Source organism: Protopterus annectens, chromosome 1.part1, assembly GCF_019279795.1.
Source record: "Protopterus annectens isolate FY-2018-M chromosome 1.part1, PAN1.0, whole genome shotgun sequence".
Classification (NCBI taxonomy): domain Eukaryota; kingdom Metazoa; phylum Chordata; order Ceratodontiformes; family Protopteridae; genus Protopterus; species Protopterus annectens.
The window spans coordinates 974,864,254-974,936,342 of record NC_056726.1 but is presented as its reverse complement, the minus strand read 5'-3'; positions in this window follow the sequence as shown (position 1 = coordinate 974,936,342).

The window sequence follows — 72,089 nt, the reverse complement described above, 5'->3', positions numbered from 1 at the left end:
TTTTTCTCTCCATTCATCACTTGGATCCCGAGCATTCTCCTTTTTAGCCTTTACTTCCAGTGATCTTTTATTCATTGTTTTATTCTCCTATCTAGATTTACTGTGCAAGGCCCATTCCAACCTTGGCCCTGGGGTGGGTTCTCCTTCCTTCTTGTATAGGAGCCAGCACTCTTCTTGCCATCTTTCTTATTGGTGCAGATCATTCCATTTCTCCTTTTACCCATTCTAAGCAGAATCCAGAATGCACTTAGCTATTTTAGACCTCTTTGCACTCAGTTTTTTGATGTTGATTTTATAGGTTTTTCACTGCTTAACTATTGTGATCATTTCATAGTCATGAACATTGTGATCATAGTCAAGTCCCCAAATGATGTGGACATCCTACAGAAGGGCCTCAGTGAATCAGATGCCTGGTGTCAGAGCCATGGCCTCAAGCTCAATGCCAAAAAGTGCAGTGTCACCCCCTTTGGTAAAAGCTCTGTACCTATGAACTACCACATAGGCAGCAATCTACTTAACACCGAATGTGTGATAAGAGACCTTGGGACCCAGGTGGACAGTAGTCTCTCCTTTGATAGTCACATCGCCACAGTAGTCAGGAAGTCCTTCTACATGGCACACCTCATCATAAAAGGGTTCTCATCCAGGAAAAAAGAGGTAATTGTTCCCCTCTACTCCACACTCAGACATATTATAGCGTACAATGCCCCTTTTGGAATGTACCTCACAAGACATCTGCAGCAGCTGGCAAGGTCACCGAAGTACCTCACAAAAAGGATTACTGGCCTCAAACAAATGCACTACACTGACCGCCTCAAAAAACTCCGGCTTTACTCTGTAGCATCTCGCCTACTCCGGGGTGATCTCTACCCAACATATAAAGCTATGTCAAACCCAGAGCTGTTGGACATGCTACACCTAAAGAAATCCCAATCCCTCCGAGCTACACGCTCTAGGGACCTAAACCTTGTCACCACATTAAACAGGACATGCTGGAGTGATAGATTCCTGTCCCAGAGACTTCCCGTACTATGGAACAGGCTACCCATCTATGTCAAGCAAAGTTCTTCATTAGCACTCTTCAAGAAAAATCTTGATGAGTGGATGGGAAATAGGAAATACACCCTGGGGATCATTTCTGTGTTTCTGATCGACAGTGGCACAGGAAAATAACTTTCTTGGGTGGTGTAAGCCAGGAAACTTTGTTGGCTAGGCTTACATAGGCCCTTGGGCTGATGCCTAGTACCTACCTATGAACCTATTTGAGCACAAGCATCTCTAATTATGTGTTCTGATTGGTATCTAGGCTTCTGGTTGGTCTGTAGCTTCCTAGCATCTGTTTTGACTGATGCACCAACTAGTTAATTAAGTTTTCTTTACTTCTTTTTATGATTCCAGATATTCCATTGCCTTTTACTTTAATATTTTTAGGCTGGCTATAACTACTGGCCAATCAGTTTGGTATTTACATTCCCATAATTCTCCACATGTTTACAATGTTTCATTTTTTGCTAATTGCAGTACTAGCTGGGTTATTTATTTAGCCCAATGTAGCTGTCGGGCATTTTATGTGGGGCAAACGTCCCGACCCTTTACAATAAGGGTCGGGGAACATTTAAGTGACATTAAAAATAAGAAAGGTTCAAGTTCTCTATTTAAACATATGCTCAAACATTCAACGGGGTCTTTCAGCTTCATGGTTATTGACCGCATCAGGTTTAGGAACAATGAGGCTCATGTATTACATGAATTGTTAACAAATAAAGAAAAAATGTGGATAATTAAATTGGGAGCTTTGTTCTCACCTGGATTGAATGACCAATTTTGAATGTATTTTATAAAAAATTGTAAATTTGCAGTGGAATATTGATCTTTTTTTGTATAGCTAGTTATTTTTTTGAGATATGAATATATATTTTTATATTGTACATATCTGTATTAACATAGTATTATTTTTTATGTACACCAGAGGGCGCTATCAGATTGCATCTAAAGGATATGCGAATGATCACCTATATATTTTTTTCACTTTTTTGAAGTGTCGTTGCTGAAGAAGACTTTTTGCTGAAACCGGTATAACCATACTGGTTACTATGGAATTAAGTATTTTGACCTTTCCGGTCATAGAATAAAATTATTTTGTCATACAAGGCCACATGAGGATGTTGGGTGCTGGCTTTTTTCCTTTTTGCTGTTCACATGGTATAGCCGTGCACCAGCCATACGTGCAGGTATTTCGTTGTTGGAACGCCACTTGTAACCAGTTTACAGCCAGACCTAGCTCCTGCAACTTCACCGTGTGGGTTCTGTCCCTGAGCCAATTGGCAACCCATCTTGTGACATAGGGGTTTATGTTCAGGCTGGTGAGCTTGTCTATAATACCAGAATGGGGAATGGTGTTGAAGGCCTTTGCAAGCTGTAGGTAGGCTGTGTGTACCATCGTTCCCTTGTCTATAGCCTTGGTAACTGCCACAAAGAAGTCCACCAGGTTTAGGAGGCATGATCTGCCCTTAACAAAGCCGAACTGGGGAGGGTCTAGTGTTTGGAGGTTCCCAATGTCTCTGTAATAAGTTCCATGATGATGTGCTCCATAGCCTTGCAGACCAAGCTAGTCAGGCTTACAGGGTGATAGTTCCTGGGGTCTGTTGTGGCTCCACCTTTGTGGAGCAGAATAACCGTTGCTCTGCGCCACTCTATGGGTACATAGCCTGTGGAGAGGCTGAGTTTGAACAGTGTGTTTAGGTAAGGGGCTAGTTCGTCTTTGAGCTTATGTAGGACGCAGCCTGGGACACCGTCCGGTCCCATTGATGCTGTGTTTTTGGCTTTGGAGAGGGCAGTTTTAACCTGAGTGTCTGTGATTTCAGGGGCTCTACATTCTTCTGGTATGTTTATGGGCCCTTTTGGGGATGAAAGGGGGGTGAAGTTTGTACTGAAACTGTCTGCCAGGATGTTGGCAATATCGGTTGGTTCAGTGTATTTTATGCCATTCTACACTAACTCTGAGCAGATCTGAGTATTGCCACTTAGGTTATTGACATAGCTAAGGAATGCCTTGTGGTCATCTTTGGAGTCCTTGGTAATTTTTCTTTCTAAGCTCGCCTTGGACGATTTAATGAGGGATCATAGTTTCTTGCTGATACTGATCAGGGATGTCTTCCCTTTTTGGGATTTTACTCTTTTCTGTACTAGTTTCCTCCTTCTGTTGTATAGCTTGTTTATGGCAGGGGCCATCAGACTGGTTTCCTTTTCTTGGAGGAGTGAGTCTTAGTTTTGCTAGGGATAGCACGATCCATGCATTCTTGTAGATACCCATAGAATGCATTAGTAAAGGATTTTGCAGCTTGGACAGCATTATCCTTTAGCATGGGGGCTTTGAAACTTTTCACCTCGGTCTTAAGTAATGTGAAGTTTGCTTTTGAAAATTTTTTCATGGTGGTTTCCTTGGCCGGGGGTGGGGGTGGAATGTGGATATCCAAAGTGATCTTTTATGGTCAATTCTAACCAGTGAGGGGTTGACCTCCGGTGTGGAATACCGGTCACCCATGTTGGTGATGACAAGGTCCAATATGCTGTCACCTCTGGTGGGAGTGTTGACCAGTTGATCCAGAGAGTTTGAGTCTATAAATTCTTGGAAATTTTGGGCAAGGGAGTTAGTACTTGAGTAGTTCTCCCAGTTAATGTTTGGGCAATTGAAATCACCCAATATTAGGGTGTTTGGTAGGACCTTTATGTTTCCCAGTGTTTCCAGAAATGTGGAATGGGGGTCCTGGGACATGGTGGGTGATCTGTAGCAAGCTACAATTTGAATTGCAGTTTTTCCCATTGTTGAGTGCACATAGATGATCTCTGAAGCATTAACATCTGAAGCATCTCTATGCCACTAACCTGGAGGCATGGGTATCCTTGATGAATATGGATACTTCCCCGCCTTTTCTATTTTGGTCTGGGTTTTATGGCCAAAATGTATGGTATGAGTTGTAGCCTGGTAGTGCTAGGGTGCTCTCTGGAGCCTTAAACCAGGTTTCTGTTACTGCACATATATCAGTTTTCTCCATACTGAGGAGTGCCTCAAGTGCATGCATTTTGATGTTTTGACTTCTGGCATTGAGTAGCATTACCCTCAGATTTTTGTTACTTGTGCTATTTACGGTGGTGGGTTTGCCTTTTGAGCCTTGCCTATGAAAGGCACTATGGGGGTGGCAAGAACCTTGGCCAGTATTTGAAAGCCTAAGCTTGACGTGTGCTAGCCGTCTCTAGCAAAGCAACGTGGCTTGCCGAGCATGTCATCCCAGGTGGACAGACACTGGATCCCCATTGAATGACACCAGAAACATAGCCAATTGTTGAAATTTATAATGTTTTCTTTATACTGTAGTATCATTCTTGGTGAGGGCAGGATGCTCCTAAGGGTCAGGGTCATACCGGCCTGGACTATGTGATTAGACAGCTCTTCCATGTCTCTTTTCATGTAGTCCAGGGAGGTACAACTCAGGTCATTCACACCAACATGGACAATGACAGAGTCATATTTGTACTTGTTCTGGAGTGACCTGAGTGCTTGTGTTATGTGGTGGATCCTGACACCTGACAGGCAGCTAACAGTAACTTTCTCCTTATTCAGCCTAGTGAGTGGGACGTCACTGTGCCTGACTATAGAGTCACATATTACTAGTATGTTGGGTATGTTATTTTGCCTTGAGGGCTGTGATTGTGTGGCACACTGGTTTTGTGAAGTATGTGTTTCATGGTTTGTGTTGGGGGTGGAAGTTGCTTGGATGTCTGCTTTGGAGGTCTCTGTTGCTTTTGCAGATTTTTATTTAGAGCCTCCGAGTATGTTTTTGTGTGTTTACGTGTGTTTTTGCCAGTACTGGTTTAATGGGTCTATGTGAGACTGGTGGTGTGAGGCCAGTATTTCCCTTCTCCTCTTGACTGTCTGATCCAGTCTTGGGTTGAGAGAGCTTAGCCTTCAGTTTGGTTGTATAATTGCATATCTCACATGTATTAGTGTTTGGTGGTAAGTGGAGAGCGTTGTCTGTGTACATGAGGCAGTTGTAACATTGCCTCAAAATGCCCAGATTCACCAGTTGGACTGGAGAGTACACCTGAAACTGCCCTTTGTACATGCCTGAATAGGTACAGTGAACTGTTTTACTGAATGGCTGGTAATGTCGAATAGAGAGCCTTGTCCTTCTGTACAGTATAGGGGGGTCTAGTTCTAGGGTTTATAAGTGCTTGCTATGAGTTTTGAGCAAGTGCCGGGCTGAGAAATGAATGCCTTGAGTGCTTAAGTTGAAAGTTTGTCTAGTTCCAAGGGACAAATTGAAGAGGAGACTTTGTGGAGCTGGGAATAGTTATACCCTAGCTAACCGGTGCTGCTCTGCATGCAAAACCGGGCAGATGCAGTTTTTATAGCAGGTAAATGAAAGGGATAGAAATTAGCCCAAAATGGCCAATAAACTATTAATTTCTGGGCTGAAACCACTCCTCCAGGGACAGATAGGCTTCTCAAAGCTCCCCTCTCTCAAAGGTGAACAGAGAAACTTCCTTCTATCCAAGTAAGGTATGGGAAAACAGAGAGATTTGTAACACAGCCCTGAATTCAGCACTAACCTGAAACTGGACTATACTAGATTAGAAAGGTGGGAAACAAGTATATATTTTTTTTTTCAGAAAATAAAGCAGATACAATCAAAAATACACTTTAAATGCACAGAAAAGGATACTTATTGTTATATATTTCAGTTCAGAGTTGTAGTCTAGTAATAAAGTAGGAAGAAACACAAATACATTAAAAGCAGATGAATAAAGTGCAATATATATATATATATATATATATATATATATATATATATATATATATATACACACAATAGAAAATGAACAAACTGATTTAAAGAAGTTACCCAATTAACCAGAAAAAAGCTCAAAACTGAGCCCTGTTCCAGCAGTCTTCAATCAGACAAGTTCTAAATGCAAACTCCCGCTACTAGGGTGCAGGGGAACCTTCTCCAAAAAAAGATGGCCTGGATCAGTGCTCAAATTATACAGACAAAGCTAGATTCAGCAGGCCTGAATCTGGTCCTGTGCTACAGCAACAAGGTGCACCAATTTCAGAAAGAAACAGTTCAAATATGCAGGCACAATAAGCCTGTAACCAGAAATTCCCAGCTCAGAAGGGCAGAATCCAGCCTCTCCTCCTACAAGAGTGCAGATCACCAACCATTTTAATGTAGAATAACTGGCCTGAAGCCCAAGTGCTTAAACCAGAACTAATGCACTTTTAGAATAGCAAGCATTGAACCTTCAATCAGCAATTCCCAGCTTAGAAGGATGTAAGCTACCTGTCCTGCCACAACAGTGCAGACCACAAACCTTCTTAATGTAAAACAACCAGTATGAAGCCCAAGTGCTTAAACCAAAAGACTTAGAATAACAGTTACAACTTAATCAGGCTACTACCAAGCAGTAATAAATGCAACAGAATAAATAAAACTGAGTACTTTTAAGAAGAGGCAAAAGCAAAATAAAGTAGGATGAAACACAAATACAGTAAAAGCAGATGAAAAGTGCAAATATTTTTTTCTTTTTTTTTCTTTTTTTTTGTTAGTAAAGTGCAAGGAGAGAGGAAGGAAGAACCTAAGTGGGTTGGTCTTCTCAAATCTTTTCTCTGAATTAAGTAGAGTGAACACTAGACTCAGAATATGATCTCACTGTACTCGGTTAAGTGAGCAAATGAGATGGACTCAGGAGGAGTGTTCAAATTCAGACTTACAGTAGGGACGGGCAGTTCAAGAGCCACCAACACTAACACCAAAACAAGAACAGGGATGGTGGGTGAGGACAAACTGCAGAGAGACACACAGCACACACTATTCAGTGAAACACACAATTAGGTACAGAAAAATAAAATACAGTACTTTTAAAACTGCAAGTTTGTACTTAACTTCAGCTTCTAATGCAGGTGATTATAGCCAAGCAAGTCTCTCAGAAGTTGAGTGCACACCACCCATGACCTTTCAGCCTACTTGGGCAAAGCTATTGTTCCTTTTTACTGTCAAACCTCTCCCATTCACATTGTTAGCCTGTGGATTACAGGCTTCTTGTCTAGTATTAGTGGATTGGCATTTAATCCCTTATTTAGCTTGCTTTTAAGGTTTTGATTTCCTACCTGGGCTTTCAGATATTGGCAAAGGCTCTTGCTACCCCCATAGTGCCTTTTTTAGGCAAGGCTCAAAAGACAAACCCACCTCCATAGGTATCACAAGGAATAAGAAACTAAGAGTAATGCTACTCAATGCCAGAAGTCTAAACCTCAAGATGCACGCACTCAAAACTCTCCTTAGCATGGAGAACATCAATATCTGTGCAGTAACAGAAACCTGGTTCAGGGCTCCCGAGAGCACCCCAGCACTACCAGGTTATACCTCATACCATGCTTTTCGGCCCCAAAACTTGAACCGAACCACAAAAGGAGGGGGAGTATTGATATTCATCAAAGATACCCACACCTCCAGGTTGGTGGCAAAGCACGAAGCATCAAAGACTATCCATGTGCAGCTAACAGTGGGTAAAACTTCCTTCCAGTTTATAGCCTGCTACGGACCACCCTCCCAAACCCAGGAACTCCACTCGGCCTTCCTGAGAACACTGGAAAATATGAAGGTCTCTTCAAACACCATTATATTGGGCGACTTCAACTACCCAAACATAGACTGGGAGCATTACTCTAGCTCCAACACCCTAGCCCAAAGGTTCCTAGAATTTATAAACTCAAATGCTATGGAACAACTTGTTACCACTCCCACAAGAGGGAAAACATACTGGACCTGATCATCACCAACATGGGGACTCTATGCTCCAGACCAGAAGTGTATCCCTCACTGGTAAGATCAGACCATAAACTAATCTCACTGGATATTCACATCCCGACACCACCCCCTGCCCAGAAAACCAAAGTGAAAAGCTTCTCTAAAGCAAATTTCACACTCCTCAAAACCAAGGTGGAATCCTTCAAAGCCCCCGCGCCTGTGGAAAATACGGCCCAGACTGCAGAATCCTTTATAAACGCATTCTATGAACACCTTCAGGAATGCATGGATCATGCGATCCCAAATAAAACCAAGACCCCAATCCTCCAAAGTCAGGCGTCCTGTCTGGTGGACCCCAGCCATAAACAAACTATACAATAGAAGGAGGAAGCTACTAAATGATAGAGCAAATTCCCAAAAAGGGAAGGCATCACTGATCAGTATTAGCAAAAAACTACGGGCACTCATAAAATTGTCTAAGGCCAGCTTCGAGAGAAAAATTGCACAGGACACTAAGGATAATCACAAGGCTTTCTTTAGTTATGTTAGGAACCTGGGTGGTAATTCCCAGATATGCTCAGAATTAGTCCAAAATGACAAAAAATACACTGAACCCACAGACATTGCCAACATCCTAGCTGACAGGTTCAGCACAAACTCCCCCCCCCACCAAAATTGCAAATATCTATCCCAGCAGAGTGCTGCCCCCCTGACATCTCAGATTCTCAGGTAAGAGCCGCCCTCTCTAAAGCAAAAAACAAAGCATCAATGGGACCAGACGGTGTCCCGGGCTGCGTCCCACATGAACTCCAAGAAGAGCTAAACCCAAACATAAAACTACTGTTCAATCTCAGCCTTACTACAGGATATGTGCCCAAAGAGTGGCGTACAGCAACAGTGATCCCTCTCCATAAAGGTGGTGCCTCAACGGATCCTGGAAACTATCGCCCCATAAGCCTGACTAGCTTGGTCTGCAAAGCTATGGAAAGGATCATCATGGACCTCATAAATAAAGATACTGGGGACCTACAAACACTGGATCCTACCCAGTTCGGCTTTGTTAAGGGCAGATCCTGCCTCTTAAACCTGGTTGATTTCTTTGAAACAGTCACCAAGGCGATTGACGAGGGGAAGGTGGTCCACACAGCCTACCTGGACCTCACAAAAGCCTTCGATACAATACCCCACTCGGGCATTATAGATAAGCTCACCAGCTTAAATATAAACCCCTATGTCACAAGATGGATTGCAAACTGGCTCAAGGACAGAACACACATGGTTAGAATTGCTGGAGCCATGTCAGACTCCAAACCAGTTACAAGTGGTGTCCCACAGGGCTCAGTTCTGGGACCTCTCTCGTTCGGTATATATTTCTCGGAGGTACAGGCCAACACAGAAGGACTGTGGCTGACCAATTCGCAGATGACTGCAAACTGGGTGCCATAATCGACTCTCCAGCTGACACAAGCATCCTACAAAAGGGCCTCATAGAAACAGACAACTGGTGCCAGTGCCATGGCCTCAAGCTAAATGCCAAAAAGTGTACAGTCATCCCCTTTGGCAAAAACAAACTGCCCACAAATTACCACATAGGTGGTAATCCATTAAGTACAGAAGAAGTAATTAGGGACCTGGGGACCCAAGTTGATATCAGTCTCTCATTTGACAACCACATGGCCAAAGTGGTTAGAAAAACATTTTATATAGCCCACCTAATCATGAAAGGATTCACATTTAGATCAGGGGAGGTCATTGTGCCTCTTTACTCATCCCTCATCAGGCCATAATTGAGTACAGTGCCCCTTTTGGGATGTACCTTACCAGACACCTGCAGCAACTGGAAAGACCCCAAAAGTACCTCACCAAGAGGATCAAAGGGCTCAAACAGATGCCATATGCTGCCCGGTTAAAGAAACTCCAGCTCTACTCAGTGGCATACCGCCTGTTCAGAGGCAATCTGTACCTGATGTATAAAGCCATGTCCAACCCGGAATTAATGGACATGCTGCACCTCAGAAAATCCAGATCCCATCGAGCTACGCGCTCGAGAGACTTGAACCTCAGCACTGAAATAAATAGGACATGCTGGAGGGACAGATTCATAACCCAGAGGCTCCCTTCACTCTGGAATAAAATCCCAGTCCAGGTTAGGCAGAGTCCCTCATTGACTCTCTTCAAGAGGAATCTTGATGAGTGGGTGGGAGATCATAGATTTACCCCGGGTATCACTTCTGTGTCACTGTTAGACAGAGGCACAGTATACTAACCTCGAAAAAGGGCATAGCAAAATATATTTAAAATGGGTGGCGAAAGCCAAACACATTCTAGCTAGGCTTATAAGTGCCCTAGGGCAGATAGCCTAGTATGAACCTATGAACCTATGACCCTACCTGGCATAGTGGTATTACTTAGAAAGTGATAAGTGGTCTTTCTATCTTATGCCCACATTTTCTCATAACTTGGATTTTTTTTCTTTTTTTCCAATACCCACATCCCTCAATTTCATCTAACTCTTTTTCCACTCTTGCCAGACAGTTTGAACTCTACTGTCACAGCCATAGCTAGATCATCTGGTAGGTTGGACAGTTTCCCTGATGGATGCTTCCCTCAAAAATAAAAACAAAAAAAACCCATCTTTCTGAAGGCAAGAACCAAATAAAAAAAATAGGAGCTTAACTCCTAAGTACAACTGCAGTTGCAATATTGGCATTCATTTAGATAGACACCATATTACCTGCAGCTTCTTAAATGAATGCTGGTATTGCACTCACACCCTGTCAGCAACTGCCAAATTCCCCAAGAGCTTGTACCCTGGACAGCTTCCCCTTTTACTACATCTACGGTTCTGTATGCTCACAGGCTTCCATGCTTGAGTTAGCAGTGCTGCCTCCTCACATCTGGAATCCTTACACTTGGTTACCAGCAGCAGTACTGAAGCTTTTATCTCATTTGGGGAAAACATTTGAGTGGTCCTTTCTGTTTGCCTCTATATACTTACATATATTCACATACATGTGTGCGTTGTGCATGCACACAAAACAACAACCATAGTGAATCCTTCACTCCTCCACTAAACTGGGTTTGACAGAATAAAACGGAACTATAACAGCACTCGCTAACTTGTGCGCTTGACAGTTCTTTGTACCCATACCATTTATCAATAAGCTGCATGGAAACCAAATATATGTACACACAGACACACACACAAACGAATTATATATATATATATATATATATATATATATATATATATATATATATATATATCAATAGGTAGATCCAGATAAATATAGATAGGTAGAATAAGTAGATAGATAAATATAGGGAGCTAGATTGATGTTTTCCAGTATCATGAGAGCTCCAGAAATCAAAAATAAAATAAACATCAGCATTTTATTGTGCAGAAAGAGTTCATTCCAGACACAAGTTGCTGTCCCAGAGTAGAGTAAACAATATAGCTAAAATGGTAGAATTTAAACTGACAAAATGTGGTTGAACATAGAAGATTCAATGAAGGGCCAATGAATGAGATGTGGACAATGCAAATGCAGGAGAAGTAATGATTTCACAATTTACTAGTTCCACAATATGACCTTAGAGAAGATAAGGTAAGTGAAAATGTTATAGGGTTGAAGGCAGAGTGAGGCAGCAAGAAAATAGGATATTTCAAATGGGGTGCAGATCCCTGAAGCATGGATGAGAAGTTTTACTTGAAAATGTGACTAGACTCATGTGACTGATAAGGTTAGCTGCACATCTGAGTGGGCATGCATCTGAGTATTTTGTCACCAAGTAGGCAAACGTTTTCCTTCTACATCTTCAGCTTTCGCACTGTGTGACCCTGTTGGGCAAGTTAATCAAGTCACTGCTTGCTCATCTCACTGAAAACAGGCAGACAGACATTCTTAATGAACCCTACAGAGCTACACAGGACTGAAGAAAATTACATTCTGAAAAGCCTTTAGTTGTGCATCTATTTTGCATAGCAGCTTGAATATTTCTAGACGTCTTTACTGCTTCATGCTGAGCTACAACAAATGTCCGTTCAGCTAATGTGATTATTTCTGAAAAATAATATAAAATGGTTTTAGAAACTCAATAGAAACAAAAATGAAACAGACAAATCAAGGAGAGAGAGAGAGAGGCAGAATACAAGACAGCTAGTCCTTCCTTATCAATCAGAGCTAGTCTGACAATTATTTTAACTGAAAGGGTCAGAAGTTATGAAAAATCTGTGCTTTCTTCTCCTGCTGTCCTCATAATAAATGCTTTGTTGCTGATCCTATATCTCAAGAGTTATAATCACATGTCCTGAAACAGCGATCCCAATTATTTGTGATCTCATTTGTTTTGTACAGGGTTCACTTTCCCATTAATTACCACCTTCTCAGTCTTTCCAAATGATATGTAGGTGAATGACCTCTGGCAAGGCATTCTCTCCTATTAGCACTGTTGCAGATACAGGCTGAGCTCTTAGTTGGTTGTGACTTTAGAAAAAGTTATGGAGATGCCTGTGGCAAGATAATGTGACAGATCTGGGCTGGATGGTGATACAGAGAAATGCTGCACATAATTGCTTTCAGGACAAACATATTTAAAATGCACCAAAATCAGTTTAAATTGCTATATGATTTTATAGAGTTGAGAATGTTTAATAAAAGATGCAGATATACAATTTGGGATTTTATAATGCTTCTGTGGCATAGTGATTGCACCATACCACAAATGAATACACAACATTTTACTAAGGACTGGAAAGAGAAAACTTGCAGATTAATTGCCATAACATTTTGTTAGGCGATACCCTTCCCCGACACCATCTTTGCCATCCACTCTTTTCTACATTTCCATGTGATAAATAAGATGGATGACAGCTTCCTTAATGCCAAGCGGCCTTTGCAGAGGGATTTGACTGCCCTATGTATATTCATTAGTGCTGAAAGCCAGAAACAGAAAATAAATTCCAAACCATTTCAGACAGAAAATGCAATATTAATTGGCAAACTACCGCCAGGCATAATTGATGGGAGCTGTGTAAGCAGTTAGTAATATAGCAGCAATGCACTCAGATGTGGGGGAAGGGCAAAGTTAGAAAATTCCAGATGACAGGAAGAGGCTTGTAACAGATGTACAGCTACTATCAGCTCCAGATGGTGCACTGGGGAATACACTTCTAAAATACAGTGCTTTACAGCAGCACATTATCAAGACCTACATTTTGGATTAATATTTTTTTTTTTCAAATAAAATGTTATGAAGTATATGTTATTTTAAATTAAGTGAAAGTCTGCAAATATAAAGTTTATCACAGCATGGAGAAACACCATAAGCTGATTTATGCTTCCCTTTACATCCTTAAGCCCAGTTTTATTTAAGATTCTGAATCTGCCAAGTGAAATCCTTCAACTTTCATTATTATGCTGACTTTGTTGACTTGAATAATATATAGATTTGGATATCGATGTATATGAGTATGTATGCAATACACAGACACATAGACACACACACAAGTGTACACACACACACACACACACACACACACACACACACACACACACACACACACACACACGTATTTTAACTTAATTTTTATTAGTTTTCCAACGCATAAACTGTATGGTCAAGTATTTTATATGACATTGTGACATGTAATCGTACACTACTTGACAGACATAAAGACCAGTTTATAATTACTATAAAATATAATATGATAATGTATAGAATGATTAGATTTATAGAGATATCATATAATACATAACATTAGTAGAGAAATCATGTATGAACATAGTGCCTTGCAAAAGAATAATACCTCAACTTCAGGCTAGAGGGAGTACATCACCCCTTTCCTGTTTAAGACATAGCATAAACAGGTTATGAAACACTTAAAGCAGTAGAACTACATGTTGTGTTAGACAGACTAAATGCATCAAGCTAAAAAGGAGATTTCAAGGAGTGAATTGAAAAAAAGATGCACTGATGCCATTGTATAGGTGGAAGCAGGTGACACTCTCCGTTTGTAAAGTAGGATGGAATGGAGGTGTACACAGCACTGGAATGGAGGTGTACACAGCACTGGAACATCTCAAGATGATTAGCATATCTGAACTTGTAGATAGAGATGCAGTTCAGTCTGTTTTTCAGTTTTAACACTCAGATGGTTTATGTATTTCCAGTACCTGAGGATCATTAGAGCTAATAATGCTCTTATGATCTTGCTAGTGGTCATGCAAACATATCAGGCAATCTCTCTACTAAACTTGCTAGAAAAATTACACTAATCAGTTTCTGACTGAATGTTGTTCTAGAATTGAGTGCAGACTGAATTTATTGATTTATTTATCTATTGAAGATCTGTTACCTGGGTGAGTAAGCTGGTCAATGACCTTTCCAGGAATAACTCAGGCCTAAAGGAAACTAAATTGAGCAGTGACATACAATTAAAAGACATATTATTAACAGATAGATTGGGGGAGGTTTGGTAATATTTCATAAAATCTTAAAACAAAATTCATCAAACCAGACTGCATCATTACAATTCCACTTGACATTAAAATCTAGCATATGTATAACAGTTGATTTATCACCACACTCGCTATATATACTACTAGCCCTGTGAATATGGCAAACACATATATGAAGTAGGCAGTGAACCAAAGTTTGTGACAGAAAGTTATGAATGAAACTTACCAGTGGGGTGGAAGTCATTACTGAGGACCACAGATTGATCAGTTTAGGAGAGTCCAGTAGAAGAGAAATGGGTTTTAGCTAGAAAAAAGACAGTGGTCACAGGAAGGCGCAGAAAGGAGATCAGAAATTTCTGCTTTGTACTCAGACCTCAACCTGCTGCTCCCCCCACCACGCTAATCTTTTGAAACTGCACATATTTCTTTCCAAAGGTTGATTCTCCACACATACACCTTAAGGAATGTACAGTTTATTTCCAGCTGTTTTCCCTACAAACATAAGAGGCATTTTATAGTACTAGTCCAAGTACAGATGTACATTACAGATATTCTTTTAGACAGCTATGTTTCTGAGAGATGTTCAGAAAAAAATGTGCTCAGCTTAGTACACTAGTACTGCACATGTCTGTCTACAACCCTCTAGGTTCATAGGAGATTACTAGGCTAATGAGCCTGGGGGCCTTTTTCAGCCTAGCCATGCCTCTGATATGCATATAACAAGTTTTGATAATCAATGGTTATTTTAAGGGGTATGTGTAATCTTGTGCATGGGTGGTCAAGCGTTTACAGGCTGTCTCTATCTAAAAGAGATGTAGGGGCCGGACCAGGGGTAAGTTTATGATTCCTCATCCACTGGTCCAAGTTACACTTGAACTGCATTAGAGAAGTACTCAGCTTCACATGGACTGAAGCCATTTCTAGAGAAGGGGTGGTCTCTGGGACACATACCTGTCCTTCTAACATGTCCAATTTATGTAGCAGATGGGGTTTTGGTCCCTGGATTGGGTAATTCTAATTCAATTTGTTTTGTGGGTGTATAACAGGTCCATTTTTGGGATCATAAGATGCTTTGAAGCTCAGCATAGATCACTTCTCAGCAGTCTGTAAGAGACAGTACCATACCTCTCAACCTTTTATCAGAAGAAATCTGGACAATGCCTAAAATAATGGGAGCACAAAGACCAAAAATATGGACAGATTTTAAATGCTGCTTTGAAAGTTGCTAGAAAAACAGGATTTGGTTTGCATACATTTTCTGAAGTATACAAAGTCTGAAACTCAAATGTATGAAATTATAAAGTGATTTCATTCCTCGGTCATAGAACATTAGAGGGGGATGTTCAACTTGCAAAAATATGGCATGGGACTTTGCCTATGGTAATTTGGATGTAGAGAAGCTCAAGCATATCATACTGTTTGACCAGCCTTGAGGTGCGTTTGATTTTAATGATAACTGAGACACCTTCACCTTTTATCCCTTCCTGCACAGAAGCTTGTCTAAATGTGTGAAAGACATTATAACCCTGCACTGCCGGGGTGCTGCTTTAAACCATGTTTCAGTAACCACACAGACATCTGCATTGTCCAGACTGAGTAAAGCTTGCAGGGAGTGGATTTTTTTTGTTTAGACTTCTGGAACTGAGGAGTAACTCCTTTAGATTTTCATGAGTTTGGCTATGTCAGAAGGTTTATCAGGTTGGCAATGCCTAAAAAAGGCACTCTGGGGATGGACAAGGTTTTAGCCAGTTCATGGATTAGTACTAGGCTAGCTGCTCTTGTGGGCCATTTTAAGCCTAACCAATTACCTCATGTGAGAATCAAACCCTGCACCTTGTGTTCATGAGGTAAACACCTTAGCCATTATGCCAATCCCCCACCCTCAAAAGTCTGGAGGGTAGAGGTGCAGACAATCACTGGCAAAGCTGAGTGGTCTGTCAACCTCCCTACCCTCAACACAAATATTTTTATTCTTTTCTAATGACAACAGAAACTAAGTCAATTACTGAAATAAATTATTTTCTGTTCATGGCATCATCCCTGGAGATGCTATGCTCATACAGGCCTGGGACACATAGTCTGAGAGCAACATCTGGTCTCCCAACATAGTCCAGGGAGGCATTTACCACCACATGGACTATGACTGAATCCTATTGGTTCTTTTGGTTCAGTGACATAAATCTGTGTGTAATCTGGATTATCCTGGCCCATGATAGGCAACTGACTGTGACTCTCTCCCTACTCAGCCCGGTGAGTAGAATATCTTTGTGTATCACAAAGTAGTCTCATATGACCAAAATATTGGGATGTGTGGTGGCTTCCCTCATGGGCTTAGAAGTTGAGACACCATGAGATGTTGTTCCCTGTGTCAAACACTTGCTATACTTCATACCCCACCTGCACAGAGAGCTACAGCACTCACATTTTAAAGAAAAAGAAATAATTTTGTCTTTTTCAACTGTAACAAACTTCTTGCTATAAATGTAGCAAACAGTTGCTAAGGTTTAACTATGTCTGCAAATACCACTACAGTGCTCAAGTTTTAGTTAGAAAAATATATATGTATTCTTGTTTTTTTACTTTTAAACTGTAGCAAACTGCTTGCTGCAACAGTTTAGACCACACACTGAGCACTACAGCCCTGTGGTTTGACCACAAATGTAATACCAGTTTTGAAAAGCAGGTATTGTATTAAAGAATGATCAGGTTAGGCTGATCACACCCCTCAACACTTTGCACCTGGGGCAGTTGCTCCTCTTGCCCTGCCCTACCTACACTATTGCTCCCTTTAAGGAGGTGTGGAACTGACCCTGAACATAAAAGAGGAAATGCAGGGGCATTCTTCAAAAAGGAGAAAATGCTGTCTGTTTCAGCAAGAAGGAAAGTAATATAACATTTCATCTGAAGTTGCAGTTTAAGTGTCTAAAATAAATCTCCTTAAGTATTCAGAATTGGAGAATATAAAAGTACATACAGTTCCTATTTTTCTAAATACATTTCCTAACATAGCAAATGATGTCCATTTTGTTTCCATTCTGGTTAAATATCTATCAGGCTCTTCTGCATAATTCACTAATCTTTCTTGCTCATCATGGAAATCAGAAATATAAGAACAGTGTTTTCCCAGAAGAGAGCATGCCCCCCCCCCCAAAGTTTGTATAATATGTAACAGTAATCTGTTTATTAACACTACAGCCCTCATTTCAGTAATTTCTCTGTTAACCATACACATATGCTGAGGAGTTTTATTAGCCAGTCCAGTCACTACATGTGATAAGGCATTTAGCTCAGCTGCAGTTCTATAGATACCATAGTGAGGGAGAAAGAAAGTCAGTACCTGTTCAGCTGGGAGTATTGGTCTTTTGTTTAGCAGTTGGTCAGCTGGTGGAGACCAAGAATATTGGAGTAATTTAACCAACATAAGAGCTCCCAGACTAGTTAGTGGGGAGCCAGAGATAAACACGACCTCAGCAAATGTTATAATGAGCAGTTAGTATACCCTGTCCCCAGCTATATGATTTCAGTTTGAGTTAATTTAAAACATGTTTATTTCAGGTCTTTTTACATTTGCTATAGCCTACATGAACTATATCAAGTGTTTCCTGGAGTTGATACTGCTATAACTTTTTCAAAAAGTTGAAACATTATTCCAGGTTAGGTTTTTTACCAGACAACCTCTCTTCGAAATCTTTTTGCAATGCTGGAACCAGAATCATAGGAATAAATCATTTGAAGTGTTCAAGCACAAATGCACAGACCCAGCATTTGCTGATGTTAAGGTCTGTTACATATTGATGTAAGACTTGTATGAAGATGTTTTCTTTCATCTCAGCTGGAGGGGCAGCAAGGACCATCAGAAGCGACATCATCAGGAGCAGGCGGGACATCACTCCTCATCTCTGTGCAAGCCAGGCAGATCTTTTCTGCAGTGGAAAGAATGGATCTAAGTTGGTAAGCCAGTAAACCAAATAGTAGTAGTACGAGTTGTAGGAAGAATAAGTTATGGTCCCTTCCAGTTGGGCTCCTGGGAAGATTTTTACAGTAAAGACTTTAACAAAAACCCAGTCTCCAGGCTCCACTTTATAGCAGGATCCAGCACTAGGCGACCTAGTCATTTGGCTAGGGCCCATTGGCTGAGGGAGGCACTGAAGAGCTGCCACATTTAAAGAAACTATAAAATTTTACAAAACAATTAAAAACAAATTTACATTTCTTCTTTAAGGATGCACTCTGTGTCCATGCATGCATCTTTAGTACGATTCACCCATAACAACTTCCTTTCTGAAATTATAGTACTCCTCCATGAGCATTGGAATGAACTTCCGCTCAGGAATTTGTTTTACGACTGCATTGGAAGTTCAGCACAGCAATTTTCTTTAACATTGGGACTGGAACAGCAATATCCTTCTAAGGATTTAAACATTGGAACTGAAACATGTGTACTTCTCCATAGACCAAGAGCTTCTTAGCAAGTATTCATAGACTGTGTAGGAAATACCCTAGTAAGGAGTGGCAGGTTAGTTAATAAACTTGCTCAGGTTTAAACACTGTATCTTGGCTACAGGACACAAAAGCCTTAATCCTCTATACCAACTACCAAACTGCTAACTTAGTTATCGTCAGCTGAGTAAAATGTGCTGAAGCAGATAGTCTTTCACTGGTTCATATATTTTGTTTCCCTGCTAAGTGAAAAAAAATCTTCAAAACTCCAGGGATGCATTTTCAAGTACTGCAAGTTTCAGTGCACTTTCAAGGCATGTGAGTTTCAAGAGAGGAGAAGTTTGCTGTTACTCATGCTGTCTATTTTCAATGTGCAACTGTTTTGTTTAGCAAATAGCCATTACTGTTTATGCTACAGCATTGCAAAGTGGTGTTGGTAGCACAACAAACGGCATGCTTGTCGTTGGTATAGAAGGCTGTCGGTTCTACTCTCACCATATGTAGATGGGTTGCCGATACTACAGTGCATTTTAAGTGAGGGGTGTGTTGTCCTTTGGCTTGAGGCATTAAACTAAAGTCCTATTTGCCTGCATTAATAGTAGGTGCTATGTGATCTTTTACATCCACCTGAACTATTGAAAGGAATCTGGAGAAGTTCCCCAATGCCCTGGCCAAATTTCCCCTAGTAGTATAAATACAACCAAGGGTCTCCCATGAAAAGCTGCTACTAGCTTAGTGAGACTTACCTGGTTAACAAAGGATATTTAAATTAAAAGTTTTAAATTAAATCCATATCTCTGCCTTTATTTCAAAAGTAAACAGGAAAATAGTATAAATGCTGACAGTTCTGAGCAGTGTTTATGGTAATTTGGGAAGAGAGACAAGTAATAGGACACCAGAATGGGGGTGGGTCGGCTAACCCATTCTCCTGCCTAGGGCCCCATTCAACAACAAGCAGGCTCTGGTTGAGCTGAAGGCTGGGGATGAGATTCACAAGTTCTCCAGGGCAAAGGATTTAATATAGAACCAAGTTCTGAACAATGACTCAAGAGTGCATCGTTCGTTACTCATCAGTTAATGTAAGCTTCACATTTTGGGAAGGTGGAGCAGAAGGGATACTTATGGGATGGCCCATAAGAATTTCATGTGGACAGAGTTTTCTCTTTGCATTTACAGTACTTCTGATACTCGTGAGAACCAAAGGCCGGGCATTAGGCCACTGTAGACCAGTCCCTTCACATATCTTTCGCAGTCTAATTTTAATAGGTTATTTCATGCACTAAAGTAAGGCAGAGAATTCAGGATGATGACAACAGCAGAGATGCAAATTTACTTTAAATGTCTTGACACAATTTCTTTATGATTTCAGCAATGCAGTGTATCCCCCTATCAAAATTAATAGCATAAGGTACTGCAAACCTTGGTATGAACTTCTGCAATAGCGTTTTAGCTACTGTATCGACATTATTATTAGCACATGGATAGCCTTCTACCCACACTGAATACAAACATACTATCACTATTTCAGGTTGATAAATTATTTCAGCTGGATGAAATTGGATGAAATTCAGCTGAATTTTTAAAAGGGCCTCCAATGAGGGCTGAATCTTTAGTTTTAACAGAAGGTGACACATTGTATGACAGACAGATTTCACAGCTTTGAACATAATGTTGAATCAGAGAATGAGAAGATGGATTTAACCAGTCATGATTTTCAATTCGTTAAGCTATTTTCCCCAACATGATTAGGTAAATTGTATGATCTTATTGGCTAAGGCAATATAGACTTAGTTGCTACAAAACATCTGTCAGGGTGTCACCATACCAAATCTCTAGACTTCAAGATTCCTGATTTGATCAATTTCTTTCTTTCTCATTTTCTGATGCCTCATCTTGCAGACCAATTACTGTATCAAAATCAAATACAGAGTTATAGTGTGTTTTATTTAACATCACAGAAGTCAGACCACTGTTTAATCTGGCAGCTTATTTTACCACCTTGTCAGCTTGAGTAATTGTTCTTGACAACATATCACTTCCTTGTCTGCTTCCATGGCTCTATGAACAAGCACATTAACAAACAATACCTGCTAGGGCAGCAAAAGTGAATCTAACAATAGCTTGACATAATAACCATTTTTAATTTCTGTACCTGCTGATGTTAAAAGCCCACTCTGTCTCCACAGCTCCTCAAAATAATGCAAAATACATATATACCGTCTATATAAATGCTAACTACTTTGTCCTTAGCAAATTCACATACCTTAGCAAGTGCTATGAGTTTAGCCACCTGAGCTGAAGTAACCCTTTTAAGTCATTCTTGTATCACCACATCACTTTCAGCAGTTCCAACAACCAAATATCCTTTTTCATATCTGCCACAGGATCTATCCACAAAGAGCAATAGGTCAGCATTTTGAATCAGAACATCAGTCAGGTCTTTCCTAGGATAAAGCAAATGGTTAGAAATAAAAATTCAATGGTGTGGTTCTCCTTCCTCCATGGGTGATAGCAAAGGTGAAGGGTTCAAAACTCAGGTCAGAAATCAGCAGAAACTCACATTTTGGTTATCTTGAAGGAGAGAAATGCCATATCTTTGATTTTAGTAAATTGGCAGCCACTACACAGGGACTGCAATTGTAAGTTCATGTCCTAGGACAACTGGAGCAATATGTTCTACCATCAGGACAGATGCAGCAACTGCTGTCAGACAAGGTGGCAATCCACTTGCCACTGGATCCAATTTCATGCTGAAATAAGCCAAAGGGTTGAGATTTTCTCCATGCTTTTGTGCAAGCATTCCTGCTACAAATCTTCCTTTTTCATAACAGAAAAGCATAACTGGCTTCCTGTAATCTGGTTATTTGTTTTAACACTAAGAGTTAATTGTCCTCATTTTCTCCCCATGGCAAGGGTTCTCATGTATTTTGTTTTCAAAAGTGTGTCAGTGGCTTTCTTATTTCTTGGAATTTTAATCCACTGCCTGCAATATCCCACCATGCCTAACAAAGATCTAAGCTGTTGCAGAATGACTGAACATGGGATCTTCAGTTACTGCCTTGACAAATGACGATAGTATTGTCTATTTCCTTCTGATATTATGTGAACTAAATATTTTACCTTTGGTGACCAAAGCTACAATTTCTCTATAAACAACTGTTTAATCAACAGGAAAAAAAGTATCTAGTTTGTAATATTGCAGTGTGTCTGATGCTATAAATAAATTATCTAATATTGTACTAATACTAACTTGTGGGGAAACTGTACATCTTCCATGTCCTTTTGTGAAAATATTTATGGAGATTCAGTATATCCCTGTGGTAGCCTTGTCCAAGTATAATGTACTTTATATACAAAAGCAAAAAAAAAAACTGACTGTCGGGGTGTATAGGTATAGAAAAGAAAGATGACAAATCTATAACAAGAGAAATATGTAGCCCATACTGATATACACCTAAGAATTGTTGCTGGGTTAGGGACAAATGGATAATAAGAAAGTACTGCCTGAATCCTATACAGACCTGTAAGTATTTCGGCCATGTTTTTTTACTCAGAAGTATGGGAGTGTTACAACAGCTTCTAATAGGGACAGTTATTCCCGCTGTAATAGAAACTAAATAACAAGCTTGATCCCCTCTTTAGCTTCTGGCTTCAGGGGATACTGTGATACTCTGAGAAGTGGTTTATTTGAGTCAACTCAAATTCTTAGTGGTTCTGCAGATTTTAACCGCCCTACCTTATGTGATTGTTGTGCCCATATGTTTTTGGGTACCTGCTGCAACAGTAATTTGTAATCTGTAGCAGTAATATCTGTGCTTCCTCTTCAGTATTTAATACTGCTAAAACTTCCCCTTCTACCTCACTAGGGAAATCCAAGTACACATACTAGTTTACATAACAGGTCCCTTCTCATTTAGTATACTGGCTCTGTGGTACTTAACAAAAATGCATGTTTTCTTCCTCTGGTCATAAGGATCAGAGATGCAGCTGGTTCATCTAGTGTCCAGTGAAGTCTCCTAAGTCCAGCTCCATCCTGTTAGTTTTTCAAGTGAAGAGCATATAAATAAAAAAAAAACTTCTGATTGTATGAAGCCAATTGGTTCATTGGCTTCCCTGCAGTCTAAAACATGCTCCCTAAGATTTTCAAGTCCTGGTCCTGGTCTTTTGACTTTTCCCGGTTAGGGGTCACCACAGCATAACTCCGTCTGTTAATGGTTGGCAGTGGATTTTTATGGTGCCAAGTTGCCAGCCCGATGCCCAACCTTCAAAGAAGGCATGCTCCCTAAGCTTTTCAAGTGAAGACCAAAAAATGTTGGAAGCCAATTAATCTAGTGGCTTTACTACATTGAAATCCACACCCTCCTTTAGCTCTTCAAGAGAAAAAAAAAGACTTAAGATGAAAGGAGGAAGCCAACTGGTAGCAACCTAGCCATGCTCCAAATCAGCTCTTCCAATGAAGAGAAAAAAAATGCTTATGTACTAGCATTTCACTACTCATGATTGTGCCCTATAATGGTTTCTGCCCAGGATGATTGCCTCCTTTGTTGAGCCCATACCACACTAATGCTAAGGATACAGGCATAGCTTATGACGTAGGATAAACTAATGGAACATTAGTCGCACCATCTGTTCTCACTTTCTGTCTAGATAAGGGTATTTCTATAGTTGGAGTCAGTTTAAGTATAGACCTAGTGGCACCCATATCAATTAAAAATATGACTTCCTTCTTTTCTACACTTAATTCAACAAAAGGACTTTTTGATCACTTGGCACCAAAGTGTTTAGGCCTACCTTTTCCTTTTCACCCTGGTGTTGTCAGTATGGGGCTTTCAGACTTCTCTGAATCTGTATAAGCAGGGGTAGGAGAGGAGCAATACTGTATTCCATTTTCCAGGCATTCCAGTTTTCCTTTTGCCTTTTGTTTATAAGGGCACTGTCTTCTCTAATACCCAGTCTTGCCATGGTTGAAACAGGGTTCATTGGCAGGGAATGGAGAAAGTTTTCTACTTTGAGCCTGCCTTCTCCCTAGTATTCTCTGTGTGTTTTGTGATGGCATGTTTCACCCATTACCATGAAACCTTCCACTGCACCTTAACCTATTTCCTCTTCTTCTGTAAATTTTAATTTGCAAGGTCATAATATTTTCTTTGGTTTCCCTCTTTTTTCTTTCTACAGTCTCAATACAATGTTCAGCATACCTGAGTGGATTTTCTAGTGTTTCAGATTGCAAATTAAAGGGAAATTGTCTTAGGGTGGTCTGAACCTGGGATTACAAAAACTGCACAAAGACAGAGCCCACCACCTGTGGTGCTGCTTATACAGGATCAGAAATGCCAGAGTGCCTTTAAATAGTATTTTAAGTCTTTCCTAGTAATCCCCTGGGGATTCAACTTTATTTTTGAATGCAGCCAGTTATTCTTGTCTAGTCTGTCGTTTTGGGACATGTAATAACTAAATGCTTTTGATAGTGCTTCACATTTGTTTTTAGAGTCTCATGCTAATTTCTTATTATTATTGCTTTTGGACCTATCCCTGCTTCCTAAACCGCTTTTCTATATATCGCAGAAGTAACTATCTCTTTTACATAATCGATGCAGGACATTACATTTTGCAGGGTCTGCTTTTATTTTTGGTGCAATCTTTAGTTGTGTGATAGAAATCTGTTAAAATCCATGGATGATGAACACTAACTGTTTCTTCTTTCCCTGTTGGAATCTGCCTAAGGGGTGCCTACATTACAGTCTCTGTTTCTTCATCACTAATTTAATTGAAAGTTTTATCAATAGTTTCATCATTCTCCTTTCTAGCTTGAGGGCGTGTTAAATGAGTTTGATCAGAGTGTTGTTGTAGCTTATCCTTTCTTTCTTTGTTGTCTCCTACCTCACTCATTCTCCTGTCCTTTTTTTCCTACTATCTGTTTCATGACATTTGTCTTTCAACAGGAGGGGTGGTAGGTGGTGGGTGAACCTCAACTTCAAAGAAAGCAGTCATAGGGGATATAGGTGGATAATCATCTTCAGATGTATCCTCCTTCTGACTAGAAATGTTACCTCCAGATATTACTGGGTAAGGGGATCCCACATGTCCTTGTCTTGCCATGGTCTTAAGATCTTTTACTTGTTGCAACAGCAGTTTCTTTTAACCCAAGTAATGCATATTCCTTTTCCTTTTTAAAAGCTTCACTATACCATTCATTAAAAGCATCCCGTTAATCTGCCTTCATTTTGGTTCCTTTTTTTTTTAAAGTTTCTTTGTTATTAATTAATTATTTTACTGTGATCAAAAGTTACCATTTGTGGAAACTGTAAATCAGTGTCTCCTTTTTAAAGTCACACCACTTAGCTACAGACCTGCAACTTAATGTCCCATAATGATTAGACATGTAGCATGACCCTTTAGGATGGTCAGGAATCCTACATCCATTGGTTCCCGTTATTCCTCACTCTCACAGACACACAAGTAAGGCAAAGTCCTCACTGCCTACAGATTATAGCCTGGACCACCCTGTTATAAATATACCTTAATGGACCCAATGCTAACTCTTTACTCACATGCTTGAAACCTTAACTGCAAGCAGATTTATATTTCTTCCTTTTTCCTTATTTTACTATGGGCAGTGTATGACAAAATCTTTAAGCAGGGCTTGATTCTGGCCTGAGGTTATTGGGTAGCCTTAAAATGACCCTTTGGGGCAATTAACCTAGTATTTATCCATGTTCTTAAGGTATTTATACAGTCAGATAAAAACAGCAGACTGAGAGTCAAAGTACAAAAGAAACCTAAGGTACACATTAAAACACTTATTATGGGCATCCTTTTCATCAGGTAACTTTCTGCACTTATGACAACCAGCCACTGTTGGTAACTCTGGTTCAGATCTGAGTCATGTCACCACCTGTTAAGGCATAGTATAATGCAAAGACAGACAAAATATCTGGCTATACAAATATAACACTTATTGCAAGTTACAAATATAATATTTATTTCATATTACAACTCATGACACAGTCCAAAAATTTTCTAACATGATTCCACAGAATTCTGGCAAACTACCATTTTATACATTAAACGACATTAGGCATGACATGTCACATACATGACATGATACAATTTCAACAAATTGTACAGCTCCTCATGCTATTCACATGAAATGTACATGTATGTGAGCATATTATTTTTATTCTACTAAATAAAGTAGCTGAATACAGTCACATCCTAAACTATGGTTGCCCTTTTCCTTGCATACTTAGTGAACTCTTGCACTCAAGGAAACTTCATAGAGATACTTTATGGTACAGGTCCTTTGGACCTCTTGATGTTGTCCTCCAAGATGTCCTTGTGTTATCTTTACTGCTCTAAGCAGTTTATCTCCCTTTGCACTCTTTAGTAAAGCAGTTATGGAACTGACCCTGAACATAAAAGGAGAAATACATGGGCTATCTTTGAAACAAGAAACTATACTACTGTCTGTTACAGGGAAGGAATGTAACATTTCACCTCAGGCTGCAGTTGAAGTGCCTGAAATGCATCTCCAAGCATTCAGAAATGCAGAGTATAAAATGAGCCATATATTTACTATTATATATTTTTCTTTTCTCCCTTTACAGTTGTATAAAAAATGTAACCAAAGTTTAACAATTAAGCATGAATGTCAAATAATTAACCTGTACATCAAGATGATGTGTATAGTCTTTTTTAAGATTCCTTTCCACTAGAATTGAAAACTTTTGTGCATTTGACAGGCATGTGGGTTTGGCAAAAATGGTTAAGGTCATCCGCACACAGGTACAAGGTACCTGGCTTGATTCTGGCCTCAAGTTATTGGTTAGACTTAAAATGGTGATTAGTGTAATATGCATTCCCATTATAAGATACCCGATTTCATTATTTTTTTTAATTATGGTGCTATAGTGAACAGTTTAAAATGTCTGTTTTAAGCTGACTCCTGTGGCCAGAATCATTCCTCTCAAGTGTACAGATTTTCACAGACTGTCCAGAGTTTGCCTCATATTTTTGGTCTATTTTTCCTAAAATTCTGGTTTTCTGTCAAATTAGTGGCAACTCATTAAAAATTGAAGTTAGAAAATAATGACAGGCATTTGAATTTGAGAGTTCGTACCCTTCAGAAAATTCCTGCTAATGCAAAACCTGTTATTTTATCAACTTTCTAAGTTTATAAGACCAATATTTAAAAATTGTCCCTATTTTTGGGCCTTTGTCCCACTTTTATTTATGGCTTTGCCCAGATTTCTTGCTCCAAGAGGTTGAGAGGTATGACCAGGGTTAGCAGGGTTTGCTCCATATTATTGAAGTATCACTAGTATGGGAATAAATAGCTGTAGTAGAAGTGCTGTATTTTGGTTTGAAGCCATGCTGTCTGTCTGAAAGGATGTCATACCTTTGAGGTATTGAATGATTTGGTCATTGGGTGGGACTGGGAGAGTGGCCTAATGGTGAAGGTGTTTGCCTTACAATCACAAGGTGCAAGGTTCAATTCTCACAAGGGATAAGGGCAGATAGCTTAGTACAAACCTATGATGGATTACTTTCTCAAAGTTTTTAGCCAATTTGTCAATGCTATCAACATGTTGTAGTCATTAGCGGTTGTTGGATAGGGTAGGAGTAGTATTACTGCATGTTTAAGTTGTGTTCAAAATGTTTTAGAGGAGGTAATTAAACTATATATGTGTGTGTGTGTGTGTGTGTGTGTGTGTGTGTGTATGTATATATATATATATATATATATATATATATATATATATATATATGTAGCAAACAAGAGAAAATCAGGCTGGGAGAGACAAGAAACATAAAAGATATTTTGAGCACTTTCATCCTTTATTTGCAGGACTTCATCAGAAAAATGAATCTAATTTTCTCAATATATTTTGTTTTCTTAGTGTTGTTCACAAGTCTCTATGTGTTTTGTGTTCGGTGCATATATATACATATATATGTGCATATAAAATATTTATCTGTGTGCATGTGTGTGTGTGTGTGTGTGTGTGTGTGTGTGTGTGTGTGTGTGTGTGTGTGTGTGTGTGTGTGTGTGTAAGTGCGTGTGTATATCTATATCTATATATATATATATATATGTATATATATATATATATATATATATATATATATATACATACGTGTGTATATATATATATATATATATATATATATATATATATATATATATATATATATATACTTTACATATATGTATGTTTGTGGGTCTACTTATAAATTTTGAAGTGTCAAAACCTTGAATGTCTTATGGTCGCCATAAGTTCAAAGATTTGAAACTTTGAAATTTAAATAACAAAAATAAAAACAAGAATTTTTTTTTTTTATGTTTTTGGAGGGGGCAAGCCCCCTTGCACAACCCACACATCCTGCTAATTAAATATACCAACTCTGAGATCACTCTACAGCGAGGAAAACAGTAATTGTACAATGACTGGCCATTAGTGTTCAAAAACATGCTCACTGATTGGCCAGCCTAATCAGCATGCCACAATAAAAATTGTAAATCCCACAATACACCAACGGAAAAAGGTCCGGTCACCCGGACATCTTTCCGTTCGTATATTCAATTCCAAAACTTTTATTTTTTTTTTCAACAAAAATTAAAAAAAAAAACTATAGTCCATATTCCGGACATACCAGAGAGGCAGCATGGAGGAAATACAAAGAAAATCAGGTACGTTATTTAAAACTAAAGACACAAACCTGATTTTCTTTGCATTTCCTCCATTCTGTTTCTCTCTCCTACCCCTAAAATAGCCCAAACTTTTTTTTTTAATAATTAAAAAAAAAAAAAAAAAAAAAGAAAACAAAAATGGAACAACGGAGACTTTCTTTCCTCTGTTGCTTCCTTTTCAAAGCATTGATGTACTGGGTATGCATGGGAACGCAAGTCCCATACACGTGTGCAGTACATCAAAACAACATAGCAGTATACCACCAGCCATGGGAGAACAGTAATGCGCCATTATACAATGACATTATTTAAGAAAAGTAAGTATTTTTTTCTTTAATAATGTCATTGTATGATAGCAATAATTGACTCCGTGGTTGTGTTATATTGAAATTTACCCACAGTTGGCTTTATTTAATCATTCGGGCTTCAACCTCTTGATTACATCATGCCAACCGTGGGTAAATCTTCAATATATCACACCGACATTGTCGGTTATTGCTATAATATACCACACCATGTAATCGGTTATTGCTTAAATATACTATTCCGTGCTGTATGGTAATATCCTTTTAAATGGTCAGAAGTTTCAAAACTTCGATCTTACGGTCTTGCACATAAGAAATTCGAGTTTTGAAACCTCAAAATTTAGAGGTTGACCCATGTTTGAATGGGTAAAATGTTTAGAAATGATTTCTCTGCCCATTTTTAAACTAATGAATTAAATACTATCAAAATATCTGTGATGATATCCAGTTTACTTAGTTGGTCCATTATTTTATTCTTGGAGATGGAGCTGATGTAGTATGGTAGGTAATGAAGGATTTCATATAGTGCTTTCCTTCTGGGCTGGTGTTGCAAAAGAGGTACAGGATATGCTTGTTGGCATAGATGGATTGCTAATAATCCCACTGATTTGATTTAGTAATTCAAGGGAAAGTTTGATAGGTTTATTTTTGCTGAAGATACTTTACCTGTCTACAGCTGTGACATATTTTATGTCCATTGCCAAGGAATGCTTTGAGAAAGATAACTAGTATTGATGCTGCAAGAGATGAGCTGTATTTAATAATGATTTACAAAACCTTCTTCTGTAATAGAATAAGCTTCCATATGCTACAGACAGTACATACAGATTATGTGTGTGTCTTTCACACACACACACACACACACACACACACACACATACACACACTCAATTTATTTGCTGTTTGTTTATTTGTTAAATGGTTTAGTGGGTTAGTTCAAGACCCGTTTTCAACCACCCAGACCATAAGGCAGTTGCAAATGCAAGTAGACAACTCATTGAACCCTTAATGCATGCAATGTAGAACAGCAGTATTACTGAGAAAGTATGATAAAAGAACAGCACAGTTTGGTACATTAAGACAACAACAACAATAAACTCTTGGCAAAGCTAATAATAAGCACAAAATAGATGTGGCCAAAGGCTGTAGAATTTCTACATCTTTTTGACAGTAACATAAATGAGAGTATTAATTCATGAAAATAAAAGCAGATGGAGATGTTTAAATATGTATAGATTTGTTATATTAACCAAATGATCTCCCAGTATATTTTATGTGGACCTACAGCATGGCTGGTCACTGCAGATGGAGATTCTCTAAGACATCAGTTAGCTTACCAATAGATGACTTGTTTTCATTCTTTACTGTGTCTTAGATATAAATCACAAATATCAGCAGCATTATGGCTATGTGTAATGGTGATTTGCAGATTAAGCTGCTTCCAACCCAGCAATGATTCTAAGTGGGTGCAAAATTATCCTGTGATATATTCCTTCTTCATCATGAAAGCCACCTAGTGTTTTACAATGTTAGTAGAATAATCACCTCTGGTAATCCCCAGACATCTTGCAAGTCCATCCTTAATGCACAATCAGACTTACTGGCTATATGGGCCAGGAGGGGTGACAAAAACATGTGAAGAATTTGACTGTGTCCTTAGTATTCATGGCAATAGTGCTCATACCTCACAAAGAGGATTACTGGCCTCAAACACATGCCCTACGCAGACTGTCTCAAAAAACTCCAGCTTTACTCTGTCGCATATCGCCTACTCAGAGGTGATCTCTGCCTAACATACAAAGCTATGTCAAACCCGGAGCTGTTGAATCTCAATCCCTCCAAGCTACATGCTCTAGGGACCTAAACCTTGTCACCACAATAAACAGAACATGCTGGAGGGATAGATGCCTGTCTCAGAGACTTCCCATACTCTGGCACAAACTAACTACCTATATCAAACAAACCTCCTCATTAGTACTCTGCAAGAAAAATCTTGATGATTGGATGGGAGATAGGAAATTCACCCCGGTGATCACTTCTATGGCTCTGCCTGACAGGAGCACAGGAAAATAGTTTTCTTGGGTGGCAAAAGCCAGGGTACCATTTGGCTAGGCTTATATAGGCCCTAGGTACACCATCTCCAACATGCCACCTAGGTATACCATGATTCATAAAACTCACCAAAGGTAGGTTCCAGGTACCAACATAAGGTAGGTTCCAAGTACCAACAGGCACATTCCTGCAGAACATACCAGGCACTTCTGTGTTTGTGAATGACAGGAAGTTCTATGTAGCCTGGTAGCACTATACAGCCCTTCAGAAAAAGACAGGTGTCTGCAGTACAGTATGCATTAATAAGCAGCAACATTAGCTACTTGGTAAGTCATGTTATACAGTAGTTAGCTGTTGTGTTGGGTTCATATTTTGGTACTGAGGTTAAGTGGTAAACCATGATACAGATGGAAGAAAGAAACAATACACCAAAAAGTTGGTTTAATCAAAAAATCAGTTACTTAAAAAAATCATCAGCTCAAGCATCTTGCACACCATACCATGGGGCTTTCTTTGCTCAGGATAGTACAGCATTTCTGCTTGGCCAAAGCAGTCTGTAAATCAACAAGTCAGTCAAATCAAATCAGGATCAAGCTGGTAACTTGAATCCTGATGCATCAATTGATAAATTTAGGCACTGGTTACTGAAAGCTTGAGTCCTGAGAACAAGTAAAGAATGGAGGAAAATAAGCAAGTTAAACAATTGCCCTGTCTTACACACATAGAAGTGAGCATGTGGTACTTTCTGGAAATGTACAGATGTTGAACTGAAACTTTTTGGAAATTTTATGTCATTGAGCAAAAACAACATTTAGTTTCCTGAGTTGTCTGAAACATAAAAAAAACTTATGTTAGATTTTTTAAAAGTTTATTTTTTACATACTAGCTTCCCAAGTCTGTTAAGCAGTGTCTAAGATATGCCCCTGCAAAGCATGACTACTTTCCCCTTTTATACAGGGGTTGGGCTGAAAAGGTTGAAAAGGTCACAAGCTGCAGCTTTGCAAGAAATATGTTTGCCTCATATATTTTATAACTCATTCATATAACTCTGATTAATCAATGTGAAATATGTTTGTCACATATATTTTATAACTCATTTGTATAACTCTGATTAATCAATGCTGGATTATTAAGCACATGCTCACTAATGATGATATCATAATAGGCTAACAAGCATAATATCGATTTAATTAATGCATATTTAAGTTCTTCTGCATTTGCTACTCTAACGCCCAACCACGAAGGAACCAAATCAATAAAATGGAGCAAATTGCAAAGGCCTATAACCTGCCTTACTCCTTATCCTTGTACACAAGTCATCAGGTATGTAGGCAGTTCTGGGGTCATCACCATAATGTGCTAATGAGGATATCTGGTGTTGTGTATTCTCATATTGGTAGAAAATGATCACCATTATATTATGGTAATGAGGGGATGTGGTGCTGTGCATGCTTCTACTGGTAGAAGCTCCCCAGCATAACAATCTGGGGCTAGGACAGGGTAACGAATGATAACAAATTTGTAATCTTCATAGCAGATTCAATTGTCAGTAAGGAATGTCCTTCCTGTGCTATATGTTATGCCACAGTATTATTTGCAGGTTACTCACATACACATAATCCATCAAAACCACCAATATACCATCAGTGGCACATCAGTGCAATATTTGCATCCACCACAGCAGATCTAAGGGCACAATGAAGGTGGTGTGCCATTGTATCAGTACACAGCATCTCATGGAGCTCTATAAAAAAAGCAGAAGTCATGTTTCAGTTGGGTGCATGGACTGCAGGAACTGGCCATACCAGAACAGTGTATGGAAACTACTCAGAATGCAGTTCTAGTGGAGGAAGTAACAGAGATGTTGCAATGTGCCAGTGACACTGCAAGGAGGCCAATCTCAGATGTACCTCATAGAGAACTGCAAATGCTGTAGCACAGCTATGCTGTTGCAGCAACATGCTGCACATAAAGCACAGAGATGTTAGATCAATGCCAAGTGCACTACCTGCACAAATGTCAGCATATCCAGCCCATGTGTCATAGCAGAAGAAACATGCATGTGCAGTTCTCACAGAACCTCAATTTCCAAAACTGCACAGATGCCTCTTGTGATGCTGTGGGTGTTGGCATTTATGGATAGTTTTGCACCATTATACACAGTGCATCTACAATAGCATTAATGTTGCTTATGAAACAGTGAGTGCTGGAATCCACAAATCATCCTGCTGCAAGAGTAGTGCTAATATATCCTACGGATAAGTGTGCATTGGTGCTCATTGACATGCTCTGTTGTGCACCGTGTCACCACAGCAACGATAATGTATTCTACTCCTCCTATGCACAGTAGACAGTAATACCCATTGATGGTTGCACACTATCATGGCAATGGAAACTTATGCTAGAGCAATACAAATCCAGCAAGTGCTGTGCCACCTGATATTTGAGGTTTCTCATGTACTCTGCCAACAGAATAGAACTAATGCATCCTATGACATGGTGGATACTGAGATCTATAGATGGTTATGCTTTATCATGCACCCTGTGACCCAACTCAAGTTCTAGGTGCAGGGCCCCACTGGTGGTCATAGTCTATTATGCATTCTGTTGCTGGCACAGCTTTGTCATCAAACACTATGTGCCCCATGTGGTGATCACTGATACTTCTGCCTCACAGCTTTTATGCTCTCCTATACCCTATGAGTGTTTGTACTTCTCTAAGTCAAATATACTGTTTTATTTAATTAGTCACTGTCATCAGATTGGGAAAGAGTAGCATCCAGTTCAAAGCATATTTACCAAGTGGTAGCAGTGATTGCTGGCCTGCAGCCTCCAAGAGTACCTGCAGTTTCTCTCACTCTCAGCATCACAAACTGACATGTATTTTCTAGAACTATAAATCTAATGAATGTGCAAGTCAGTGAACAATTGGAAATGCCATACTTCAAAGAGGAGCAGAATTTGTCACATAGTGGTAGTTGTACACACAGCAGATTACTATATACATAAAAGCTAAAAGCATTTCATAGAAAAATGATGAGACCCTTTACTTCTCCCAAAGCTATGCCCTTTAACTTCTGTGGCCACAATACCCAAAATGTACCATAAGTCTATAAATGTATGCATTTTCTGGTTTAAGATCACATGTTACATTCTTTGATATTAAACTGTAGCTATTTTTTACAACTACCTCTATCTCTAAATGTGGAAACAATGGTAAGTAAAACATTTAAATAACATCAAGAAAATGTAAAAAAAAAACAAAGAAAAGAAAAGAAAATGTTTTCTGCCTTCTCAATCTTGTCATACAAGTTTGTAATAAAGGAAGGCTGCTGTAAGGCAGAGTAGTGAACAACAATTAACTGCAATAAATTCCTTGTAAAAGAGTACTCTTAACTTCTGATTGTTGATTTTGAGCCTTTTGACCAAATCAAGTTATATCGTCATAATTCAAACAAATGTTCGTATCTCTAGAATCACAAGCGGTATTAAAGATGAATTAATGGCAAACTGTTCAGCAAGAATACTTCCACTATGAGTAGATTTAAGTGAATGTACCAGGATCAGAAGCACCAAAAATATCTTGAGAAAAACACCTGTACCTCCCTTGATGTGGAGGGCAAGTCTCTCACACCACCTGAACTTAAATATACCAACTACAAGGTTGCACCAACCCAAGAGTGGGGGGGTTCTCCAAAAGGGAATCACTTCCAGCACAACTAGCCAACAGTCATTTCCCATGCAGGAAATAGGACCATTAGTGAGCTGAAGCTTGAAAGTTCAAGCTTCATCTACCAGTAGATTACTCAGCAGGACCTAATCATTACAGTGATAGCATTCATAAGCACCTAGTCATTACAGTGGTAGCATTCATAAGGACCTAGTCATTACAGTGGTAGCATTCATAATAAACTAGTCATTACAGTGGTAGCATTCATAAGGAACCAATCATTACAGTGGTAACATTCATAAGAAACCAATCATTACAGTGGAAGTATTAATAAGGACCTAGTCATTACAGTGGTAACATTCAAAAGGACCTAATCATTACAGTGGTAGCATTCATAAGGAACCAATCATTACAGTGGTAGCATTCATAAGGACCTAGTCATTACAGTGGTAGCATTCATAAGGACCTAATCATTACAGTGGTAGCATTCATAAGGAACCAATCATTACAGTGGTAGCATTCATAAGGAACCAATCATTACAGTGGTAGCATTCATAAGGACCTAGTCATTACAGTGGAAGTATTCATAAGAACCTAGTCATTACAGTGGTAGCATTCATAAGGAACCAATCATTACAGTGGTAGTATTCATAAGGACCTAGTCATTACGGTGGTAGCATTCATAATGAACTAGTCATTACAGTGGTAGGATTCATAAGGACCTAGTCATTACAGTGGTAGCATTCATAATGAACTAGTCATTACAGTGGTAGCATTCAGAAGGAACCAATCATTACAGTGGCAGCATTCATAAGGAACTAATCATTATAGTGGTAGCATTCATAAGAAACCAATCATTACAGTGGTAGCATTGATAAGGGCCTAGTCATTACATTGGTAGCATTCATAAGGAACCAATCATTTAATTGGTGACATTCATAAGGAAACAATCATGACAGTGGTAGCCTTCATAAGGACCTAGTCATCGCAGTAGTAGCATTCATAAGGACCTAGTCATCAGAGTGGTAGCATTCATAAGGAACCAGTCATTACAGTGGTAGCATTCATATGACTGTAGGTTTTAAACTGGATTTTATAAATCATAAGGAAACAGTCATTACAGTGGTAGCATTCATATGACTGTAGGTTTTAAACTGGATTTTATAAGTCACAATAAACATAGTAAATACTAATTTTTGTAATGCTTTCTAAAAATGTATAATATCTCCTTAACTACCCAAGCTTCACTCATACTTTTATCAGGATTTTATTCAACCAATTATGAGCTTTCATGTGAAGTTAAGCAGTTATGTATGTATTGATATGTTATTGATATATTCTGAGAAATATGACAATATAAATAAATATAACCATAACAATATTTAATATCTCCTTAGCTAAACAGACAACTATGTCGCCAAAAATGTAAGAAGGTTCAAGAATAAGCTTTTCAAATGTTTGTGCGTAAATGTTCACTGCCTGCAGGAAATTTTGCCATCAAGGCCACAAGCAGTAAAAGGGGAAAACTGTCTCTCCTGGCCAGAGGAATGTAACCTGGACACAAAGGAAGTCACTCTCAGTTTGGCAGAGTGGTTCTTGAGTTCATTAAGTGCCAGCAAATGTCTCGAGTTAGTGGTTCACTTTGGCTATTGAATACAATTAAAAAAACAATAATGACTACATCTGGTGGTTCTGTTTCTAGTGGTCTAGTGTAGGTCTGTCAGTGGGCATTGTCTTCATTCAGGCAGGGGTTGATCACTAGCCTTACAGCAGGAAGGTTGTTAGGTGGTTTTCTCATTTCATGCAGTTTATGTTGTTATGGTGTAATGACTGCAGTCGCTCACATTATTATTTAGATGTGGTCCTTGTGTCTGCCTTCCATTGTTTTCAGTGTCTTTGTTGCTATGCTTGGGCTACAGTAATGATATGTACAGAGTAAAAAACAAACAGAGAAGCAGATTTAAAAGCTAAGTTGAAGGCTGGGGTAAAGCATTCATGTGGTAGATCAGTTGTTGGTGTTTCTTTGCCCTCCCTTACTCTGTTTTTCCTCATTATTACAGCTGCTGTAGATATCTTAGGTAGTGTACTTGTCTCAGGTACAAGCTGGGAGACAGGGGGCACTCCATGTAGTCAGCTGTCCTCTGACCATGCTGGTTCTTCAGTTGCAGATTGAAAAAAAATAAAAAAATGAATGTAAAAGGCTGTTTATCCATATTTCCACATGCTGGCCAACTGACTGGGTGTTTCCCTGTTATGTGGCTGCTTGCTAAGCTCATTCATTCACTCGGACATTCTCACTGTTCAGAATTCTGTAGGTTGATTTCTTCAGTGTCTTATTCAGAAAACTATGTCTGTCACCTCCTGATTTTTAAAATGCATACTGTGCAAAGGCAGTTATGCTAGTATTTAGCTAAAGTTGCACTTCCCAATTAATTGGATGCTGGCTTAGTTTCTGCACCCTGTTTTGGCAGTTTTGTTTTGATTTGTTTCAGGATCATGACTTCCAGTTGTGGCAGTTTCAGGGTTGATTTTAATTCTGGATCTAGCAACTGTCCTCAGAAGAGATTCTTTTCTCTGCTTTCAGCTGTAGCTGTAACGCAGCTGTTTCTCCCTTGCTTTTGCCGAGGTAATTCCTGCCTTGTGATGGCAGGTTCATTCCCAGCAGTTTTTGTCGACTCAGGCAAGGAGATGTGGCTACCTCTGGTATTCAACTTATATAAGTTTTGTAAAATTAAAAAAAAAAACATAAGAGAGGTATAAATCTTTTACTGAGGACATTTGCAGTGGTAAAGCAATAGCATTACCCAGGGTAGGGGCTAGATATTCCAATGATCTGGTTTTGTATACAACATACTTACATTACATAAAAAAAACAATAAACAGTAAGTTTTATGTAGTTCTCACCAGTGCTATTCAAGCAAGATCACCAACATTTTTCAGTTTCCTTACCTACATTTTCATTGTTAATTGTCTTGTTTGTCATGATAGTCTTAATGTTGGTTTGGTCCAGTGGTTACTGTGTTGGGTCTCTCATTCATCTGCCTAGGGTTCAAAGCTTGCAAACACTAGAGAATAAGCAGTTATTTTTGCATGGTGGTTTGTTGCAGTGTGCTTGGCTGAAGTATTTTGTCTCTTTCCTGACTTTAAGCACAGCAGAGGGAAAATGTGCATTATTCACATAAATCTGATCACGAGCCATCATATTGTTTTTGTATTTCTAGCCACCTTATTATTTTTATTATATTTATTTTATTTGATATTTGCTTATTGGGAAAGTCCAAATGGGCATAGAACCCCTTTTCTCAGGAGGCCTGAGGAGAAAAGCTCCAATAATAGGATGGTTTACTATCATATAGTCAACACTCACATAAAAGAACCACCTAAAATGTTGACTAAAAGGTTAAAAACATAATCTCAACAAGGTCAAAATGTTGCAAACACACCTCTGTTTGTGAATTCAACCTTATTCGACATTTGTACAATGCAGTCCTACACGGCAGAAAATGTGACATGATGATTTTGCAGGGGGGCAATCCTCCCCTGCACCCCCTCTATAAAATATATATTCCAACTCTGAGATCGCACTACAGTGGCAAAAAGGGTAAATTTCCCTATCCCCACTGTACTGCAATCTCTAGTTAAATGACCGACCTCATCTTTGTGAATGCACTGAGCATTTGCTGAAATGGAACTCACACCAGGGAAGGATCAGCAATGCGTGTTGGCCAACCGTCATTCGACAACCCTGGTCACAGAAACTTCCCTCGGCATTTCAAATGTAAACCGAACAGAACATTTAATGCATGTACAAGTAATACTCAATTTGTGATATAAGGGTGATGACAGTAATGACAACATTCTACCTTCCCCAATATTTACATAATACAAATGAGGTGACACAAGAAGCAACAGTACAATATTAACATGTATAAGTATTTACAATTTCCTGTAACTAGCTGGTTAACATTATTGTGTTTCTACAACTTTTATAACTTGAGAGCTTGCTTGTTTACAGAAGAGAGCAAAGATTAAGTTTTGCAAATGAGCCATTATTAAAAAGAGATGGAGGTGATAGTTATACTAAATTATAGGTTATATTAGATATTTATTTTATGTGGGTTGTTACATCCCAATGGTACAGATTTTCAGAATGGCAAACTTTTGATTTATATTTTTTGGTTAGTTTCCCATAATTTTTTTTTTTTTTTGGTAAATTCTTGAGGATTGGAGTCACTAAATTATTTATGTATTTATTAAGTTACATTTGTTTATCGGGAAATTCCAGCTGGACACAGGTCCTTTATCAGCACAGGTCCAGGGAGAAAAGCTCCACAGAACAATAAATGACCAGCAGAGTACATGAAGAACAATTGAATATACATATAATAGCAAATAATAGATACTGCAGCAAACGTTAGCTATACATACAATATGAAACATAGTAATAACAGATATACAAATATCTAGCTAGAGGGTAGGAATAAAGGTAGGCTGTATATACGGATTGTACTAATCTCAAACAGATACTGTTCTAAACTCACATACCTAAATCCTATATAGAAATATTGCACTAAACTCAAGCAGATATAAAGCATAAGCGTCACACAAAGGTGGAACAAGCTAGAAGGGCTAATGGGATGGAAGGGGAAGACAGAGGAGACTGAGTGAGTAGTATACGTCCCAGTGAGAGGAAGCTAGGTGTAAGTCAGTTGGATATGTATTTGGAGTTGAGATGAAGTGAGGTAGTTAAGCATGTTATAACAGGTCTGAGAGATTGAGTGAGGAGGGAAGGGGAGGGTAAAGGGTGAGCCAGAACCTCCAGAGAAAGGAATGCAATAATGCATAAATAATGACAGACTTTGAGTTTTAGACATCACAGCTTTCAGAAATATGCAAGCCATGCAAAAAGCACTTTTCCAACAACTTTTTAAGTTTATAAGAGCATCATCATCTTCTTTTGGCTGTTCCCATTAGGGGTCGCCACAGCAGATCACCTGTTTCCATTTCTTCCTGTCCTCTGCATCTTGCTCTGTCACACTAACCACCTGCATGTCCTTTCTCACTACATCCATAAACCTTATCTTAGGCCTTCCTCTTTTCCTGTTACCTGGTAGCTTCATCCTTAGCATCTTTTTCCCAATATACTCAGCATCCCTCCTCAGCACATGTCCAAACCAACGTAATCATGCCTCTCTGGCTTTGTCTCCAAACCTTCCAACCTGGGCTGACCCTCTAATATACTTATTCCTAATCCTGTCCACCCTTGTCACACCCAGTGCAAATCTTAACATCTTTAATTCTGCCACATCCACCTCAAATTCCTGCCTTTTTGTCAATGCCACTGTCTCCAACCCATATAACATAGCTGGTCTCACTACTCTCTTGTAGACCTTCCCTTTCACTCTTACAGGTACTCGTCTGTCACAAATCACTCCTGACACACTTCTCCACCTACTCCATCCTGCCTGCACTCTCTTCTTCACCTCTCTTCCACACTCACCGTTACTCTGAACTATTACTTTTAAGTTTATAAGAGCAATATTTAAAAATCATCACTTACTTTGTGCCTTTGTCCTCCTATTAATTTTGGCATGTTCCAGAATTCTCGTTCTAAGATACTGACAGATTTTCTTGTGCTCCTTGTGGAAAAGCACTATGAGGAGCTAACAGCCTGTCCTAGTTTAGCCAACAAAAAAATGTAATCCCTTTTCACATTGCAGACTATGTTAATCTGTGTGCTTTAGAAACTTACTCTCTCCTGTCCCAATTGAAAGGTCCTATCATATTGTATTTTACGGGCATGCATTTCACACTCCAGGCATATAACTGGAGCATTACTTCAAAAGGGGGACATCAGCATAATTTGTACTGGTGATTATTTGCTTCCAGAGCTCATGCTAATAATAACAGCAATTAAACAGAAAAGCAGATTTGCTGTACAATCAAGGGCAGTCTGCCATCCATTAACTGTGTAGGAAGTGCAGACTACAATGGCGTAAAAGCTTTTTTTTTACTTTGTTAGGTGTGCTTGATAGTCTTGAATAGGGTCTGTTAATGGATTCCCTAAGTCAATGACCCAGAACAGAAGTAGCCTTCAGCATGATGCTGCAGGCAATGGAAGCCGAATAGATACTTAACCCTGGACAATAAAATTGTTTACTGGGCTATGGGGAAACCAGTTTGTTCTTGGCAGGTGGTTCTAATCAACCAGTTATTACTATTTAGAGACACTTCTATGGGGCAGTAACTACCCCAGCATATTTTCTTGCATAATTTCTTTAGGTATGAGAATTGGTCTGTGTTATTAAGTTTGTGATGTGTATATGGTTAATAACATTTTTTTTCTCTTTTCCAGGCGACATGTCAACAGTGGAAGACTTAAGGGACAGGTGGATTTCATAATTTCAATTTATTTACAGAATGTATTGTCTAAGCAACTTTCATATGTAAAAAGCTATATACAGGATACTGCTGATTTTTTGAGAAGTTTCTCAGGTTGGTTTAACACATATAAATCTGTTGGTACTACAAATACATTTCTAATGGTGACTCCTGACATTCAGTCACATTTTACTGTTATATGATGGGTTGCCAACTGGCTTATGGACAGAAACCACATGGTAAGAGTTGCGGGAGCTAGGTCTGACTCTAAACCAGTTACAATTGGCATTCACCACGGCTCAGTCCTAGGACCCCTCCTGTTCAGCATATACTTCTCAGAGGTGCAGGCAAGCACAGGAGGACTATGGCTGATCAAGTTCGCAGACGACTGCAAACTAGGGACTATAATTGACTCTCCGGCTGACAAAGACATCCTCCAAAAGGGTCTCACTGAGACAGATACCTGGTGTCAAAACCATGGCCTCAAGCTAAATGCCAAAAAGTGCATAGTCACCCCCTTTGGAAAAAACAAAGTACCCACAAACTACCACATAGGTGGTAGCCCCCTAAATACAAAAGACATAAGAAGGGATCTGGGGACCCAAGTAGATAGTAACCTCTCCTTTGATTATCACATTGCCAAAGTGGTTAGAAAATCCTTCTATGTGGCCCACCTAATCACAAAAGAGTTTGCATCCAGATCAAAAGAGGTCATTGGGCACCTCTACGCATCACTCATCAGACCCATCACAGAGTACAATGCCCCATTTGGGATGTACCTTACAAGACACCTGCAACAACTGGGAAGACCACAGAAGTACCTCACCAATAGGATCACTGGCCTCAAGCAGATGCCCTATGCAGCTCGACTGAAGAAACTCCAGCTGTACTCGGTTGCATACCGCCTACTCAGAGGTAATATCTGCCTGACATACAAGGCCATGTCCAACCCAGAATTGATGGACATGCTCAACCTAAAGAAAACCATATCCCCTCGAGCCACATGCTCCAGGGATCTAAACCTCACCACAACAATAAATAGGACATGCTGGAGGGATAGATTCCTGTCCCAGAGACTTCTCATGCTCTGGAACAAGATTCCAATATACACTAGGCAGAGTTCCTCACTAACCCTCTTCAAGACAAATCTTGATGAGTGGAAGGGAAAAAGAAAGTTTACCCCGGGGATCACTTCAATGGCTCTGCTGGACAGAGGCACAGGGAACTAATCTAAGGAGGCGGCAAAAGCCAACACATTCCGGCTAGGCTTATAAATGCTTCCGGGCAGATAGCCTAGTACCTACCTATGAACCTATGAACTTATGAACCTAATAATTATGGCATTGATGCCATAAGGGAACTGCTGGTCAATAATGGGCAATACTCTGATAGATTCAGTGAAACTATATGTGAACTACTCCAGTTAGTACTAGATAATAATTATTTTGTTTTCAGTTAAAAAAATGACCACCAAATATTTGGTATAGCAATGGGTACTCCCATTGTTAATGCATATGCCAACCTAGTACTGGATAAATAGGAGACTGAATTTATATATCATGGCCCACAGCAATATTCTCAGAATATTAGTTGCTTTAAAAGATATGTGGATGATATGTTTTTTGTTTGGCATGGTAGTAGGCATAAACTAGATGTGGTTTTAAACTATTTAAACAACAGCACTGAATTTTTACATTTTTCTATGACATGTTCAGATACTAGTATTAACTTTTTGGATGTGAACATTTTGTTTGATGGTACTGAAATTCAAGCTACTGTTTATAAAAAAACTATACATAGGAATACATTTCTCCATCAAAACAGTATGCATGCACCTCATGTGCTTAAAATTGTCACAAAAGCTTGGTTTGTACTTCTATAGAAGAATGTAAGAAACAAATGCAGGAACTGAAAGATGAATTTATGGAGAGGGGCTATAATAGGGAATCCCTAGACATGGAAATTGGATATGTCTTGAGCTGTAGGGATGATAGTACTAAACCTTATTTCTCTATGAACACAATGGAAGTACCCTTTATAACTAAGGAGACTAACTTAGATGTAGGTAAGCTATGTTTTTTTACAGCTTTCAACAGAGCTACTTCTGAGGTAAGAAGAATTATTATTAATAACTGGTGTATATTAACATCTCTACCTGAATTATGTCCCATAGTTGGCATGAAACCCAGTTTCTCATACAGAAACTGACAGAGTTTAAAGCAGACGTTACGTTATAAAGACATGGGTGTCAAGAATGGGGGGGGTAACAGCAGCTAAATCATGTACCTTTCCTTGCTACAATTGTAGCTGTTGTAAAGTCATTAACAAAAATAATACTTTTCAACACCCAATAACTAGGAAGAATAATATATTTTCTGGCATAGCAACATGTGTTACAATGAATATAATATACCTAGCTACCTGTAATAGATGTCAGGCATTTTATGTTGGGAAATCTACCGGAAAACTGAAGGAAAGAATAACTGAGCACCATTCAGAAATACGAAGAAATATTGACACTAATTCCTTGGCTAAGCATATCAGTACGTATGGAAATTCACATAAATTCTCTTTTAGGATGATAGAGTATGTAAAGCTATATGAGGGGGAATTCTGAACAATAAGCTTGAGATGAAGGAATATCAATGGATAATGTGCCTTTCCGCTGATGTATTACCAGGTTTAAACCAGACTGTTTCTTTAAAACCTGTACTAAGGTATAAATAAATGTGTTTGAAATAGGATTCTGTGCTTCTGCAGCTATTATGTTTACCTAGGATTGATTGTTTAATTGAATAATTAATGGCTGTGCGATTTTTGATAGTATATAAAAACGGTTAGTATGTGTAAGTATTTTATACAGTGATGAAGGGTTTATTTGACCTGAAAGCTTTGTTTTATTAAACACGTGTCCAGTATTAGTGTTGCTTGGTTTGTGTCATACTGCACCCAGTCTTGGTTTTATGAACTGAGCTTTGTTCTGTAACTGTTTGGCTTTTTGGGATTTCATCACCTCACAGGCTAGGGGCCTGTCTGAAGACTTTGTAGGTGAGGTGTATCAGCAGGAGGAGAGCCCCAAACCTTCTAGGAACACGAGGGCAAGACAGTTAGTTTCAACTACAGCCAATTTTGTGGGATACGGGGTACAGTATGCCACTGGTGGTAATCACACCTCACATTCCTGCTGCAATTAAGGACAAGGTTTTCACAGGTGACTATGTGGATGTTTTGATTTACTGAATGATGAAGGCATTTGGCACACTGTAGATGTAGATGGATCAGATGCCAAAGATTTAGCATCAACTTTGGCAGCCACAGATGAAAAGAAAATGGGTAAAGTCAGGGTGTGTAACTGAGACAGTTATGTAGTGGGCTTTATTCATTTCATGGCTGTCGAAGGAAGGACTGCCCCTGCCATTGACATATTTCCTTACCATTCAAGAAGCCCACCAGTTCAGAGGAAGGTATGCATGGTTCTGGTACAACCAGAAGTTCAGGAAGTTTAAAGCTATGAATGAGTCTCTAAAATGTGAGGAGTTTCATATGGCACCTTTTTGGGGTCATGGCATACAAAATAAAATTTACAGCTCCTGTAGAGGTGGGTGAGCACACATTATACATCACTTGAAGGCATGTTTGGCATTCAGTAGTGGCATGTGCATATCAACAGCCTGTCGCTTTGGGCATGCTTGCTCACACTACTGGAAATGACACCCAGCTGTAAAATGTTGGGCCAAGGAAGATCAAGTGGTTCCTAAGTTCATCACTACTGGAGATGAAAAGCAGCTTATCCCTTCTAAACTCATTTCTATGGGGTGGGAGCTCCTTTTGTAGACCTCATAGAACTAATTCCTTTTGAGGCTTCCCCCACAATTAGCTGCAGGTGCTCCCCATCAAAGTAGGCAATGTGACGAAATTGTTAATAGCTACTCATATGTTTAACCAAAGCAATAAATTTTGTAGGACTTTTTGGTGGCTTTTTCCATTAAGTTTCAGGTCAGCCTCACTTTAAGGCTGTGCCAGAATTTGAGAGATTGTTTTAAGAAGAGTACTGATCCCCTTTGTTGTACTCCTGTTTACTTCCTTTAGAATCTCCCCTTTAGGTTTAGTACCTAATAAGAAAGAGGGCCAGTACAGCCTCAGTTATGGTTTCTGTTAGGGTCCTCAGTAAATGACAGTTTTAGTAAAGAAGAGGTTAAGGTCCAGTATGCATTTTTAGGCACCTTGATTCAGATCATTAAGATGTTCTGTGACCCCTGGTTGGGTAAGCTGGATTTTGAAGCTGCCTTCTGTTTCCTCACAATTTGTAAGCAGAACTGACTCCTGCTGGGCATGTGTTTCAAAGACCAATTTTACTTCAACATGGCCACCCCTATGGGCTGCATGATGACCTGCGCCATGTTTAAGAAATTCATCTCAGCCCTGCAGTGGTACTAACATCAGGCAGCTGTCCATTACCTGGGAAACATTCTAATCTGCATCTATACCTGGATCTTATACAGCTTTCAGGATCACACCATCTCAGGAAAGGAAATTACAGTTTTTAACCTTTCCTTTGAAGAGTGTGTGAAGGAGATGAGGTGTTGGATTGTCATTGAGATCTATTCTTCCAGGCCTAGACATAGTAAGGCCTTGCTGAGTCTGATTATGATGGCTGCCAACACGAAATTACTAGAAATTTTAAATCAAAGTCTAAACCAACTTTACTAGAAGTAATGAAGATGCTAACAGAAAAAACAAATGGAACTGGGATATTTAGAAAAGGGTAGGAGCTAATTACATAGGAAAAAATGGGAACTGCGGGATCAGTACATGCAGAGAACGAATTAAGTTTAAAAGAAGGCAGGACTTGAATGAGCTATGTAATGGTTGACTAACAATGGCTGGATATGTTAAAAGTGATGTTTAATGTTTGCAGCTACAATTGTGTCAGCATTGTTTGGAATGTATAATGTTGGCAACTGAGATTTTGTCGCTATGGTTTATTGCCATTTATATAGTTGTAACATGGCCTATATCATACATGATAATTCAATAAAGATGTTTCTTGTTTTAAAAAATATCTAGCCTTCCAAATTCTAGGAGGCTTGGGCTAGGCTTGTAAATGCCCTCGGGCAGATAGCCTAGTATGAACCTATGAACCTATGAACCTATAAATATAAATTACAGTGTCATTGTAAGATGTTTTAATATGATTTCATTTAGATTATGGTGGAGATGCATGTTGCTCACAGGTCATGATTCCTGCTGAGAAGGAAGACACCAGATTAAATAAATAGTTGCACCTCTCACAGGCAAAATTATATGTATACCTCAGTAGTAGTGGTTTTAGAGATGAGGAATGCAGGGACAGACTTTGCACATCAGGAGGTGCATGGGGTGCAGACCTTCCTTGCTAAAAACTTTTGCATTGAGATGTTCATTTGTTTAATGTGCAGCTGTTGTCTATTGCATGTTGATAAGATCATCCACAGTTGATTGCTGGTTGAAAGTTAAATCAAAGTAGATTTAATAATCCATGTAGAGCACTACTGAAAGAAATAGATCACTAGTTCTTTAAACATGTTGATTTAATAAATAAACACACTAAATAATTAGTCCTTATGATGTTGCTGCTTTTAGCTCCACTATGTCCATTTTTATTACACCCAAAAATTCCTTGACCTACTGCGTTTAGGGGTGAGAACGTATACTTAAATAGAACAAGGGGTGACTCAAATATCATCTTTAACAAGTCAGCTATATAAGTCAGATTACTGATAGTTTGATTGTTAGTAAGTTGTATCTATATGTCTGTCTCTGTAAATCTCTCTCTCTCTCTCTCTCTCTCTCTCTCTCTCTCTCTCTCTCCATCTAAGTGCAAAGTAGATAGGTTCTTCCAAACAAAATATACTGTCAGTGTCTTTAGCTTCATCTTATTTTGCTGGGAAGCAGTCTCTGACAGTAGCTCTGTCTGTATTCCTTCTGTAGGAATGTTTTCCAGCTTTTTTTCCATATTTGTTCTTCACTTTGCTTGTTTCACTCACCTAGAGCTGTTACTTTGGGCACTATATTCCCTTTACCAGGGCAAAGACTCTTTGCCTGAGCTTTACCCAGCCCTCGTTTATTTATATTGACTCCAAATGCTCATTTGATAAGCTTGTAGTTATTAACATAGGCAGACTCCTATCTGCTCTTAAATAACATATATAACTGCTATGGGTGAACAAACACTGATTACATTTAAATAAAAAAGCATTAAAGCATTTTATTTACACATTTTTGGGTTGCAAACATTATTTACACTGTTATGTTTGCATTTTTAAATGCCAAACATTTGCATTGCTATTTACATATACTTTTGTCATTTGTACTCTTTCTAACTGATGGAAACTAATAGACTGAGCTACTACTGCTACTACAACTACACACACACACACACACACACACACACACACACACACACACCATAGCTATATCTATATCTGTCTATATATATATATATATATATATATATATATATATATATATATATATATATATATATATATGGGTCCCCTACACATGATCAACATTTTAAAACTTCAATTTTCATATGGCCTAGACCATATGATCAAAGTTTTAAAACTTCAAATTGTCTGAATGGAGATCTCCATACAGCGCAGAATGGGAACATTTCCCTTTTCCTCACTGTAGTGAAATCTCAGAGTTGGAGTTAGCATACTTAAATGCAGGGGGTGTAGGCCTTGACCCCCTGCAAAAATGTTAATTAATATTTTTTTGTTTTGTTTAATTATTTTTTCAGGTGTTCAAACTTTTGAAATGTTGATCATATGTTTTATATATATATATATATATATATATATATATATATATATGTGTGTGTGTGTGTTTGTGTGTGATATGGGTGTAGCTGAAATAATGCAAATAATATAAGACTGACAGTAAAATGATTGACAGAAAAATATCTAAAAGTTAAAAGATCTAAAATGAAAAATTTCTAAACAAAAAACACAGACAAAATTGAAATTATAATATGAGAGGGTTTATACCCCTTCCTCACTGTTATGCTACATCAGACTTGACATATAAAATTAGCAGGAGTGCTGGGGATAAAAACATTCATAAAATGTGGTTTGATGTTGTAACATTTTTCAGATTATGCCACATTTTTTAATGTTTTTGAGGGGGATCACCCCTCACACACCCCTTCTAATTATACAATTCCATGGTTGCACAACAACAGACCTTTATCTATATCCCGTTACACACAAGCACATTTATACACACACACACACACACATATATATATATATATATATATAGATATATATACATATATATATATATATGTGTGCATACATACATGCATACCACACACACACACACACACACACACACACACACACACACACATGCGAGCGCTCAAACACACACGCACACATAATGACTGGCTGTTTGGGGAATATGATTGCATAGTTTTGTAATGTCTTATTATTATATTTACGCCAATATATTTACTCAGCTAAAGTATTTTACAGTTTTAAATTCCTGTGCAAAATTCTCTTTTTAGTTAAAAATGTCTTGCTCCATTTACTCTTTTGAGAACATTTCTTAAGAAGTCTGTCACAGATTTTTTTTTTTTTAATTTTTGCAACTGATTAGTGATTTTATTGCAATAAGCTGGCCTTTTGTTCATAGGTTCATAGGTTCATACTAGGCTATCTGGGGAACTATACCCATTATTTTGCTGTGCCTCTGTCGAGCAGTGACACTGAGGTAATCCCTGGGGTATATCTGCGATCTCCCATCCATTGGTCAAGATTTCTCTTGAACAAGGCCAGCGAGGTGCTCTGCCTCACATGTACCGGGATTTTGTTCCACAGCATAGGGAGTCTTTGGGTGATGAATCTATCCCTCCAGCACGTCTTATTAATAGCCGTTGTGGCTCTGATGGATCTAGATTTTTTGAGGTGAAGCATATTCATCAAATCTGGGTTTGACATGGCCTTGTATGTTAGGCAAAGGTCACCTCTGAAAGCTTTTATGCCCTGTGAGTACATGCCACTCAGTAGTCTGCCAGAGTTCCCTGCAGAATTCATGCTAGAAACCCTGTATTTTATTCAGGTTAATTTCAACTCAGATGATTTTCTATTAACATAAACTAACTTTAATGAAGTTCTTATACTGTGCACTGGAAACATGTTTTCCATTCAAGTTGATAACTTTACAAAAGAGCATGTTTAGTTTTATTGAACTAGGGGTTATTTGGCCTATATGAGGTGCACCTCACTGATTAATCTGATTAGATAAAAATATATCTAAAACACTCCTCTTCCTGCCTGTAGTCTTATAGTTGCCTCCTCTAGTGTATTTTATTTAGGATATCAAGCAATACCATGCTAGACCTGAAATCACTTAAGTTTCCAGCCATTTAATACATAATTTATCCTCTTAGAGCAGGATTTGTGAGGCAGTGCTCACAGACTCATGAACGTGTAACAGCTATCCACATTTGACTTTGTCAGGGAACTAGATCTAGAAAATCATATACATTTATTAGGAGTATTCTTTGCATGCACACAGACCTCTAATATTTCTGAATCCATATAAGAGCCAGTAGTGTGGCCTCTTCAGTTTAAATACCATTATTGCTTTCACTTACATTTTATATTATTTCCTTATTTGCATGTTTCTGTATATGAGCTCATTTCCAATTGTGTACCATATACCTGTATAATATAAACAGATATAACAAAAGGCCACACTTGAGCTTTCAAACTGCCTATCTGTTTCTACAAGAGTACCAATATGTGCTGCAGAGTCTGGAATATCACACAAGCTCCTTTTTGCATATCGATTTGTCTGACTGTGCTAAGAAGTCCTTCCATTGTATTTCATGTACAAAACATACGAGTCTCTTTCAAATGTTAACTTTAAGGTTTGTGTTTCTGCTTGACAACTCTAGGATGTAAAGTTTGATCCTGACCTCTGTTCGCTGTCGGAGTTATGTTTCATACCATCCATTTCTCTACATGTTCATGTGTTCTTATATTTCTGTACAGTTGTGTGTGATGCAAACCTTCCAATATGAAGAGTAACCATGGAAATGAAGCTTTGGTTGTGGCAAATTCTATGCTTCTTGCCACAGATTAGAATGAGTGTGGCTTATAGATAACTACAATGACTGTGCAAGGAGCATGAGATTGTCCTGCTGATTTCTTTCTTGCAAAAGTTTGTTTCTATATCACAAAGTCATAATTAATCATGACTCCTATTCCTATCACTGAATACTCATAAAATAACTGTGAAATCACACCCACATCAGCTGTAAGTATTACTATGCATAAAACATGAATTTAGGAATAAGTTATTTCTGCATTCTTTATGAGAATTATTACTACCGTACAGTCTTTCTGTTGCACTGCTCTTGCTCCCTTTATCATGGATGCTCTGAAAGTTTTCTCCATTCCTACATAACCCAGTCTTGGATCACTTGAATACATTTCCACTGATTAGATAAAATTCTCAAGCAAGTACTCTGCTTTAGAACTACCTTTCTAGTCCCCACTGATTCCCATTGAGAAAGCACATTCCATTTTGAGAATAAGGACGTACTGGCATTGTCCTACTGCCTGGTGATCACAAAGACACAGCTCTTTGAATCTGCAGGATAGGAGAAGCTGTCTTCATACAGAAGTAACTTGCAATAAACATTATGAGACGAGAACACACACAAATGTATAGTTGTGTAAGCCACTCATAAAAATAGTAAATGTATGGTATCCTTTTTTTATTCGTCAGTAAAGCCATCTCCACTGGCATTTTATGACCAGAGCTGTTTAGCAGTGATTCATACAAGTTTATATAGTGCAATCTGCAATTATGTATTTATTTATTTTACCTTTGTTCACCAAGAAGTCCAGCTGAGCACAAAGGCCCCTTTTCAGCAGAGGTCTGGGGAGAAAAGCTCCAGTGAATGCAGTACAATCAAAAATCTTTTAAGTTATCAGGTAAGTTATTTTACACTAGCCAAATAGATAGGGAGATAGTAACTATACATACATTAGTATGGTGTCTACATGTATTATACAGATATAGCTAGATAAATAACAAGGCAGTACCACAGATATCACAATACTGAGTGCTGAATCATTTAGAAAGGGTAGATAGCAAAAGGATGATTTCATTTTGAGATATAAAATAAATACGTGGTAAAAGAGAGTTAAGACAGAAACTGGTAGAAGGTGGGGTGGGAGGGTAGTAAACAGAAGAGAGGAAAGAAAAGCAGAGGTATTGCAGAACAGGAGGAAGAAAGTGGACATGTAATAATTATCCTGGAAATGTACAGCTTTGTATCAAGGATATTGACAGATGTTCTTTTAGATGTGTTTTGAATGTCTGATGGTTTTCAAGAAGTCTGAGCAAATGTAGGAGGGCATTCCAGAGGGCAGTTGCAGACGTTGAGTACAAGGAGGCTCTTAATGCTTTTTGGGCTTTAGTGACTGGCAGGAGGAGTTTGTCTTTTGAGTGAAGAGCTTGTGTAGGGTGGTGGTGCTGAAGCATGGCTTTTAGTGCTGGATATTTATTGGGGGAGTATATTAGAGTATGAAATATTAGCTGAATATGGTGGTGGTGATGTGGGAGTCCAGTACAATTTAATTGTTTGTGATGAGTTATAAAGGGGCAATTATCAGCAAAGTATGTGTTTATTGTAGCATTGTTCCAGCTTTGTTTGTGTGGAGGTTTACAGGTTAAAAAAGAATGGGGAGGCATACAGTCGGGTAGACAGGAGATAAGCATTAGCTATGATTTCTCTAGTTCTGACTCTCTGTTTGTTAGGTAAGGTTTTATTCTATATAAGAAGCTGAGATTTTGGTGTTATTACAGATTGAAAGTGTTGGCAAGCTTTCATGTCATGTTGTCATAGGTTCATAAGTGTGTACTAGGCTAATGGCCCTGGAGCCTTTACAAGCCTAGCCCATAAGATTACCCTGGCATAGTGCCACCTGACCTTAGTTCCAAGTGCCTCTGTCAAGTAGAGCCACTGGAGTGATCCCTGGGGAGAATTTTCTCTTTCCTATCCACTCATTAAGATTTCTCTTGAAGAGGGCCAATGAGGTGCTCTGCTTGACATATATGGGAAGTCTATTCCATAGCATGGACAGTCTCTGGGTTATGAACTTGTCCCTCCAGCATGTTCTGTTGATTGTGGTAATGAGGTTGAGGTCTCTGGAGTGTGTAGTGTGGATGGATTGGGATTTCTTTAGATGTAGCATTTCTAACAGAGCTGGGTCAGACATGGTATTGTAAGTCAAGCAGAGATCACCTCTAAGTAGGCGACATGAGACAGAGAATAGTTGGAGTTTTTTGAGTTTGTCCATATAGGACAAATGTTTAAAGCCTAGGATCCTCTTTGTGAGGTACTTTTACAGCCTCTCCAGTTGTTGCAGGTGTTTAGTGAGGTACATGCCAAATGGGGCATTATACTCAATGATTGGCCTAATGAAGGAAGAGTAGAGGGAGACAAATGCTTCCTGGATGCAAAACCCTTAGTAATGAGATGTGCCACATAGAAGGACTTTCTGACCACAGTAGCAATGTGGTGGTCAAAAGACAGGTTGCTGTCAACCTGTGTTCCCAGATCACATATAATGCCTTCTGTGTTCAGTGGACTACCATCAATGTGGTAATTCATGGGAACTGGGTTTTTCCCAAAGGAGATGATGACACATTTTTTGGCATTGAGCTTAACGCCATGGTTCTGACATCAGTCGTTGTTCTCAGTGAGGCCTTTCTGTACGATGTCAACATCACTTTGGGAGTTTATAATAGCTCCCAATTTGCAATCGTCTGTGAACTTTGTCAGCCATAGTCCCCTCGTGTTAGCCTGGACTTCAGAGAAGTAGATACCAAACAAGAGAGGACCCAGGACCGAACCCTGTGGGACTCCACTTGTGACTGGTCAGCAGTCTGATTTGGAGGGAGAGCTACTTTCACACTGTGGGTTCTACCTGTGAGCCAGCTTGCAACCCACCTAGTGATATAGAGGTCATCAATGTTGACTCCTAAAAATTCTGTGATAGGGACCTGTTCAATCAGAGTGCTATTTAATGAAGTGATTTTGACAAGATTTTTGCTTTGGGAAAATTTTTTAGGGGTAAAAAGTAGTACTTTTTTTTTTTGGTAGGATAAAATAAGAGTTGTGAGTTGGCTAGTCAGGATTTTATAGGTTCATAGGTTCACAGGTAGGTACTAGGCTATTGGTCTTAGGACCTATATAAGCCTAGCCAAAAAGGTACCCTGGCTTTCGCCACCCAAAAAATTATTTTCCTGTGCCCCTGTCGAGCAGAGCCGCAGAAGTGATCCCCGGGGTGAATTTCCAATCTCCCATCCAATCATCAAGATTTTTCTTGAAGAGTGCTAATGAGGAGCTTTATTTGATATAGATAAATCATTTGTTCCAGAGTATGGGAAGTCTCTGGGACAGGAATCTATCCCTCCAGCATATTCTGTTTATTTTGGTGACAAGGTTTAGGTCCCTCGAGCATGTAGCTTGGAGGGATTGGGATTTCTTTAAGTGGAGCATGTTCAACAGCTCTGAGTTTGACATAGTTAGGCAGAGTTCACCTCTGAGTAGACGATATGCGACGGAGTAAAGCTGGAGTTTTTTGAGACGGTCTGCATACAGCATCTATTTGAGGCCGGTAATCCTCTTCGTGAGGCATTTCTGTGGCCTTTCTAGTTGTTGTAGATGTCTTGTGAGGTACATACCAAAAGGGGCATTGTACTCTACAATGGGTCTAATGAGTGACAAGTAGAGGGGAACAATGACCTCTTTTTTCCTGGATGAGAAACCTTTTGTGATGAGGTGTGCCACGTAGAAGGATTTCCTGACTACTTTGGCAATGTGATTATCAAAGGAGAGACTACTGTCCACCTGTGTCCCAAGGTATCATATCACACTTTCAGTGTTAAGTAGACTACTGCCTATGTGGTAGTTCACGGGTACAGAGGTTTTACCAAAAGGGATGACACCAGGCATCTGTCTCAGTGAGGCCCTTTTGTAGGATGTCCACATTGTTAGGAGTTTCGATTATGGCTCCTAGTTTGCAGTCATCTGAAAACTTTGTTAGCCAAAGACCTTCTGTGTTAGAAAAAGAAAAATAATCTGGTTCCACACAGCAGTGAAAATCAATATGTCCTTTATTGTAGTAAGGTAAGCGCTTTCTCGAAATAACATCTGCTTCATCAGACCAACAAAGATAGAATAACAGTTACATTTTTAAACACTAAAACATCCAGTCAAAAATCAGATAAAATGTGCATCATAGCTAAAAGCCATGTGATAGAATACATCTGTAGAATATATAGATCTTTAAAAATTGAATAAAAACAGACTAAATTAACAATATGTACTTAAAAACGGTAACAAATACAGTAGTAAAAAATAATAAAAGATGGACTATTGAAATATATATGATAAAATATTAAAGAGAAATCAATGCTTTAATGGCTGTGCTTTAAGGAAGGGTTTCAGGGAAACTCTGTTGTTTAAACCAGGAGGTTTATCAGCTTGAAAGCTCAAAATCCATTTCTGTTCACTAGATTCTGTTCTATTATTTATGTCACCTCTGATTCCTTATTTGGTTCAAGGACTGTTTTTGTTTGGTATACCTTCTGTGTTAGCCTGTATTCTGAGAAGTAGATACCAACAAACAGGAGAGGACCCAGGACTAAACCCTGTGGTACTCCACTTGTCACTGGTCTGAAGTCATATTTGGAGTCTGCTAGTTTCACAGTGTGGGTTCTGTCAGTGAGCCAGTTGGCAACGCATCTTGTGACATAAGGATTTATACCTAGTTTAGTGAGTTTGTCTATAATTCCAGAGTAGGGGATGGTGTTGAAAACCTTGGCAAGATCTAGATAGGCTGTGTGAACAACCTTGCCCTCATCTACAGCTTTGGTGACCACTTCAAAGAAGTCTATCAGGTTTAGGAGACATGATCTGCCTTTTACAAACCTGAACTGAGTGGGATCCAGAATTTGGAGATTACCAATGTCATTGTTTATACTTTCCATGATGATATGTTCCATAGCCTTGCAGACCAGCCTCATCAGGCTAATGGGGCAGTAATTCTTGGGGTCCATGGTGGCTCCTCCTTTGTGGAGTGGGATAACCATCACTGTGCGCCATTCAATGGGCACAAAGCCTGAGGTGAGGCTATGATGAACATGGTACTTAGGTGGGGTGCCAGTTCATTCTGTAGTTCATGTAGAATGCAGCCTGGGATGTTGTCAGATCCCATGGATGCTGTGTTCTTGGCTTTGGAGAATGTGGTTTTTACCTGTGCAGCCATGATTACAATAACTCTGCATTCTTCCAGTATAGAGATGGGCCCTTTAGGGGATGAGAGGGGGTAAAGTTAGTACTGAATCTATCTGCCATGATGTTGGCAATATCAGTTGGTTCTGTATATTTAGTACCATTGTGCTGTAATTCAGAGCAGATCTGAGTGTTGCCATTGAGATTCTTGACATAGCTATAGAATGCTTTGCAGTTGTCTTTAGAATCAGTGGTGATTTTTTTCATAACTAGCTTTGGAGGACTTTATGAGGGATCTCAGCTTTTTACTGAGACTGCCAGGGAGTTCCTCCAATCATGGGATTTTACTCTTGTTTGCAAAAGTTTCTTTCTTCTGTTGTAGAGTTTGTTTATGGCAGGGGACCACCAGATTGGCTTCTTTTTTTTAGAGGATAGTGCCTTGGTTCTGTTAGGGATTGCACATTCCATGCACTTGTATAAGTGCTTATAAAGTGCATTTGTGTAGGATTCAGCAGTCGTAACTCTATTGACTGTCTGCATGGATGTTATGAAGTTTGCCACTTCTGTCTTAAGAAGCATAAAGTTGGCTTTGGAGAACTTTTTTACGGTGGTTTCCCTAATGGGGGGTGGGGGCGGGATGTGGATGTCTAGGGTGATTAGCTTGTGGTCGGATCTGACCAACGAGGAATTGATCTCTGGTGTAGAACACCGGTTGCCCATGTTGGTAATGACCAGGTCTAGGATATTGCTGTCCCTTGTAGGGGTATGGATAATTTTATCCAAGGTGTTGGAATTTATGAATTCTAGAAAACGTTGAGCAAAAGAGTTGGTACATGAGTAGTTTTCCCAGTTAATGGTGGGGTAGTTGAAATTGTCCATTATTAGGGTGTTTGGTTGTACCCTAATATTTTCAGGTGTATCAAGAAATGAGGAGTGGGAATCCTGGGGCATGGTGGGGGATCTGTAGCAAGCTACAATTTGGATTGTGGTCTTGCCCAGAGTTAGTTGTACTTGGATAATCCTGGATGCATTATGCTGAGCAACTAGCCTGGAGGTTTGGATATCCTTAATGCCTTTAGTGTTTCGGTCCAGCTTAGGTGGCCAAAATGTGTGGTATGAATTATAGCCTGGTAATGCAGGGGTTCTCTCTGGAGCCTTGAACCAGGTCTCTGTCACTGCACAGATGTCGATGTTTTCCATTTTAAGGAGTGCCATGAGTGAGTGTATTTTGAGGTTTAGACTTCTAGCATTCAGTAGCATTACCCTCAGAATTTGCTTGCTTGTACCTGTTATGGTGGTGAATATGTCATTTGAACCTTGCCTAACAAATGCACTATAGGGGCGGCAAGAGCCTTAGCCAGTATCCGGAATCCCAAAGGCAACAGGTACAGGCCATCTCTGGCAAAGCATCATGGTCTGTCGATCATGTCATCCCAGGCAGACAGATACTGGATCCTCTTAGAATGACACCAGTAGCTTAGCCAATTGTTGAAGTCAGTCATTTTGTCCTTGCACTGTGGTATCATTATGGGTGATGGCAGGATGCTACTCAGGGCTAGGGTCATACCTGACTGGGCTACAAAATTGGACAGCTCCTTCATGTCTCTTTTCATGTAGTCCAGGGAGGTACGTCTCAGGTCATTCACACCAACATGGACAATGACAGAGTCATATTTGTACTTGTTGTGGAGTGACCTGAGTGCATGCATTATGTGGTGGATCCTGGCACCCGACATGCAGCTAACAGTAACTTTCTCCTTGTTTAGCCTGGTGAGTGGAACATCAGTGTGCCTGTCTATAGAGTCACTTATGACTAGAGTGTTTGGTACATTGTTATGCCTTATGGGCTGTGGTTGAGTGGCACACTTAGTTTGTGGGCTGTGTGTCATTTGGGTTATGTTGGGGGGGTGGAAGTTGCTTGTGTTTCTGCTTTGGAGGTCCCTGTTGCTTGGACAGATTTTTATTGAGAGCCTCCGTGAATGCAGAGGTGGTATTTTGTGTTTCTATGTTTGTGTTTTGGTGGTATGGGTTTTGAGGGACTATGTGATGATTGTGGTGTGGTGCAAGTGTTTACCCTCTCCTCTTGACTGTCTAGTTCAGTGTTGGGTGAAGAGAGCTTTACTTCCAGTTTGGCTATATAAGTGCATCTTTCACAGGTTGTAGTGTTGGGTGGTAGGAGGAGAGGGTTGTCTGTGTACATAAGGCAATTGCTGCTTTGCCCCAAGATGCCCAGATTCATCAGGTAGATAAGCTAAAACACCTGGAGCTGACCCTTAGACATGCCTGGATAGGTGCTTATTTATTAAGTACTAAAACCTGTTTTCCTCTAGACAAGTGAGGAAAGTTGAGTGCTGTAGTAATTTGTAGCTTATTTGATGCTTACAATGAGTTCTGAACAAGTGCTGAGCTGAAAGAAACAGATTTGAGTGCTAAAACTAAAAAAACTGGCTAGTTGTAAGGGAAGATTTGAAGAGCAGACTTTATGGTACTGGGAGTAGTTTAACCCTAGCAGGCTCAGAAGCTTACAAACAGCCCTGGATACAGCAAATCTGTATCTGGACTAGACTACCTACAGGAAAGGCATGAAACAAGCTATTTTTTTTTTGTAAAGTGGAAAGGGAATAAGGAGGATCAGAAGAAAATTCAAGGTTAAGAACTGAGTCGGTTGGCCTTCTCAAATGTTCTCCCTGTATTAGGCAGAATGAGGTAATGACACTAAACTGGGAGGAGTGTCCTAGATCAAATTTACAGTAGGTGTGGGCAACTGCAAAGACACCAAGTATAAGAACAGGATACCAATAGGGAGGGAGGATGGCAGATAAAAATCAGAACAAACATACCCAAACAGGTGCTTAACAAATATAGAAAATTTCCAGTTAATACCTCACACACAGTGAAACTAGCTAGAAAAGTATGCAGCAGAGAATAAAAGTGCTATAAATAACTTGAAAAAATAAGCAAAAAACAGGATACTTAATGTTATATATCGCAGATCAGGGTTTGCTCAGTGCCCTTCCTCTGATTAGCTCAGTGTGAAATGGCAGAAACACTCACAAGTTAACTTCAAGTAACAGAAAGTTGAAACCTGAAACAACTTTAAAAAAAGCTCGAACGAACCAATGAGGTGCTTACTCCAAGCCATAGTCCAGGTATCCCCAATCAGCCAATGACCATAAACATTCCCCTCTCACTAAAATGCAAGAATGGCTTTGGCTAAACTAAGATGGCCTGGAACATGTGCTCAGACATACAGCCTCTACAAACAAACACTATAGATGTAAAGGATTCTTGAGTAATTTCTTGAAGCTTGTATAAGGTTGGAGGCTGTGCAGATGTGTATAGAGTATTTGCTTATTGTACAAGAGTGACATGCTTAGAAGCAGTGTTTAAATCATTTATAAATATGTTAAACAGGATGTGTCTAAGTATGGAACCTTGTGGCGCTCCTACAGTAATGGATAGAAATGAAGAGTATTCTGGCTGCCATTTGACTGCTTGGTGTCTATCTGTTAGGCAGCTGTTAAACCAGGAGAAACAGGCGGAGAGACCCCAAGGAGGAGAATGTTAATAATAGTTTATGGTGTGAGACCATGTCAAAGTTTTAGACTAGTCTAGGAATAAGGAAGATGATTGGTTTCTGATATTTTGTTTTTATTGATGGTATCAACAAAGTGAAATAGGGCAGTAGTTATGCTATAGTTAGGATGAAAACCATGTGGTATGAGGAGAGAAGATTGTTTATTTCTAGATATTGTAGTAATTGGGAATGGATACCTTTTTTCAGCATTTTAGACATCGGACACAGAATGGTAATTAGTCTGAGGTTGTACTACTTGGCAGAGGGTCCACATTTATGAAGAAAAAGTATGAATGCTTTCTTCCAAATGGCTGGGACATTCTTTTGTTGATCTTTTTATTAGTATTGATAATGGATATAATAGAACTCTAGCTGCAATTTTTAGAAATTCAGGAGGAAGTGAAAAGTGGGCTTCCATGCATGGGGTTATGTGGTTGAAGGAGGGTTGGTCTATTGGTGGGGTTGTCTTTAATGGGAGGTTACAGCATTAAGGAATCATTTGTTAAGGCTATGTATGATTGTTGATGAAGTGCCTTCTGGGGAGAGAGTAGGTTGTTGACTGTGGTTGAGTTCAGTAGATTTTGTACCAATGACCAGAATTTTTTAGGATTATTTTAATGTACCTGGTATAAGTTAAAGCAGTGGAGTTTTTTGTCATGCCTTATGCTGCATTTGATTTTATTTCTTATCTGTCTGCAGAGTAATGTTTTTCCTGGGATTATTTGGTGTGCCATGCTTTTCAGACATTATCTCTAAGCACCATTATTTGCCTACTGTTTTGTAAATGTATTTGTACTTAACTCAGCTTTTAATACAGTTGATTGCAGGTATATAGCAGCCAGCCAAACAGCTCAGATATTGAGCAGAAATAAATTCACAGATATGTGACTAACACTTATAAGCACAGAGAAACCCTCTAGGCTAAGAGTTAAACGCGAATATCAAAGATGTGAAAATAAGACTAACCCCCACTAACTGGAGAAAGACAGAGAGACCACAATATTCAATGAATTAAATAAACAGAAAAATAAAATGCAGTACTATCTTTAACACTGCAAGTTTGTACTTAACTCAGCTTGTAATACAGTTAATTGTAGGTATATGGCAGATAAGATAACCACTTTGGTGTATTAAGATTAACTCTTTTTCTGCTGTTGGGATCATGTTCTTTCAGTAAATTAGTAAAGTTTTTGTTAAATTAAAGGGTGACTTCATCTAGAAAAATATTTTTTAACATATGCCAGTTGTATCACTTGAGTGTGAAGAAAAAACTGTCCACATTAAAATTGAATAGTTTACAAACATTCTTGTATCTGTGATGTTTTACTGGATTGCATACAGGTCTATTGGCAAAATTGGGCAGGTTGCCAGTTAGGTTGTCTGATATTGTGCTGCAGATATTGACATTACTGGGTTTAGTTGAGAGAATCCAATCCAGAGTACAGACTTTAGAAGATGTTTTTTATATCATGTTGGTGTAGTTGTGAGCTGAGAGAAGCCATTAAAACTGGCAGAAGGGTTATCAGAGAAAATTTGGAAACCATCTATGCTAAGATTCCCAACGATGATGAATTATTGGGATATATTGGCACATGTCAAGGCTAGTATGTCCTTTGCTGTGCTGATGTTATTGCTAGGGGGAATATACTGCATGAGGCTGTGATGCATACATCTTCTAAGAGTCTAGCTTGAGTAAGGTGATCTCTGCATTATTGAATGAGGGATATGTTAGATACTTTGTGTGTATAATAGCTATTCCACCTGCTTTTTTGGATTTATGATCTACTCAAAGGAAACTGTATCTTGGTGGGAGGATTTCAGTGTCTTTGATTTCATGTTTTAGCCACATTTCTGTGATAGCAAGTATGTCAGGTCTGTAATGAGATGAGATATAAAACCATGCAGTTCAGTTACTTTATTTCAGATGTTTATAAGGTTAATGTTTATACATTTTGGACTTGTTTTATCTGAGTTAGAGGAGTAAGGGGTGAGGTGTTACACAATTAATGGATGTGGGGGCCATTATGGGAGAAGATGTAGTGGCTGAACCAGGGTGGGGGTGAATCTTACTGCATAGTTGCAGTGTGTGTGTAGGAATAGCTGAATCTAAAATGTCACTTGGTCTTAACTTCTTTCTTTTTGAACAGTTTTTGGGTTGGATTACTTACTTTTGTATATTTTTGTTTGAAAATATGGATGTGAGCTATGTTGTAAAGGTGTAAGTACTGAATATGGGTGCAATTTCCATTAAGACCACTGAGCTGAGTACTGGGCATAAGGCTGCTGTGAAGAGGTGTAGGATAGTTAGTTGTGTATGCTGATTATTATGTGATTGTTCTGTTAGTGAAATGTAAACTGTTTGGATAGTGATAGGTGGCTGGATGGAGTTTGACTAGTGTGTTGGGTGACATAGGAGGGGTTGTTGAGTTACAATGTAGATGCAATCCATCTGATAGAATGAAAAAAAGGTAGGAAGTGGTTAGTGGGTATGTGAAGGATGGGTAAAAGTATAGATTGTAAGCTGTGTAGTAACTGGTGGCATTGTGGTGGGTGGAAATTAGCTTAGGATAAGTCTAGATGATGAGGGGAGGAGGGGGACTTGGCAGTAAGGTATAAGAATAGAGTGGCTCAACCAATCAGGTGTTTCAATGGAATGCAGTTACTCCCCCCAAGATGGTTTTCCACCAAAATCAATCAGATTATGGGCCATAGAGGGACATTCTTATAAATAACAACAGCATTATGATGACACATAAAGATTTCATCTTTTAGCCCAGTATGAAACCATTTCCCAGTAGAGATCGAATGCTTCTTTAACATTTTCTTGGAAAATGTGGAAAGGGAGACCATCTCATTATATATATATATATATATATATATATATATATATATATATATATAGATAGATAGATATATATATATATATATACATTTAAATGAAATCTGAGCTCACACAACAGTATGGAGAAGAAAATACTCCATTGCCTTACTGCCCACTGATCTCTCACCTCATTTGTTATGCATACTCACCCACTGGCACACTCAAATGCAGCCATGTACATGCATTTCAAAAAGCAGCACAGTACAATACCGTGGGTTGAAGAAATAGGAATAAAAAATAGCAAATCAAATGAATTATCGACAAACTTAATTGCAACCACAGAAATCCATAAAAGATAGCAGTCAACCTCTACATTGGCTTGACTGCCTCTCTTCATAATCCAGAAATGCAGATTTCTCTAAACAGCATTCAGGTCCTCTTCACTGTTTAGAAATGTGTCATAACATCAAAAGTCCACACGCCACATGCATAAAAGATTTCATATGTAATAGGTCTGCCAATATTATACAGAGACAAAATTCTGCTATGTATCTCAAATTGATTCAGCAATTCACAAAATACGTCACAAAAATAAGCATAATAAGAAAGCTAGAAACAAAAGCAGCAGAGGAGAGTGTGTATGCTATTATGAAAGGTTCAACTATGAAATGATGATTTCTACTTTTGCTGGGATCAGAAATAGCAAAAAATAATGCCTGAAACATAGAAAGTCAAAATAATTAACTTTGAGTGCTTTTTACAGGGGGGCAGGCCCCCTATAATCTCCAAACTTATATGTTGTTGTTTGTCTTTCGGCTTTTTCCCGGTAAGGGGTTGCCACAGTGGAACTCTGGTCCGTTAATGATTGGCAGTAGATTTTTATGAAATGCCAAGGTGCCAGCTTGATGCCCAACCTTCAATGAAGGAACGCCCATTTACACACGCATGTCTTTCAAATGCTATCCAACTGCGGGGAGGACATGCAGACTCCACACAGAAGGCACTCCCAAGCCAAGCCGAGAAATGAACGGGAGAACCTCTTGCTGTGAGGTAACAACGCTACTGCCGTATACACCAACTCAATTGTCGTACTAATTTGACAAAGGGGAACATCTCCCAAAATAAGTGAATCATTTTCAGAATACACTTAGAAATCACACTGGCAACGATTTCATATGGAACATATAGTGTGGGGTTATGTTCCTCAGCATTCTTTTCTTGGGGGGGTACTGATGCTTGAGGAATTTCACTTTGATCATTTGTACAAGAGTCATTATTAAGACTAAATGGATGAATAAAGAATATCTTTTACCAGACTAAGAATTTCATACATTTGTACAATATTATATCTATGTTTCCTTTTCCTTTAAAAGAATAACAATTTATTTATTTTGTATTTTATTTTATTTATTTAACATTTGTTTACTGGGATAGTCTGACTTGGTGAAAGCCCATTTCCAGAGGATGCCCAGGGAGAAAAGCTCCAAAGACAATTAACAATATTAACATACACGAATTAGAAATAGATACAAGTTGAAATACAAATATTTAGGAACATAAATATCCAGAAATATTTAAGAATACAAGTTTGAGCACACCATAATGACTAATAGTTGCCCACAATATAAAAAAAAAACATTCAGTAGCATGAATAGGGAATAATAAAGCTAGATGGTTATTAGTTGAAGCCAGATGAGAAATATTAGCAAAAACTTTATGGAAAGTTATGAAAAAGGAACATCAGATGAGAGAGAGGCAAGATTCTAAGATATGTAAGAAAACAGACTAAAGTGAGGAAAGTATGGAGTGGAAAGGAGAGTACAGTAGAAATATAAAGGGGTGAGAGTAATGGAGAGAGCTATGGAGAGGGGATGAAAGGGAGGGGGCAAAGGTGAGAGGTTAAAGTTAAGATAAAGGAATGAATTTGCAAAGGATGAATTATTACAGATGTGGAAGAGGTAAGGAGGAAATAAAAGAAGTAATAAAATACATATGAAGGAGGTGGTATGAAGGGAGAGTAAGTAGATAAACAGAGAGATGAGAGAAAAAGGGCTAAAGCAGGACAAGTAAGAAGAGGTGGAAGAAGGAAAGGAAAAGAAGACAATTCCATATGGTAGGTGATGTGTGGAAGGAAAGTAAGATGAAAAACTAATGGATAGTGGAAAGGGTTTAACTAGGACAGATACATCAATAAAGCCAGTTGTCATTGAGGTAGAATCTTAGTAGATTTTTGAAGTGAGTCCATATTTTAGAGAGGTAGTTTGAGTACAGAGAGTCACCAGCTTTATTGTTGGATTTAGAGACCTGTAACAGATATTTGCCTGAGGAGCAAAGTGGGCAAATGTGAGGCTGAAGCATTAGTTGAAGATCAGGGCTTTTGTCATGTTGGAATACTATCTTATGAGTGATGGCAAGTTGACTGTACATTAAATAATGTGGTAGTTCTAGCCAGTTTAGTAGAAGTAAGGCAGAGCAGTGGTGAGACCTGAAAGGAAAGTTGGAAGTAAATTTTGCTATTTTATTGTATCAAGATTCAAGTCGCGCTAGATGAGTTTTACTTAAGTTAGTGCAGATAGGAGCAGTGTATAGTAGGGTGGAGAGAAGATGTGTTCTGAAACAGTTAGTTCTCAATAACTCTCAAGTATTAGATGGCAGCAGTCATTTTGTTAACGAACTGAGAACCACATCATAGCTTTCATAATGCCTCCTGCAGAAACAGCTCTGACAAATCCTTCAGGCAGCAGCACCTCTTGTAAAGCAGGCTCTGAGGTTGTATGACAAAGGCTCGTCAGCAGTGTCACAATAAATGGCATTGGCTAACCACATTAAAATGGCTTGCCGTCTCCCCCTGCTTTGCACAACATATCTGAAGCATTAGAAACAAAAAAATACTGCTCAGTTCTCTCTAGTTTTTGTATTGTCATTGTAAACCCATATGATATTACAGGGATCCAGACAATGTAAAAGCATTTTGTCTTCTTTCTGTGGGTAAGAGTAAAAGCAGCAACAATTAATTATTTGCTTAAAGGCAGTGGCATATATGACATTAGACAAAAAGAAAAAAATATTAGCCAAAGAAAATATACATCTGTGAAAGACAGTCAAAACCTTGTGACTATCACTGCTACTAATTTTGCCACACTTCTAGCAAATGGCAGATATGATAGTGGCCAATAAAAGTGTCTTGCATGAAAGAAGTTTTAAGGGAACAGAGGAGAGCTGCCTCAAAACGAGCCTTGGGAAAAATATATTATTCACTCCAAAACTGCTACACTTCAGATGATACTGTGGGATTAAAGTGCATACTGTTCAGATGTGTATCAGCAGTAGCATTTCACTCATATGTATGTTTCAATCAACAATGACATTTTCAATCAGCAATTCTGGCTATCTCCACTGCTGCTGAAAACACACATTGACAAAAGACTCTGCTCCCATGTGTGTGTGTGTGTGTGTGTGTGTGTGTGTGTGTGTGTGTGTGTGTGTGTGTATATATATATATATATATATGGTTCTACCTGACTTCGTCGACAGCGCAGAAGACCGACAGCGGAATTCGGAGCTCAGAAGACGAAGAAGACCGGTGGCAGAACATCGACAATGCAGAAGACCGACACGACGGATGACAACACCAACGCCGAGGATGCCGACATGGAGAAAGGCTGTGTGAGTATGCGGTAGTGACGGACGTTAGGGTGCGAGGCAGGTAAGTGTGGAGATTGACGGTCTGTGGGGATAGGGGTGGGTTAAGTGAGTTAGGGTTAGGCGGGTTAAGTGAGTTAGGGTTAGGGAGCGATAGGGGTGGGTTAAGTGAGTTAGGGTTAGGGAGCGATAGGGGTGGGTTAAGTGAGTTAGGGTTAGGGAGCGATAGGGGCGGGTTAAGTGAGTTAGGGTTAGGGAGCGGGTAGGTAAGTGTGCGATAGTGACGGACCTTAGGGTTAGGGTAAGGTTTAGTGTGGGCTTGTAAGGATTTTGGTGTGCTTGTGTTGTGTGTGTGGTTTGTGGAATGGGGATGTGTTTTGTTTTAATTGTTATTGTGGTGTGTGCAGTGTATGGGGTTTCGTGTTTGTGTACCGTCGGTTATTTCGTTGTCGGTTATGTGTGGTTTCGTGTTTATGGACTGTCGAATATGTGGTGTCGGTGATGTGGTTGTCGGTGTTGTGTGGTTTCGACTATGTCAGGTAGAACCATATATATATATATATATATACACACACACACACACACACACACACACACACACACACACACACACACACACACACATATATATATATATATATATATATATATATATACATATATATATATATATATATATATATATATATATATAAAGATAGATATAAAGAAAGAGAGCTTTCTCTCTCTCTCTAAATATATATCTAAATATTTATGTATATATATATATATATATATATATATATATATATATATATATATACATACATACTGTATATGCATTTATTTCCAAACAGCCTTGTTGGCAGCTTTGTTTTGATATATAAACTCTTGGATGTGGTTTTATCTGGTTTGTACAGATCTCTTTTACTGATTGGATTGCTATCCTTGTCTTTGTCAATTTATTTGATATATTACTAGGCCAAAACATTTCTCCTTGCCATTTCAACTCATGTGAAGACTTGAAATACTACTGTCTACAAGGTGTAGTACCTGATTTGTCTCTGGCTTCCGTCTGTATGGTAATTTGACTAGCAAATTCCCTTCCTCCCCTTTCTGATTGCTATTATCAGTTGTATAAGCTAATTAAGTACTTTTCCCATCCATTGTTTTGCATAATACTGACAGCTCTCTCAGCAAACCAGTATTGCTCTTGAATTAACCTCCCTTACTACAAATTGTCATGTTCACAGAGCTCCCATCTGCTTGCACCCTTGCCACACTCTGAGAGGGTCCTGAATTAATTCTGTGCCATCCTTGGCAGATGAAATATTTATTTTGTTTCTTAGTTCACTTAACTGTACTAGAGTGCTACTGCTTTATTTTTCTTTATGTGCTGATTTTTGCACTTTAAATCATTTTAAACAAGAGTGATGTTTGCTGATTGCTGAGAACTGCACTTTTGAGAAGCTCTACTAGTAGTTTTATTGTGTAACCGACCTCTTTGTATTTGTTGTTGGTACTTAATTATTGTATTCCTACACTTTTGGTCCTGCTAAAAGGATTCTACACAAGGGCATAGAACAAAGTGATGGTTGGATTGTGTGCGAGAAGACCTGTGACATCTAGGCATCACTTGCGAATAAGGTAGGAGAGTGACATTGGAATGGACTAGGGGAGATGGTGCCATCCAGGCTAAAGCCAAGTACTTGTATTTAGAAATCACACATCCAGAAGTTATTTAAGTTTTCTACTGCTGACTTTTTGTTTTATTTGTGAATTTATCTGCATTTAAGTTTGAAATTACTGTATTTGCTCAAACTATCTTACTGTTGCTCTGATTGACTTGAAATCACCTTGTCTAACTAGTTTGTTAAAGTTCTGTGAACCAAAAAGAGCGTACAAACAACAACAAATTCAAAAAACCAAGTACTGCAGGAGTCAAAGTGATAAACCAAACGGAGCTTGAATAAAGAGATTTAATGAAACGCTCTTCTTCTGCACTATATGCAAACTTCTTCAGAAAAAGTGTTAACATTCAAAACACATATAAATAGATTCAGGTTTAACTAATTAACCAATCCAGTTAAAACAATCCAAATCCTCCACCTTCTTAAAGACACAATAAAAACTAGATATTTAACTGTCATGACATGCAAAATAACTGATAAATAAAATGTTAAAGTCTAACTATATATTATGAAAACCAATAAAACAAGTATATACATATAATGTAATACAAAAAAATTAATTAACAAAATAACTTAAAAATTCTCATGTAACCAACAATGTTTAAGTACACTTGCCATTGTTAGTAATGCTGCTAAAAAAATCAGTGTCACCTCTTTAAGCTTCTCAGTTTCAATATGCTACTTAATGAACATGATTCATTCAAGCCTGGAAAATTGTAAGCGTTGAGTCTGATCTATGGATATGGATGAAGCACATGTTGATCAATTTAGAATTTCTAGCATGTACAACCCTCCACTGCACCCACTTGTGTAAGTTTTTGAACAAATGTCCGAGTTGGACATTAGGCAAAGATTTAAGCATGGCTACAACTGTTACAATAATGACCGCACTAGTAAAACTGAGCGCATATATCTTGATTATATTAAATCACATGACATTCGCATTTGTAAACCTGATAAAGTGGGAGGTCTCATAGTTTTTGACAACATAGACTACTATGAACGTATGGTGATTTATTAGACAATTCTTCATATGTATTGTGCTCACATTCAGAAGTGAACAGATCATATAGTATAATTAAAAACAGCATAGAGGATATGTTTATAGAGGGTAGGGGCGAACAAAATGTTTTCAATTACATGTCCACTATATATTCTAGGTACCCTTACTTGTTAGGTACAGAAGATTCATAAGGATGTGACTAACCCTCCTATGAGACCATTGGTGGATGGGCATGGTTCTCCTACTTACTCTTGTGCTAAAGTAGTAGACTCAATTCTGCAAAAATTCCTGACATATGAACGTCAAATATGTAAAGATTCACAGTTGTTTCTTGAGAAGATAGATAGTTTAGAATTCAATATTGACCATTCTCACAGTAGACGTGAAGGACTTGTATACGTGCATACCACATGACATTGGGATTGAATGGGTGAGCTTAGTGGTAAAGAAAAATGGTGCCACTAATAGAGAGATAGCATTGGTCATTGAATTATTGGAATTAATACTATATAACAACTTTTTTATGCTCGGTGACAACTTTTACTTGCAAAAAGTTGGCGTCACCATGGGCTCTCCCTGTGGGGCAAGTATAGCCAATTTAGTAATGGCTTATTGGGAATCTGAGTATGTGTTTAAAAACCTAATCCTTATGAACCACATAGTTTTTTGCACACGTTATTTGGATGGCATTTTCATCCTACTTAACGGTGATGTTGAGATTAGCAAAATGGTGTTAGACCAATTTAACGCATCTACACAATTTTTGCAGTTTACTTCTACGTACAGTATGGAAGCAATTGCTTATCTTGACATTTGGTTAACTAAGAACAGTGAACTGAATAGCTTTGTGGCAAGTATTCATAGGAAAAACACATACTCAAATTCCTTTTTGCATTTTTCAAGTTACCACCCATATTATCAGACGCGCTCAGTCATCAAGGGCCAGCTACTTAGAGTGGCACGTATTGTGTGTCAGGAAGAGGATTTTTGCGAAGAGTGTCAATTATTGAAAAGTATGTTTGTTCATCGAGGGTACCCTACAACTATGTTAGATGACTTGATAGATGAAGTCAAGTATAAAAGGTTGAATGGTATGTATAAACCTATTTTGGGTATTAAATTTATGCAGACAGAATAGGTGATTAACTTTGAAATTACAACGCCTGTTAATGTGGATTACATTTCTGGCACATTAAGTAACCCAGGACCAAGGTTTATTACTACATACAACATGCATAGTTACATCTGTATAGATATTATTCAGAAGAATTGGGGTTTGTTCAAAAGTAACCCCAGTATTTACAACAAAATGGGTGATAACCCTAGTGTCACATTTAGGAGAGGTAAAAATTTGAAATCACTCCTGGAACATCAACGCCATATTTATCTGAAAACAGTAGGGACGTACAAATGTCAAAGTTGTAACTTTTGTAGGTATATACTAGAGACTAATAGGTTTACAGTGCAGGGTATAGAATATAAGTTAAAATGTAAATCTAATTGTAACTCAAAAATGGTTGTTTATTTAGCTGTGTGCCGAAGATGTCCTGCTTTTTATGTAGGTAAAATGGAGCGGAAGCTCCGTGAAAGAATGTAAGAGCATCAATATGCCATCAGTAAGAAAAAGCAGGACAATGCACTTGCTAAGCACATTATTAGTCACACTGAGCATAGCTTCAAACTTTTAGTCATTGATCAAATTCACCACGATACAAGGGGAGCCCCCTCACCCTTACAGTTGGAGGAATTAGAATTAACATGGCAGATCAGACTCAACACTTACAATTTTCCAGGCTTGAATGAATCATGTTCATTAAGCAGCATATTGAAACTGAGAAGCTTAAAGAGGTAACACAGATTTTTTTAGCAGCATTACTAACAATGGCAAGTGTACTTAAACATTGCTGGTTACAGGAGAATTTTTAAGTTATTTTGTTAATTAATTTTTTGTATTACATTATATGGATATACTTGTTTTACTGGTTTTCATAATATGTAGTTAGACTTTAACATTTTATTTATCAGTTACTTTGCATGTCATGACAGCTAAATATCTAGTTTTTATTGTGTCTTTAAGAAGGTGGAGGATTTGGTTTGTTTTAATTGGATTGGTTAATTAGTTAAAACTGAATCTATTTATATGTGTTTTTGAGTGTTAACACTTTTTCTGAAGAAGTTTGCATATAGTGCAGATGAAAAGCGCTTCATTAAATCTCTTTATTCAAGCTCCGTTTGGTTTATCACTTTGACTCCTGCAGTACTTGTTTTTTTGAATTTGTTGTAGTTTGTTAAAGTTGTTTTGTGGTTCCATATACTCTCAAGCAATCTTTTGTTATGTTTTTCATTAAGAGGACAGGGATATTCCATATAGTACAGTAGGTGGTGGTCTAGTCTATCTGAGTTGGGAAGCACATAAGAAAGCTATACGTTTAGTCATTGTATTGGCTCAAGGACTTAGATGACAGTTTCCCATATTTTAAGGGCCTGTATACATTCAGCACATTTCCTTGCTGCTGCTGTCCATCATGTAGTGGTGGTTAGTAGTGCCCTGTATAGAGGCAGATACCTAGAAACCAAAATTTCCCTGTAAAACTACCTTTGAAAATGTACCAGTAGCATGGAGAGAGAAGGGCAACTACTTCATGCGTCGGGTAGCAGAGAGCAGCTAGTTTGCCCATTGAGGAGCACTGCCCCTTAAATTTAGTATTATATAGCCTAGTTTAGTCTCTGTCCCCAAAAGCACCCTTAGTCAGCCCACTATTAACCCTTTGTACACTGCACTCTTGTAGCTCACCCAGTGAAGGACCTGATATCATGGATATGCACGTTCCCAATTTCTCAGCAGCCAGTTTGGTGGATATGGCTATCTTAAGACAATGTAACAGTTGTCTAATGTTTACTGACAACCATTTAATCCTAAAATAAACAAATACATCAACAGATCCCAAGAACTACAAACCCATTGGTCTGACTTGTCTCATCTGTAAAGGCATGGAAAGAATTATCATGGAAATGATTAACACTGACACAGGAAACCATCAGACAGTGGACCCAACCCAGTTTGGTTTCTTCAAAGGCTAGTCATGCCTACTGAACCTGGAGGACTTATTTGAAATGGTGCATACTGCCTAGCTTGACCTGTTTAAGGCAATCTATACAATAGCCCACTCAGGAATGGTAAACAAACTCATTAATTAGTTATAAACTCCAGTGTAACCCACTGGATAGCCAGCTGACTCACAGATAGGACCCAGGAGGATAGGATCAGGGAAACCATCTCTACAAAGTGCCTGGTCACCAGTGGAGTCCCCCCAGAGCTCTGTCATGCATCCACTCTTCTCTGGCATCTATTTTTTGGAAGTCAAAGCCAATGTCAAGCACCTCTGGCTTGTTATGTTGGCAGATGTTTGCAAGATGGGAGCAATCATAGCAACCCCTCAAGATTCTAACATTTTACAGGACAGTCTAACACAGGCAAATGACTGGAGCCAAAGTCATGGCTTAAAACTCAAAACCAAGAAATGCATAATAGTACCTTTTGGGATGTCAGCTACCCTGAGAAACTACCTCATTAATGAAACACCTCAAAAAGTAGACACAGTAGTCAGGGATTTGCGGACTCATGTAGATAGTAACCTGGATTTTGACCAACATGTGTCTAAGGTAGTCAGAAAATCATTCTGTGTCATTCTGCTTATAAACAAGGGCATGGCATCTAGGTTCAGAGAAGTCATTGTGCCACTATATGCAGCTTTTGGTAACCTTCATCACTAGCTGTAGTGCATGAATTATATTACAGATTAACTGCAACAGTTTGTAATACAACTTCAGGAGATATCCCCTTTCTCCATTGTTGTGCAACCATGAAGTTAATATATTTAATTTCTGGGGTTGTGGGGTGAGATGTAGGGGTCAAAGCCACCCATGTAAAAGCATTGTTTTTTTTTTTTTTTTTTAAGTGATCAAAAATGCAAGCTGTTCATTTACATTTACAATCACTTAAGTTCAGAGGGTTTTTTTGTTAGATATTTGTGATCGCTAATGAACTTTTTAGCTGTATTTTATATCAATGAAAGTTCATCAGTGATGTAAAAAAGTGCAATGATACATATATATCTTTGGAGTTTCTTCGATTGGATGAGTTGCTTTCATTTGGATGAATGCCTTTTTAATCTTATTCACTTTACATCTATTCTTGGCTTTGTTAAATATAGTATAATCAACTTTCATTTAGTCAGTCTTTACATTTAACATGAAAATTCA